The 72,089-nt window shown below is 42.4% G+C and overlaps 1 protein-coding gene across 2 annotated transcripts; it reads left to right on the top strand.

The window, feature by feature from the left end:
- The first annotated feature begins 24,890 nt into the window (after window positions 1–24,890).
- LOC139411227 (UTP15 small subunit processome component) lies at window positions 24,891–42,239 on the top strand. Of its 2 annotated transcripts, none has more exons than XM_071157239.1 (13): window positions 24,891–25,067; window positions 25,446–25,585; window positions 25,751–25,843; window positions 26,140–26,324; window positions 26,596–26,774; window positions 27,311–27,436; window positions 30,711–30,846; window positions 31,074–31,158; window positions 31,294–31,449; window positions 33,788–33,889; window positions 33,981–34,114; window positions 34,364–34,422; window positions 35,434–42,238. In XM_071157239.1, the coding sequence occupies exons 2-13, from the start codon at window positions 25,496–25,498 to the stop codon at window positions 35,673–35,675; spliced, it is 1,587 nt and encodes a 528-aa protein (XP_071013340.1). In that variant the 5' UTR covers window positions 24,891–25,067; window positions 25,446–25,495; the 3' UTR covers window positions 35,676–42,238. The 2 variants fall into 2 exon arrangements, with proteins under 2 accessions (XP_071013340.1, XP_071013341.1); XM_071157240.1 differs by having other exon boundaries at window positions 24,894–24,954; window positions 35,434–42,239.
- Window positions 42,240–72,089: the final 29,850 nt, after the last annotated feature.

Genomic DNA, 72,089 nt, shown 5'->3' with positions numbered 1-72,089 from the left:
GGGCACCTTAGTCATCCAAACTTCCGAATACTGCCCTCTATCCCCAAAAAGTTAACTTAACATTTGTTAAAAAGCTGATGCACAGTAACTCACTGCCTTATGACAAACAATGTACACAAAATGCTCCAGTCTGGTTTTAGACCCCATTATAGTACTAAAGCTGCACTTGTGAAGGTGGTCAATTATCTTGTAATGGCGACAGACCAAGGCTCTGCATCTGTCCTCATGTTCCTAGTGTCGCTTTTGAAACCATCAATCACCACATTCTTTTGGAGAGAATGAAAACCCAAATTGTTCTACACGGATAGGTTCTTGCCTGGTTTAGATCTTATCTGTCAGAAAGATATCAGTTGTCTCTGTGGATGGTTTGTCCTCTGACAAATCAATTGTAAGTTTCAGTGTTGCTCAACGTTCCGTTTTAGGAGGACTACTATTGTTTCCACTATATACAGTGGCAAGAAAAAGTATGTGAATCCTTTGGAATTACCTGGATTTCTGCATAAATTGGTCATAACATTTCATCTGATCTTCATCTAAGTCACAACAAAAGACAAACACAGTCTGCTTAAACTAATAACATACAAACAATTACATGTTTTTTTAACACACCATGTAAACATTCACAGTGCAGGGTGGGAAAAGTATGTGAACCCTTGCATTTAATAACTTTGACCCTCCGTTGGCAGCAGTAAACTCAACCAAACGTTTTCTGTAGTTGTGGATCAGACCTGCACAATAGTCAGGAGTAATTTTGGACCATTCCTCTTTACAAAACTGTTTCAGTTCAGCACTCTTCTTGGGATGTCTGGTGTGAACTGCTCTCTTGAGATCATGCCACAGCTTCTCAATCGGGTTGAGGTCAGGACTCTGACTGGGCTACTCCAGAAGGCGTATTCTCTTCTGTTGAAGCCATTCTGTTGTTGATTTGCTGTCCAGGCCTGGGGCAGCAAAGCAGCCCCAAACCATGATGCTCCCTAAGGCCCTAAAAATGGTCAAAGACACCAGCCACCTAAGTCACAGACTGTTCTCTCTTTTACTGCATGGCAAGCAGTACTGATTCACCAATTCTGGAACTAACAGGACCCTGAACAGCTTCTACTCCCAATCCATAAGACTGCTAAATAAATAGTTAAATAGTTAACCAAATAGCTACCTGGACAATCTGCATTTGCCCTTTTTGCACTAACTTCTTTTACTCATCACATATGCTGCTGCTACTGTTTATTATCTGTCACTTTATTCCTAGTTATATGTACAGTACATATTTACCTCAATTACTTCATCCCCCTGCACGTCGACTCAGTACTGATAACCCTTGTTATAGCCAAGTTATCGTTATTCATTGTGTATCGACGGTTACATTTATTATTATGTGATTTACTTTTCTGTTATTTCTCTATTTTCTTTCTCTCTGCATTGTTGGGAAGGGCCCATAATTAAGCATTTCACTGTTAGTCCAAATCTGATGTTTACGAAGCACGTGACAAATGAAATGTGATTTGATTTGAATGTCACAGTTGTTTCTTGTTGAAGAGGCATCAGCTAATGTTTGCTAACGCTAGCTATCCTCTTCGTCCGTTTCTGAATTAATTTGTGACTGTTTCTTTCAAACTGGAAAAATAAGTGAGCTAGATTTTGTTTGTGTATTGCCATATGTCAATATCATAGCCAAGTTTGTCATTGGTATGACAAACTTGAAAATATCCTAAAGCTACCCAGCTAGACAGTGATAGCCACAAGCTAAAACCGGGGAGAGAGGGAGGAGAGAATTGTCTTTCTGTTTCATCTGCTGATGGCTTGATAATGTTCACTCAAATATGTTTTTCCACATGTACATGATGAAATTATATTTTTATTCTATGAAGATTGTAATTGTGTCAATATGTTGTGGATATTGTAGAATAATCCTCACGCCGTTTTCCGTACTAAAACGTTAAGTAAAACTTGTTGCGCACCAGTTTACCTACAGTAGGCTACAGATGTCTCACCATGTGAGTCATAAAAAACGATCTTGCGTTCGGGCCTTTCTGGTAGTCTTTCTGGTTTTTATATGCGGGGAACATAAATTGTACAATTGTAAACTAAGAAATAACGCATGTACTGTATATTAGTATATTTATACCTGCAACTACATCAATAGAGTCCATAACCTGCTACCTGTACATTAACCTTCTATATTTGATGTTTGGAGAAACTAAACGATACTGAGCAGGAATAGTCAACCTAGGGTGTAGAAAAACACTTTGGAATTTGATGTTTGGCGAAACGTGGATAAACGTCTAATTATGCGTTGAGACTGTAAGAGCTTGTTGTGTTATGGGCGTGCACACAGTTTGTGTAGGGGTGCGAGTGACACATTATCTCTGTCAGATTTGTCTTTCTAGTAAATTCTCTAGTAAATTTCAGTTCCCCAAACTAAAAATAAACATAGAAGTTGAATCAGAATCATACTGAGCTCTCTCTACCCCCTCCTTTTTTCTTCCTCCCCTCCTTCTTTCTTCTTCTCTTCTCCCTCATTCTCTCTTCCTCTCCCCTTTGTCTCACTTTAACCGTTCTCCCTCCCTTGTCTCTCTCTTCTCCTCTCTATAATCACTTTCCCTCTCCCTCTCTCTCTCTGTCTGGTTTGCAAATGGCATAATACAATGCCAGCTGTATGACTAGATTGATATTTGAGGGCACCCATACTCGAGAAACTCACCTTCCGCTTTTTTGTAGTAGTACACAGGCCTTGCTCTACCAACAATGAGGGGCTTGTAGTACCTACCATGCCCAAGTGAGGGCACCACATCTATACATAATTGAGGACTGCATCAACTGTATGTGTGCGGGCGGGTGCATGCGTACGTCGTGTGTGTATACCTTCCTTTGATTGCTGTTGCATAGCAGAGTTTACACAGGTGTAATTGTGGAGTCGTGACCTCTGTAAAGCTTCTCTTTGGGCCGCTTAGTGCCAGGAAGCCCCAACACTCACATGCTCTCAGGAATGCTAGAGCACGCACACACAGGCACAATTTTTTTAATTGATGCACTCCTCTTCATCCCTCTGTTTCCCTTTTCCTGATCTCTATTATTCACACTTTCTTCTAATTTTACCTCTCCCTCTCTTTTCTCTCTCTCTCTCTCTCTCACTTAACTTATCTGTTATGTTGTCTCATTATCATCGCCTGTTCATTCATTCAACCTTTTTCTCCCTCTCTCTGATTATTCCTTTCTATTCTAATCCATGTTTATTGACTTCAGTTCTTTTTGGGTGACTGCTGACAGCCAAACTGTCTGCAGGAGGGAAGTGAAGCTGAGCTGAATGGACTTCTACAATGCAGGTTTCACCATCGAGCTCTGCTGAGGTGTTACAGTAATTGTCGCGCGGAGGGGAACAGGTGAACCCAAGAGCAGACTCAGACTCAGAGACTGGGATGAGGTAACCGAGGTATTTATTGAAACACTGGGGTGAAATGGGGTGCAGGCCAGGGGAAGCTCGGGCGGGTTGCAGGAAGCCAGGTACAGAGGCTGCGGCTGATCACTGTGTTCACCATTCTATTTCACCTCAAATTGCATGACACCTGAAGTTTAATAGAAAGGTGAATGCTGCGATCAGGTTGGTTCCACCAGGGTAATCATAGCCACCATTAATAATGTAATCAGTGGTGTGTGTGTGTGTGTGTGTGTGTGTGTGTGTGTGTGTGTGTGTGTGTGTGTGTGTGTGTGTGTGTGTGTGTGTGTGTGTGTGTGTGTGTGTGTGTGTGTGTGTGTGTGAGACCGACCAGTGTCTGTGATGTGTTGCCCAGCAACAGCCCCAAAACATCACTGCTCTAGAGGAGATCTGCATGGAGGAATGGGCCATGGGTCGAGAATGTCCTGAGCGGGAACCCAGGACCGCTATTCAGGTCCGTACCCCTCCCAATCCACCAGGTAGTGGATGCGACCACAAAGGTGCTTTGAGTCAAGGAGGGCTTGGATGGAATAAGCCGGCGCCGAGGTGAGCCAAAGGATGAAGGAGAGGGCCAACCTCACAGGCTTGAGGGGGGACATATGGAAATCCGGTAATGGCGGGGCAACTGGAGACGATAGGTGTGTTATTTTGAAAAGACCAATGAACCGGGAACTGACATTTTTTCAGGGGTCACGGAGCCGGATGTCCCAGGAAGAAAGCCACACACGTTGCCCAAGGTGGAAGAGTGGAGTAGGTCTGCGACGCCGGTCAGCGAACCATTTCTGGGAGAGGGATGCTTGATGGAGGTGCCGATGTGTGGTCTCCCAAACCTGATCATACCGTCGAAACGCCTCATCGACGGCAGGCACAATTTCAGGCTCGGTCTCCCATGGGAACACGGAGGATTGGTACCCGAGGACATACTGAAAAGGAGTGAGATGGAGTCCAGAATGCACCAGGGAGTTCTGTGCGCATTTGGCCCAGGCTAGATTGTGACTCCACTCGTGTGGTTGGTGGGTGCAGTGTTGGCGAAGGTACTTCCCTATTTCCTGATTCAGATGTTCCGTCTGCCTGTTGGTATGGGAATGGTATCCAGAGGATAGGCTGATGGAGACCCCCAGTCGGTCGCAGAATGCTCGCCACACCCTGGAGACAAACTGGGGTCCTCGATCCGAAACAATGTTTTCTGGGATCCCATACAGTTGAAACACCTGTTGGAACATGCACTCTGCTATTTCCATGGCATTGGGTAGATGCGGAAGGGGGATGAGTCGGCAAATCTTGATTGGATGGATTAATCCCATGTCGAGGACCTCTTCTATATAGGTGTCCATGGCCTCAATCTCTGGGATGGACAAGGGGTAGATCCGACACTTAGGGGGCGTTGCCCCAGGAAGGAGGTCGATCGCGCAGTCCTCGGTGTGATGAGGGGGTAGAATGGATGCCTTTTTCTTGCTGAAGACACTCTGGAACTGGGCATATACAGGTGGGATGTGGGTTAGAATGGAAGACTCCGATCCTTCTACAGAGGCTCGACAGGGTAGACTGAAGCAGTTCTTAAAACAGGTGGGAGACCATGACAGCAGTTCCCCTTGTCGCCAGGAGATGGCAGGGTTGTCAAGGCTTAGCCAGGGGTGACCGAGGATGAGGGGTTCTTTAGGTGAAGACAACACCAATAACTGAATGACCTCAGAGTGAAGGACGCCAATCTGAAGGGTAATACTTTCGGTCATGCGAGTCACAAGACCAGTTCCGAGAGGTTGTCCGTCCAGTACATTAATCCCAAAGGGAGAATTAACAGGGATTACTTTGACTCTTAACCTCTTTCAGCTAGGGGGCACTATTTTTATGTTTGGAAAAATAAAGTTCCCAATGTAAACGGCCGATTTCTCAGGCCCATATGCTAGAATATGCATATAATTAACAGTGGGTTAACTGCCTTGTTCAGGAGCAGAATGACAGATTTTATCTAGCAACCTTTCGGTTCTTTTGCCTCATCCCTCTCAAGCGTACAGTTTTTCAATTCCTAATCAATCCATGGGGATGAGTGGATGAGGAATGTTTGACATAACATAGGAAATGTGTATATATTCAACAGTTTTACAAATTTTCGTAATGGGTGCATGCTTATTATTAACTGGGATAAGCAATTTCATAAAAGTGCAGCGTCTGATTGCTCCTCATTACACACCACAGACCAGCATATTATTTACATCAACAACACAAGAATTGTTACAGAACTTCTTGTAATGACCTTTAATACACTATATTAGGCCCAGCCTTTGGAACTTTGGTTTTCCTAGATATGGCTACTACTGTATATTGTGGTCACTACATCTACAAACACATTTATGGAGCATTAGTAAAGATGTGATCAATACATGTTGATGATTTCATTCCTGTGCTGTTTGTAACTACCCTGGTAGGTTGAATGATAACCTATGCCAGGTTGCAGGCACTGGTTACAGTTTGAAGCTTTCTTGATCTTTCTTGAGTGTGCAGCCTGATGAAAGCCAGAATTACAACCATCTCTGCAGCGCTCCACCAATCCGGCCTGTAGTGGTCAGACGGAAGACACATTTCTGTAGATCTTATAACCATGTATTGCTACTACCGTATCATCAAAAGTATTATTTAAGTGAGTTTCAGAGATTGTCAGAATATGAATGTCACCTGTTACTAGCAATTATTGATTTCATGAACCTTGTTTCTTAAGATACATATGTTAACGTGGGCAATTTTAACACTTTTCTAGGATTCTTGCTTACTGGGAAGCTTAGCAGAGGCAGACATGCAAAGGTTATTTATGTTAGTGCAGGGTGAGCTGCACACAGCTAGGACACAGCTAGGGCACACAACCTCAGTGCTAACAGTATAACTCTGGTTCGTCTTTCCAGCTCTCTCCCTTTCGATAATCACTCAGCGTGAAAGGGAAAAATGTAATGCTCTGATCCAGTGGATCTTATCAGTGCTTGACTTGGAGTGAAATAGGTTCTGGTACTCATTTTGGGTGCTGGTACTGTTTATATTTAGGTGCAGCTCACTGGCTCAGTAAACTCTGAGGGCCCCGAATATTTTATGCAATGTTGCTAGTTTCGGGCCAGACCCAAGTTAATAGTTTATACAATGTTTCAAGTTAGTTGCCAATGTGATTTATAGGATAATTATTTTTATCAGGATATTTTCTACCTCCAGGCTGGAAGGGTTTTATTTGTTTGCTTTATGTAGGCTGGTTTTGTATTGTTGGCAATGGCAATAGAAGTTGCTTTTTAGGTTTGTAAAATGTTCATTTAGATTTGGGTAAAATGTTGATTAACCAGATGACAATGATTTTGAGAAATGAAACCGTTATTAGAAATTGATAGGGGGATCATCTGAAAGGGACTGACACACAGGGATGTAACATAAGGATTTTGGGCACTGACCACGATTTCTAGATTCAGGTCCTAAATCTGTGGCATGCTCTGTTTGTAAAGGCAACATTTCACTGCTGTGTCAGGCTAGTTTGGCACATTATCTACGAGCCCAGTTTAAAAAGTTCTAGCCTTGGTGTAACAATGTGCTGGGTTCGTTGTCTGAGTCAGGCGCAGGACACAGGTTTGAGGAAAAACACAAAAGTCTTTACTCAAAATATTAATACAAAAACGGAATATCTCCAACAAGGAAACATCACGTCATGAGAAAACCCTCCAACACACACGGTAACACAACAATCACGGACAAAACAGAAAGGTAGACGAGAGGTTAAATAAGGAACATAATAAGGGAATAGAAATCAGGTGTGCGTAATCAAGACAAAACAAAAGGAAAAAGGAAACATGGATCGGTGATGACTAGCCGACCTCAGCCGAAGTCGTGACACGTGGGCTATCTTAATTAATAAGGATCTGCCCCTTTTTTCAATTTTTGTCTAAAATGACATACCCAAATCTAACTGCCTGTAACACAGGCCCTGAAGCAAGGATATGCATATTCTTGGTTCCATTTGAAAGGAAACACTTTTAAGTTTGTGGAAATGTGAAAGGAATGTAGGATAATATAACACAATAGTAAAAGATAATACAAAGAAAAAATGTATTATTCCAGCCCAGCTGCAATTTAGAATTTGGCCACTAGATGGCAACAGAGTATGTGCAACGTTTTAGACTGATCCAATGAACCATTGCATTTCTGTTCAAAATGTTGTATCAAGACTACCCAAATTAGGCTAATTTGTTTATTAATAACTTTTCATGTTCAAAACTGTGCACTCTCCTCAAACAATAGCATGGTATTCTTTCACTCTAGTAGCTACTGTAAATTGGACAGTGCAGTTAGATTAACACGAATATAAGCTTTCTGCCAATATCAGATATGTCTACGTCCTTGTTAATGTTATTGTTACTTACAACCTCATGCTAATCGCATTAGCCTACGTTAGCTCAACCTTCCCGTGGAAGGGACACCAATCCTGAAGAAGTTTTAATTTACATCCCTGCTGACATGTATAACTGACTTCAAAGGTCACTTGATTAGTCATGTACAAAATATGCATTTGTGGAATTAAACTGTTTATGTGTTTTGTACGGGGAAAACACAGGTCCTTTGTGAGCTAGCTAGCTAGCCAACATATAAAACAAAAGATAAAACAGTATATCATATAACATTATTACACTTCTGCATATCTACAATACAAAATGTTTGATACCACCGTACAACAATATCACAATGCATCCGTATGCATGTGTCTGTACCTTTGTGTGTGTCTCTTCACAGTCCTCGTTGTTCCAATAGGTGTATTTTTACTGCTTGAATCAGTTACCTGATGTGGAATAGAGTTCCATGTAGTCATGGCTCTATGTAGTACTGTGCACCTCCCATAGTCTGTTCTGGACTTGGGGACTGTGAAGAACCCTCTGATGGCATGTCTTGTGGGGTATACATGGGTGTCTGAGCTGTGTGCAATATTTGAAACAGACAGCTCGGTACATTCAGTTTGTCAACACCTCTTCCACTTTGAGTCATGAGAGATTGACATGCATGTCATTAATGTTAGCTCTCTGTGTACTTTTAAGGGCCAGCCATGCAGCCGTGTTCAGAGCCAACTGCAATTTTCCTAAGTCCCTCTTTGTGTACAGTAGTGTAGGTGTGACAAAACGAGGGCCTGTAAGGACTTGCCTTGTTGATAGTGTTGTTAGGGCAGAGCAACGCTTTATTATGAATAGACATTTTATCTAATCTCAAAACTAAAATGTTTTGAGATTATGCTGTGGGATTTAGAGTTAATTTGTGGTTTAGTACGGTGCCCTGCCTCACTGCTTCATTGCTCCAGACGAGTGGAAGGGGGAGTTAGAGCACTGATTATGCTTTTGGGTCCCAAGGTGCTAATGTGTCTCTGACTGACAATGAGTGAGTGATGTAAGCCAAATAGAAAATTATAATTGTGCACGACTTCAACATTGAATTTCAATTAACTGAATGATGAGGATGAAGAAGGTGATTGAATTTAGAACAATAGTGTAATAATTGCTATTCCTCTGTCCTGCACACGCACCCTGAAAAATACACTTATTTTTTTTTGTTTCTACTCGTCAGTATTACTTACTAAAACTGTTGTTAAACTAAGGTTTTTATTCTAAGAGATACGAAAATGTTAAATTATATTCCATGATATTCTTAAAATATATGTGCTGACAACATAAGAAAGTGATGTCTGCTAAATAATGAAGTTGATGGAGCAGTCATATAGCCTCGGCACCTAGATAAAGCTGAGTGACTCAGTCATGTAGCCTCTGCACCTACTGAGTGACTCGGTCATATAGCCTCGGCACCTACATAAAGCTGAGTGACTCAGTCATATAGCCTCGGCAGCTACATAAAGCTGAGTGACTCAGTCATATAGCCTCGGCAGCTACATAAAGCTGAGTGACTCAGTCATTTAGCCTCGGCACCTACATAAAGCTGAGTGACTCAGTCATAGCCTCAACACCTACATAAAGCTGAGTGACTCAGTCATATTGCCTCGGCAGCTACATAAAGCTGAGTGACTCACTCATATAGCCTCGGCAGCTACATAAAGCTGAGTGACTCAGTCATATAGCCTCGGCAGCTACATAAAGCTGAGTGACTCAGTCATATAGCCTCGGCAGCTACATAAAGCTGAGTGACTCAGTAATTTAGCCTCGGCACCTACATAAAGCTGAGTGACTCAATCATAGCCTCAACACCTACATAAAGCTGAGTGACTCAGTCATATTGCCTCGGCAGCTACATAAAGCTGAGTGACTCACTCATATAGCCTCGGCACCTACATAAAGCTGAGTGACTCACTCATATAGCCTCGGCACCTACATAAACCTGAGTGACTCACTCATTCATGGCTTTGGATCAAAATAAATAAGTACCAACATTCTTTCTGATAGTCTTTAACAAAGAAATGTTTTGGTTATCCTGACCTGGATACAATGTATTATATATATATATTATAGTCTCTAAAAGGAGACTGACTATAAGTAGAGTATTTTCCAGTAAGCAACAATTAGTTTACCTTCATTAGCCTACTTTGTTCCAATATTTCTGTCATTCAGTGATATTTATTCTTTCAAAATTAATGGAAGAGGCAAGTGGAAGGGGGAGAAGACAACATTGGGGACTGGGGACAGGCACCTTGGTTGCATGGGGACTGTTATTGTGCTGTATTCCTCTGAACATGCCACGCACAACGCACACAAGGACTCGGCAATCCTGAGCGCATCCCTGATTTGGCTCATGTCTGGAATTCAATCAGCTCAGTTTGAATTGCAGTCTCATCCAGCGAGAATATCGTTTTCTTAGCAAGGGAGAAGAATTCTCCACCTGGGAGGACTGTGAGAGGATCGCTTATAAACGCAATGATATCCTTGGGCATGTTGGAGTCTTCAAATCTGGGGGAGAAGTTGTCCTCAGCTGCTTGATGAAATCTTCCATCACCTCTGTGACAATGCTGCGGCCTGGTCCCTCTGCCTGTCATTTCTTCAGTGTGCTGAAGTGCAGTAGTCTTCCAGATGACAAGTCCAAATCGAACAACTCAAGCCTCCTAGTAAAGGCCTCAAATTTCTCCACCTTGTCCACTACTGTTTCCCTCTTCCATGTAACTGCAGATTTAAACCATTTAAGTTACAGAATATGTCCACAGAGAAAGCTGTGTGCAGCTTGCAGTTAACGATTCAATGTTTCTGTGTCGGGCCTCTACAAGGGGTGGCAAGGCCACTGAAAGTTCTATGCTTAGATTCAAATTACATATGAGATTTAATTATTTGCAAACAGTGATATTTTCATTGCAAATAAGACACACTGGTTTGGCATAGGGAAAATATGGAGAGATGAATGCATATCTCTCTGTACATTCTTCCCTGAAACTTTGATTTTCATTATCCACCTTTCTTCTTGATACTTTTTGAGAGCGACATTTTGTTTTGCAATCAAGCAAATTGATCTGAACAAATGTTGACATTGAAGAATGTAGTGTAGCATACAGTAGACCTGTTTTTCCCACCAATCAACACACAGAGAAATAGTAATTGAAAAGAAGCATAGTGATTTTATGAGCGTAATCATATTATTATCTTATTGTCACTGAATTTATTATGTATTAATCGTGTGTTAAACATGTTAAAAACCTCTTTAAAAAAAACTCCCCCTACTTTGTGCAATTTCCGCCTGAAGACATACCCAAATCTAACAGCCTGTAGCTCAGGCACAGAACCAAGGATATGCATATTCTTGGTACCATTTGAAAGAAAACACTCTGAATGTTGTGTAAATGTGAATTGAATGTAGGAGAATATAACACAATAGATCTGGTTTAGATAAAACAATGAAAAAAACATACGTTTTTTATTTTTATATCATCATCTTTAAAATGAACAAGATAAAACAAACATTCAAATAGGATGATGGGGACAATTTCAGTGAAAAATATAAGAGGGCAACAGTACTTGTGCAAAGTTTCAGAATGATAACTTCTAAAATGAGTGTGCTACATGACATTTATCATGAAGTCACCCGGGTGTCCCACACAAGTAACCCAAATGTACCCAAGTGGCCAAATTGGTGAAGGTATACCAATGTTTTGAAACAAATAACTATATACAAAATACCAAAATGGTATTCTAACACACCCCCGCCAAAAAATTTAGATAAAATATGGGAAAAAAGGGGGAAAAATACATGAAAAAATATGAAAAAAATATATATATACATTTACAAAATAACATGGATAACTATTTACACACTTTCAATATTTGGAATACCCTCAGTCCTCTATCAAATCAAATCTATTTATATAGCCCCAGCCTAAAAACTCCCTAGCAAGGAAAAAACCTAGGAAGAAACCTAGAGAGGAACCAGGCTTTAAGGGGTGGCCAGTCCTCTTCTGGCGGGAGATCACAGTGGTTGTAGAGGGTGCAACAGGACAGCACCCCAAGAGTAAAAATGAACAGTTTAGGGTTCCATAGCCGCAGGCAGAACAGTTGAAACTGGAACAGCAGCACGCGGACACGGATAAGACAGAAGAAGTACTCCAGATATAACAAACTGACCCTAGCCCCCCGACACATAAACTACTGCAGCATAAATACTGGAGGCTGAGACAGGAGGGGTCAGGAGACACTGCGGCCCCATCCAATGAGACCCCCGGACAGGGCCAAACAGAAAGGATATAACCCCAACCACTTTGCCAAAGGTCTACACAATAGTGTGGTGCTGATGCCAGGTGCCATAGCAGTCTCTTTCTGCTGTAAAGCAGAGGGTCACCAAGCATGTGGCGCAGGTGATGGGGGACTTAATTTTGCAAAGAACACAGCGACGCCTCCATACTGTGCCCTTTTGGCCCTGAGGCACATCCATGCCTGCAGAAATACATTTGGGCAGATGAACATCACTTGTGGCAGGAGCTGGAAGAACCAGCTTCAGTGGGGGATGGAAACCTTCGGAGTCAGTGTCACTGTGAAATAAAATGTTCAGTTAGAATAGTTTCACATATGAGCCCTGTATCAACAGGTTTAATAAACAGATATATATATATATATATATATATATATATATATATATATAGAGAGAGAGAGAGAGAGAGAGAGAGAGAGAGAGAGAGAGAGAGTACAGGGAACATAAGGTTGAATATATTATTATGACCTGCTAGATCTACTGTCTCTTTTATATTATTAATTTCAAACAAGGGCATTAACATGAGCTTACATGCCAGCTTACCAGCATTAACATGAGCTTTAAGAACTTACCAGTCCAAAACGATGTCCTCTCCCGTTCAATAAATATTCCAGAAGTTTACTAAGGATTGGTAACAGGCTGATTGGTTGGCTATTTGAAACAGTAAAGAGGGCTTTACTTAGGTAGGGGAATGACTTTTGCTTCCCTCCAAGCCTCGGGGCACACACTTTCTAGTAGGCTTAAATTAAAGATGTGGCAAATAGGATTGGCAATATCCTCCACTATTATCCTCAGTAATTTTCCATCCAGATTGTCAGACCTCGGGGGCTTGTCATTGTTGACAGACCACAATAATTTTTTCACCTCTTTTTTCTTGCCTTTCATGATTTGGTCAGATATACTGTGATGTATCGTGTCAACATTTGTTACTGGCATGTCATACCTAAGTTTGCTAATCTTGCCAATGAAAAACATCCTTAAAGTAGTTGACAATATCAGTGGGTTTTGTGATGAATGAGGCATCTGATTCAATGAATGATGGAGCCGAGTTAGCCTTTTTTCCCAAAATGTCAATAAACGTAGGTGCCTAACTAGCTCCCCCACCAGACAATTTTTATCTAGCTAGTTAACATTAGCTCACCATTCATGTAGTGAGACTTTTCTGTGGTGGTGACATGTGGTGGCATACTATCTAACCAACTATCCTTGCCTTGGTGCCGATTTAACGTTAGCTAGCAAGTCTGATTACACAAAAGGTGAGTTAACATTAACTATCTAGATAAATATCCCTTCGCGGTGGGCTAACGATAGCTAGCCTGCCAGCACGTGAAAAAGTATGTCTACACAAACCGTGAGCTAACGTTAACTAGCTGGCTTGTCAATAAAACCTTGTAAATAAAAGGTCATTAAACAGTCATTAAGCTAGCCTATGCTGGTTTTCTTTTTACTTGTAAGGAAGATAACATGCGTTGTACACGTAACTACAGCCAGTGGGTATCTAGTTAATTTGCATAAGCACCTAGCTAACCACATATCTTTGACTTACTAAAATTGCTTGTTAGTAGCTAGCAAACAGGGCTTACCTTATCACACGTCTCCAGCGATGCCTCTCGCATACAGAGGTCGTAAATCTATAAAATGCACATGTGCTTATTGGAGTAGTGGTTAAAATCCGGTACATAGCACAGAACAATCCTTGCTTTTAGCCTAAAGTTAACTAGTTCGCTACAAAAGGCCAATTTAAAAAATTGAAGTAACAAAAAATTTCGAAGGTTGCTAGGTAGGTAATTTGAAAAATGCAAAACAAACACACAGAAATACACGATATCAATGATTTACACAATAAACTGAAAAGGCTATAATATCTACTTGCTAGGTTACTTGCTACTTGTCGATGAGCTTGCAATGAGAAATGTGCCTTGAGGGATTATGTCAAAACTTGCGACAAGATGTGTAATTCTGTATGATAGTCACATTAGCGGCAAATCTACGGGAGAATATATTGATAAAAGTGACCTTGTCCGAGAGAGATTTACGCGGTTATCAAAACATCACTCCAGGGTAAGCCTGTACAAAACACTCCCTGGCGCAAAAAAGAATTGTGAAAAAACTATTGGAAACATTTCAGGGTTTTACTGCTAGGTTTTATGGGCATTATGACTCATACCGTGCAACTCAATGAAGAAGAAGAAAAATGTACTATTTTAAAATGGAGATAGCCTCAATGCCCATGATGTCACAGATGCTATAGTTGCACATACAAAGATGAGTCCTCGATCTATCTCTATGGCCTGTTGATAACACGCGTATCTGCCCTCTCATTGTCTAGAATGGTCCCACCTGATCTCGCATCCTCCCACCTGCCTTCCGTCTTTGAGGATATGTTTTGCCATTAGAGCGGTCACTTAGCTATCTTATTAATGTAATATACAATCTTTGCTTTCCCTACCATAAAACATGTGTTACCGCAAGGTGTTGTGTAATTACGTATCCTAATTCAGGAGGGAAATAATGTTTTTTGTTATTTTTTTATTTAAATGTTCTTGTTTTATTAATTATTATTTTATTTTTTATTTTTTATTAACAACAAATCAATACAAAAAGTCCATGGGGGAACACAAGTATATATAAAGAACATACAAAGGATGTTACACATGTTTAGCTGATGTTTAGCTGATGTTATTGCAGATGTAGTGAAATGCTTGTGTTTCTAGCTCCTATAGTGCAATAATATCTAACAATTCACAACAATACACACAGCTTAAAAGAATGGAATTAAGGAATATATAAATATTAGGATGAGCAATGTTGGAGAGGCATTGACTAAAATAGAGTAGAATAGAATACAGTATATACTACATGAGATGAGTAAAGCAAAAATATGTTAACATTACTAAAGTGACTAGTATTCCATTATTAAGGTGGCCAGTGATTTCAAGTGCCTATAAGGTGCAGGGTTACGTGACCGGGTGGAAGCCGCCTAGTGATGGCTATTTAACAGTCTGATGGCCTTGAGATAGAAGCTGTTTTTCAGTCTCTCGGTCCCAGCTTTGATGCACCCGTACTGACCTTGCCTTCTGGATGATAGTGGGGTGAACAGGCAGTGTCTTGGGTGGTTGTTGATACGTTGGGCAGACCACACCACCCTCTGGAGAGCCCTGCGGTTGAGGGCGGTGCAGATGCCTACCAGGCGATGATACAGCCAACAGAATGCTCTCAATTGTGCATCTGTAACAGTTTGTGAGGGTTTTAGGTGCCAAGACAAATTTCTTCAGCCTCCAGAGGTTGAAGAGTCAGTGTTGCGCCTTCTTCACCACACTGTCTGTGTGGGTGAACCATTTTAGATTGTCAGTGATGTGTTCGCCGAGGAACTTTAAGCTTTTCACCTGCTCCACTGCGGTCCCGTCAATGTGTCAACATTGAGTGAGAGGTTATTTTTCGGTCACCACACTCCCAGGGCCCTTACCTCCATTCTGTAGGCTGTCTCGTCAATGTTGGTAATCAGGCCTACTACTGTTGTGTCGTCTGCAAACTTGATGATTGAGTTGGAGGTCGTGCATGGCCACGCAGTCATGTGTGAACAGAGAATACAGGAGGGGGCTGAGAACTTACCCTTGTAGGGCCCCTTTGTTGAGGATCAGCGAAGTGGAGGTGTTGTTTCCTACCTTCACCCCCTGGGGACAGCCCGTCAGGAAGTCCAGGACACAGTAGCCCACGGCCGGAGCTTAATGATGTGCTTGGAGGGTACTATGGTGTTGAATGCCGAGCTGTAGTCAATGAACAGCATTCTCACATAGGTATTCCTCTTGTCCAGATGGGTTAGGGCAGTGTGCAGTGTGGTTGAGATTGCATCGTCTGTGGACCTATTTGGGCGGTAAGCAAATTGGAGTGGGTCTAGGGTGTCAGGTAGGGTGGAGGTGATATGGTCCTTGACTAGTCTCTCAAAGCACTTCATGATGACGGAAGTGAGTGCTACGGGGCGGTAGTCGTTTAGCTCAGTTACCTTAGCTTTCTTGGGAACAGGAACAATGGTGGCCCTCTTGAAGCATGTGGGAACAGCAGACTGGTATAGGGATTGATTGAATATGTCCGTAAACACACCGGCCAGCTGGTCTGCGCATGCTCTGAGGGCGCGGCTGGGGATGCCGTCTGGGCCTGCAGCCTTGCGAGGGTTAACACGTTTAAATGTCTTACTCACCTCGGCTGCAGTGAAGGAGAGACCGCATGTTTTCGTTGCAGGCCGTGTCAGTGGCACTGTATTGTCCTCAAAGCGGGCAAAAAAGTTATTTAGTCTGCCTGGGAGCAAGACATCCTGGTCCGTGACTGGGCTGGATTTCTTCCTGTAGTCCGTGATTGACTGTAGACCCTGCCACATGCCTCTTGTGTCTGAGCCGTTGAATTGAGATTCTACTTTGTCTCTGTACTGACGCTTAGCTTGTTTGATAGCCTTGCGGAGGGAATAGCTGCACTGTTTGTATTCGGTCATGTTACCAGACACCTTGCCCTGATTAAAAGCAGTGGTTCGCGCTTTCAGTTTCACGCGAATGCTGCCATCAATCCACGGTTTCTGGTTAGGGAATGTTTTAATCGTTGCTATGGGAACGACATCTTCAACGCACGTTCTAATGAACTCGCACACCGAATCAGCGTATTCGTCAATATTGTTATCTGACGCAATACGAAACATATCCCAGTCCACGTGATGGAAGCAGTCTTGGAGTGTGGAGTCAGCTTGGTCGGACCAGCGTTGGACAGACCTCAGCGTGGGAGCCTCTTGTTTTAGTTTCTGTCTGTAGGCAGGGATCAACAAAATGGAGTCGTGGTCAGCTTTTCCGAAAGGGGGGCGGGGCAGGGCCTTATATGCGTTGCGGAAGTTAGAGTAACAATGATCCAAGGTAGGTCTTTCCACCCCTGGTTGTGCAATCGATATGCTGATAAAATTTAGGGAGTCTTGTTTTCAGATTAGCCTTGTTAAAATCCCCAGCTCCAATGAATGCAGCCTCCGGATAAATGGTTTCCAGTTTGCAAAGAGTTAAATAAAGTTTGTTCAGAGCCATCGATGTGTCTGCTTGAGGGGGGGATATATACGGCTGTGATTATAATCGAAGAGAATTCTCTTGGTAGATAATGCGGTCAACATTTGATTGTGAGGAATTCTAAATCTTTCATCACACCATGTCACGTTAGTCATAAGGCATACGCCCCCGCCCCTCTTCTTACCAGAAAGATGTTTGTTTCTGTCGGCGCGATGCGTGAAGAAACCCGTTGGCTGCACCGCCTCGGATAGCGTCTCTCCAGTGAGCCATGTTTCCGTGAAGCAAAGAACGTTACAGTCTCTGATGTCCCTCTGGAATGCTACCCTTGCCCGGATTTCATCAACCTTGTTGTCAAGAGACTGGACATTGGCAAGAAGAATGCTAGGGAGTGGTGCACGGTGTGCCCGTCTCCGGAGTCTGACCAGAAGACCGCCTCGTTTCCCTCTTTTTCAGAGTCGTTTTTTTGGGTCGCTGCATGGGATCCACTCCGTTGTCCTGTTTGTAAGGCAGAACACAGGATCCGCGTCGCGAAAAACATATTCTTGGTCGTACTGATGGTGAGTTGACGCTGATCTTATATTCAGTAGTTCTTCTCGACTGTATGTAATGAAACCTAAGATGACCTGGGGTACTAATGTAAGAAATAACACGTAAAAAAACAAAAAACTGCATAGTTTCCTAGGAACGCGAAGCGAGGCGGCCATCTCTGTCGGCGCCGGAAGTGTATCCACCCAATGTGGCGTTGATTCGTGCAAAGTGTATGGCAAATACCATATGGAAATTGCCAGTTGTAACACTTCAAAAATCCAACAGTGTGCGCTCCACCGTGGAATTTCATATTGGAAATGCAACCCAAGTCAACATCCAAAAGCAAAATTTTTAAATTAGGATTTTTTTTGTCAAAAACTTATCACCCCTTAAAAAAGTGCTTTCTGGACCGTTTTTCGAAATTTTTCGATTTTTTTGTCAATTACACATGTGTAAGAACTGTATGAATATACTTTTGTCCAATTTTGTTATCATAATAATCATAATCATATGTTTTGTCCATTTGCAATATGATTTCATAGGAAGTCAAAAGTCAAAAGTAAAAAATGTCAAAATTTTATAAAAAACTTCACACACCCTTAAAAAAGTGCTTTCTGGACCGTTTTTCAAAATTCTTTCGAATTTTGTGTCAATTACACACGTAAGTGTGAGAACTGTATCAACTGTATCAACATACTTCATTCGTATTTTTTATCATAATTATTATTATTTTTTTTTACTTCTGCATAAGGCATATGTTTTGTCCATTTGCAATATGATTTAATAGGAAGTCAAAAGTCGAAAATGTGAATTTTTTTTTAAAACTTTAAAAACTAAAAAAAGTGCTTTCTGGAACGTTTTTTGAAATTGTTTCGATTTTAAGACAATTAATCATGTGTAAGAACTGTATGAATTTCCTTTTGTAAAATGTTATTATCATCATTTTTTTTTTACTTGTGCATAAGGAATATGATTTGTCCATTTGCAATATGATTTCATAGGAAGTCAAAAGTCAAAGTCAAAAGTCAATTTTTTTGGGGCCAAAATTGACTGAACTGATGAACTCGGGATGGCCGGGCAGTGATAGTTGTTCATTTCCATCACTCGTTGTGTTGATTTCATCATGTCCATTTGGTAATGTTTTTTTCACCATTGAATCATATTGCAAATGCACGTGCATTTGCAATATGTTTCAATGGGCATTTACCATCACGAATTTGTCATGCTATAAAAATCCTGCAGGAATGTGAAATTGACTGGCCAGATGAACTCGGGATGGCTGGGCAGTGATTCTGGCTCATTAGTGTTGATTTCAGAATGTCCATTTGGTGATGTTTTTTCACTATAGAATCACATTGCAAATGCGCGTGCATTGTTGTGCAACTGGTAACCCAAAAATAAAAATATGGTGATTTCATTATGTCCATTTGTTAATGTTTTCTTACTTTTGCAAAGTCACTGTGCATTTGCAATATGGTTCAATGGGCATGTACCATCACAAATTTGGCATGCTCAAAATTCAAACTATACTTTGCTCAAACTATACTTTTGTCAACTTGTATTATCATAATTTTTTTGTTTGTTTTACTTGTGCATAAGGCATATGTTTTGTCCATTTGCAATATAATTTCATAGGAAGTCAAAAGTCACATTTTTTGGAGGCCAAAATTGACTGAACTGATGAACTCGGGATGGCCGGGCAGTGATAGTTGTTCATTTCCATCACTCGTGTTGATTTCATCATGTCCATTTGGTGATGTTTTTTAACTATAGAATCATATTGCAAATGCACGTGCATTGTTGTGCAACTGGTAACCCAAAAATAAAAAAAATTGTGATTTCATTATGTCCATTTGTTTATGTTTCCTTACTTTTTCAAAGTCACTGTGCATTTGCAATATGTTTTAATGGGCAGGTACCATCACAAATTTGTCATGCTATAAAAATCCTGCAGGAATGTGAAATTGCCTGGCCCGATGAACTCGAGATGGCTTTGCAGTGATTCTGGTTCATCTCAATCGCTCGTTAGGGTTGATTTCAGAATGTCACTTTGGTGATGTTTTTTCACTATAGAATCATATTGCAAATGCACGTGCATTGTTGTGCAACTGGTAACCCAAAAATAAAAAAATATGGTTGTAAATGCATTTACCGGGACTCCTATTGTCCATGCCCGCTATGGGAGTACCCTAATACGTCTCTCTATCCATGGGGGCCGTCCTGAGTGCTTTATGGACAGTTTAAAATATGACGATGGATGCAGATTGTGATTTTCCTCCGTGCAACTGGTGATCTGAAATGTGCATCTGGTAACCCAAAAATTAAAATACTGTTTTAAATACATTTACCGGTACTCCTGTCATCCATGCCCGCTATGGGAGTACCCTACTACGTCCCTCTATCCATGAGGGCCATCCTTGAGTGCTTTATGGACAGTTTAAAATATGACGATGGATGCAGATTGTGATTTTCCTCCGTGCAACTGGTGACCTGAAATGTGCATCTGGTAACCCAAAAATTAAAATACTGTTTTAAATGCATTTACCGGGACTACTATTGTCCATGCCCGCTATGGGAGTACCCTACTACGGCCCTCTATCAGTGGGGGCCATCCTTGAGTGCTTTATGGACAGTTTAAAATATGACGATGGATACGCATTGTTTTCATGATTTCATTATGTCCATTTGTTTATGTTTTCTTACTTTTTCAAAGTCACTGTGCATTTGCAATATGGTTCCATCACAAATTTGTCATGCTATAAAAATCCTGCAGGAATGTGAAATTGACTGGCCCGATGAACTCGGGATGGCTTTGCAGTGATTCTGGTTCATCTCAAATGCTCGTTTGGGTTGATTTCAGAATGTCCATTTGGTGATGTTTTTTCACTATAGAATCATATTGCAAATGCACGTGCATTGTTGTGCAACTGGTAACCCAAAAATAAAAAAATTGTGATTTCATTATGTCCATTTGTTTATGTTTCCTTACTTTTTCAAAGTCACTGTGCATTTGCAATATGGTTCAATGGGCAGGTACCATCACGAATTTGTCATGCTATAAAAATCCGGCAGGAATGTGAAATTGACTGGCCCGATGAACTCGGGATGGCTTTGCAGTGATTCTGGTTCATCTCAATCGCTCGTTAGGGTAGATTTCAGAATGTCACTTTTGGTGATGGTACCTCACTGTTTAAACATATTGCAAATGGACAAGAGTCAAGTGGACAAGAGTCCATCAGTCAATTAGATATCATTCTGACACCAAACTGATACAAACTGACACCAAACCCACTTTTTCCAACTCGTTTAGTAGCCAACTATTACATACTTCAGAGCTGGCCCAAAATTCACAACGCCTTCGGTTCAAACGATAAAAAACCATAAAACACGTAGTTACGTTCTAGCTGCGGGTCCATTTCTTATGTTATGTGTTGGCCTAGCTGAGGCGACCCCGAATCCCAAGTTTCGGCTCGATAGGTCATTTGGTGTCCGAGAAAAACCCTAATTGGTGCTGAAAATCCACTATTTTCCATGACTTGCTACGGGGTCCTTGAATGAGCTATCGGACAGAAACGTTGGGGTCTGTCTATATGGGCCGAGACCTTCGCAATGCACCTAGTCTTGCGACTCTGGGACATTTCTAAATGTCGTCATTTTCGTGATGCAAAAATGAATTGAAGGTATTGCAAATGTACGAGGCTGTTTCTCGGTCCGAGAACCTTCTAGAGCCACCTAACTCACCACGCACCATCGACCGGAGGTCTAGAACAGGTTTCTAAAGTTTCGGAACTCTAGGTCTGACGGTTCTTTTTTTAGCTCAAACAAAGCTAACTATTGCAGCCACTGTCTGTCTCTACGCAGCCCAATACGTCCCTCCTTCCAAGTTGTGTTTTAGTGTGATTTATTTTTCCTTTGATTTTTTGGGGGAAAAATGACTGATTTACAGTTCATGGGGGTTGCCTAATCACACATATGAAGTTTTGGAAAGATCAGACTTTTTTAACCCCTCGAAACAGCCCCTGAGACCCCAATTATGGCACTTCCGGTTGGCACAGGAAACTATAAATCAACACATATCCTCATTGGGGTATGCTTTTACAGAATCCTGAATTCCTTACGTTAAGAACTGACTGATTTACACAGGGTTGAATGCACTATGTCTATCAAACTGCAGGCAGGGTATGGGTAAACACTTTTAGGGTGATTTTAACCACTTCCGGTTGGTCCAGGAAGCTTAGAATCAACACAGGTAGACCTCATAGTGGCCTGATGGACTGGTACCGAAGACAGGTTCATACGGCATTCATAACCCATATAGGCTTCAGGTTGAATTTAGGAGTGCAGGCAATGTATTCCTATGGGGAGAGAAGTCAATGCAAACTGTTTGATGTAAACACCTTATTTGAACTATTAAGGGTTAATGCCACACGGTAAAGGTTTCTTCTCAATTTTTCTTCTCACCCTAACGGTTCTCTCACTGTCACCCAAAAGCAAATGACATTGTGGGGCAGGCTTCATTTTGGGCCTACTATCCTAATGGTCGCTGCGCCTAGACCGAGCGAGCTACGGTCAAGCGGGATATCTCGTTGAACTCGGCACGGCCTAGGGATTATGGTAATGCCATTTCCTGCTCTCTGTGTCTTTAAGCACCGCACTTTATCACTCCATCCTTCCTGTGTGTGTGTGAGGGAGCTTTTCTTTGACATCTGTTGGGAGAAATGACTGATTTACAGTTCAGAAGGGTTACCTAGTCACACATATGAAGTTTTGGAGAGATGTGACTTTCTTAACCCTTCGAAACAGACAGTGTGACCCAATTAAAGGCACTTCCGGTTGGCACAGTAAGCTATAGGTAAACACATGTCTTGACTGAGGTAGCCTCTTACAGAATCCTGAGTTTTAAGTCTTTACGTTAAGAATTGACTGATCTACACAGGGTTGAATGCACTATGTCTATCAAACTGCAGGCAGGGTATGGGTATACACCTTAAGGGGGATTTTAACCACTTCCGGTTGCTTCAGGAAGCTTAGATTCGACACAGGTAGACCTCATAGTGGCCTGATGGACTGTCACCGAAGACAGGTTCATACGGCATTCATAACCCACATAGGCCTCAGCTTGAAATTAGGGGTGCAGGCAATGTATTCCTATGGGGAGAGAAGTCATTGTAATCTGTGAGATCAAAAAACACGGTTTTACTGTTAAGGGTTAATGCCACACGGTAAAGGTTAGGCTTGCACAGATCGGGAGGACCTTAGGAACATTCCTGTGGTGGAATTTTTCTTCTCACCCTAACGGTTCTCTCACTGTCACCCAAAAGCAAATGACATTGTGGGGCAGGCTTCATTTTGGGCCTACTATTCTAATGGTCGCTGCGCCTAGACCGAGCGAGCTACGGTCAAGCGGGATATCTCGTTGAACTCGGCACGGCCTAGGGATTATCGTAATGCCATTGCCTGCTCTTTGTGTCTTTAAGCACCGCACTTTGTCACTCCATCCTTGCTGTTTGTGTGTGTGAGAGCTTTTCTTTGACATCTGTTGGGAGAAATGACTGACTTACAGTTTATGGGGGTTGCCTAATCACACATATGAAGTTTTGAAAAGATCTGACCTTTTTAACCCTTGGAAACAGCCACTATGACACCATTTAAGGCACTTCAGGTTGGCACAGGAAGCTATAAATAAACTCATATCCTCATTGGGGTATGCCTTTACATAATCCTGAGTTTTAAGTCTTTACGTTAAGAACTGAGTTATTTACGGAGGGTTTAGTATGTGTGTTATTTCAGAAAATCATAGAAAATCACAGAAATCTCGCAGAGCTCCGCAGCACATTTTAAAAAGATTCGTATGAACACCCTGCAACTGGATCTGTAACCGTTGAAAAAAAAAATGCCTATTTGTGAACATCACCAATTTGTCATTGTTCCGTTTCTCTTAAATGACAATAGATAAATGTCTGGTTCTTTTTTTATTGACACCGGAGGCTCCTTGACTTTGACCTGAAGTGGAAAAATTATTTCTCTATTTCCATTTTGGACCTTTAATCCCAGAAAAATGGCCATAACTCAAAAACCGTTGAGGCCTAGACGCCATCTTGTTCGGGGCCAACTGCCCATTATGCCAAACCTACGCTCACCAAGTTTCGGCTTCAAAATATTTTCAGTTTTCGAGATAAGGCCCCGTCGTGATTCGTGATGTTTAGTCAAATTGCCATATGATTCCTTATGCCCTCTTGTGGGAATTTCCGGGATAGCGGAAAAATGGTCCAAAACGTGTTTATTTTATAAAACGGAAACCGAATGTCCGACAAAGTTCATTCGATGACTTCCCGGTAGGTCCGGCCCTGCCGCACGGCCTGACGCCGACCGCGAATTTTACAAACGATTTCGGACGTCTAGTAAGGGACCGTACATTTGCAATATGGACTTCTCTCACTAACCATACACGAAATGTCAAAATGTTCCCTTAAGGTATGTAAATAAGAATTTGTTGTTAACTGACTTGCCTAGCCAAATAAAGGTTAACAGTTTTACTTTTTTGTTGGTAGAGTATTTAATTGTCTTAAAATATAGTTAAATTTAAATATGGTTTGACTGCTTTTTGTGAGGAACTGACGCACTTTGACATGAAGTTTGACAGGGAGATGAGAGAACAAATTTAAGCCAATGAATGAATCAACTGAATCACATTTGAATTAGTTATTCAATGAGTCATCGAGTTAAATAAGCGTATGAACTAATTGGAATTGACCAGAATGTATCAATTGGACATACACGGTGGACAGCTACCCAGGCAGGAGATGGTTGTTTGGCCAATGAAACAGTAAACAATAGCGTTTTTTTTTTTTTACGGAAGTGGAGATCTTAAACACGGCTGCATCACAGAGTTTCTAAACCCAGAGGCGCAACATTGCAAGACTTCCGGGAACGCTTGTGAAACAGACAAAGCAGACCAGGCCGGGTTTGAGAAGTCAGAGAGAAATGAAAAGTAGTAGTTTTAACACGTTACTACTCCAACCGCGTGAACGTGACAAACTGACAAGTTATCATTTTCGTCAAAAACAACTTGATATCGAAATAGTCCCTTTATGTTGACGGCTTGCACATGCGCAGTTTGACCGATAGACCCAACGACGTGTTTCTGTGCGTCAGCCTAGCTAGCCAACGTCGCAATGACATCGCCTACATGTGTGATCAGGGATTTTTATTGGAGAAGCAGTTTCTGCCTCTCTTTACTGTACTGTCTTTGACTGGAGCCTGTGGGCACAGAACAAGGTGATAACTTTTTAAACATGAATGCATTTTGGTTTATCTAACGCAAACCTATTTCTGAATTGAATCAATTGGATTACGATCTACTGAGTTTAGTCAAGGAATACCACCCAAAGGTGAGAAACCTTGTTTGAAAAAGTATTTGTTAAATCTTGTTGGCGTGCGGACCGCTATTGGACCACGTTGTGTATGCTAGTTAGCTAGCCATTTTCAATGCTATACTCCTGTTTTTCCATTTCAATAAAGTGATCGAAGAAAAATGTTACTTCCATACGTTAAGTATGTGTAGACGCTAGTGGGTAGCTAACTTAAACATAATCAACTCCAAGCTGTCTGATGTTGCAGACTTAAAATGTTAATACTTGGTAGCTAGCTAGCTAGTTAGCACATGCTGCGCTGCATACAACAACGCTGTAGGTAGTGATTCTGCCTGCTCAGTTTTAGATTTGGTTTATTTGAGTGTTCATATTTGATGTGTTCCTCACATAAATTAGGTGAGCGGAAACTATACGAAGATTAAGAGGAGCCTTGTCAACATACAGAAATGGCTTCATTCAAATCCACAAAAATCCCAATATATCCCAAACTTGGAGAGAAAGTTACTCCGGACACATTGTATTGGAAAAACTACAAGGTAAGCCTGTCACACTGTCGATGTGTTTGTTGTTGGTGGCAGCATGAGCATACTAGCTATTATGTTTCCATATTGCAGTAACAAGACAATAATAGCCTACTGATGAAGTTGATTTGTCTTTGATTGTGTTCTCTCAACTCTTCTCTGTTGTTGAATGTTTTTCAGGCCCCAGTCCAGATAAAGGAATTTGGAGCAGTCACATGCATTGACTTCTCCTCTCTGGCACCACACAACTATGCAGTGACTGCTTCTACACGGGTAGGCTGGTCTCACTGCCATTCACATACACGTTAGTAGACTAGGAAAACAATGGAGGTTAATTTAGGTTCTGAACAATATCCTCTCATTAAATCCATGATGACAATGGCATATAAAGTGATTCCTTCTGTGATCCATCGACTGAACTACAAATTATGATCTAAACATTTATGACCATAGCCTCTACGAGCCATCTTAAACAATCATAGTCTTGATAGTGTTGGTTGCCATCTACACAAGCTGAAAGTGTGTGTGTGTGTGTCCCTCACTCATTCTAAACCCGCTGCCTGTTTCAGATCCACATCTACGGACCGTTTTCTACGGAGCCAGTCAAGACATTTACTCGCTTCAAGGACACGGCGTACAGCGGAAAGTTCCGGTCAGATGGTCAGCTCTTGGTGGCAGGATGCGAGGACTCCGTGGTGCGGCTCTTTGATGTCAGCGGCAAGGTGGCGCTCAGGGTGTTCAAAGGGCACACAAAGTAGGTCCTCAATTCAACGTCACCGGGTTCCCAATGTCTGGTTGGAAAATGTCCCCTAATCCTTCCCTATCAGTGGGCAAAAATAAAATTGCTAAGCTCAGCAGCAGGCCCGTTGAGTGACGATTCCTTGAGTGATCCATCAACTGAACTAAAACTGATGGTTTCAACTGCCTCTGACAAGTGTCTTGTGTGGATGTTTTGGACCCCATTTTTTATTCCTTATTCTGGTGTTCTTTACTACAATTAACTGAACTGTTTCTCTCTGCTCAAGGGGGGTGCATGTAACAGATTTCACCTCAGACTGTTATCACATCCTGACGGGCTCAGACGACTACACTTGTCGCCTGTGGGACATCCCCAATTCCACTGAACTGACCTCATACAAGGAACACACAGACTATATCCGCTGTGGCACCACCAGCAAACACAACAGAGATATCTTCATAACCGGTGAAATGAAACACAGTTACTGATACAAAGACATGTTTTCAGAAATCATCATTTCACACAACTGCCTCTACCAGCCATTGTAAAGGGATAGTTTGGGATTTTGGCAATGAAGCCCATTATCTACATCCCCACAGCCGGATGAACTCGTGGATACCATTTTTATGTCTCTGCGTTCAGTTTTAAGGAAGTTGCCAAATAGCATTAGCGCAATTGCTAACTAGCGTTGGTGTAATGACTGGAAGTCTATGGGAAGAGCTAGCATGCTAGCTGTTTCTTTAGTCTTCCGGGTCATTGCGCTAATGCTAGTTAGCATTGACTTGTGAAGCCACCTCTTAGTTCCTTTTATACTGGATGCAGAGACATTAAAAGGATATCCACAAGTTCTTTTGACTCTGAAGTAGTAGGTAAAGGGCTTCATTGCCAAAATCCTGAATTATCCCTTTAAACACCCATACATTCTTGATAGTGTTGGTTTGCTATCTACACACATGCTGAAAGTGTGTTGTCTGTGTATTGTCTCTGTCCCCCACCTTCAGGCTCCTATGACCACACACTAAGGGTGTTTGATGCCAGAGTGGAAAAGAGTGTGATGACCATGGACCACAGCCAGCCCGTGGAGAGCGTTCTGCTCTACCCCTCTGAAGGACTACTGGTTTCAGCAGGTAAGCTGTAACCGCATAGCTGCATAACCATAATATTGTACTGTGATTTTGAGTTCCATAACCATTTGTGGTCCTCAAGATGAAGACCAGACACCACACTGGTATTGTTGTCCCAGTAGTAGCCGCCTTACCTGATCTTCTTTACCAACCTGGTCTCGGAGCATTTCGTATTATTTTGTATGTAAATCCGAGACACTCCATTTAGTATGGTATGTTAGGTTTCGTAGGATATGTATTAATTTGTGCATGTCCATCACGTATGATACGTTATGAATTACAATTCATATTATATATTACAAATTTGCAACGCGTACAATTTGTTACAATTTTTGCCACTATTGCAAAATAGTTGCAAAAAAGCAGTAAATGATTAGCTAAAATGCTAAAGTTGTTTGTGATGAGATTCTATCTTGCAACCTTTTAGTTGCTAGTCGTTCGCGTTATACGCCCGACCAACCACCCTACTTTTGTTTTTGCCTTAAGTAACCATCTGTCATACCAAATTTAATATATCATACAAAGTTTTGTCCCAGATTTAAATGTTATGTTATGTCTAGTCTGAGACCAGGCTACCTATATGTACAGTGCCTTCAGAAAATATTCATACCCCTTGACTTATTCCATATTTTGTTGTTACAGCCTGAATTCAAAATGTACAATAAAAATCAAATTCACCCATCTACACACTACCCATAATGACAAAGTGAAAACTATTAAACAAATAAATAATGTTTTATTCAGAATTATCTCATTTACAAAAGTCAATACTTTGTAGTATTTGAATTTATTAAGGAGATCCCCATTCTCTTCCTTGGGTCCAGCACCATTAACACTTTTCCCAATACATTGCATCAGTTACCTGATGTGGGTTCCATGTAACCATGGCTCTATGTAGTATTGTGCGCCTCCCATAGTCTGTTCTTGAGATTGTGAAGAGACCTCTGGTGGCATGTCTTGTGGAGTGGCGTGTCTTGCATGGATGTCCGAACGGTGTGCTAGTAGTTTAACAGACACCTCGGTACATTCAGCATGTTAACACTTCTTAGAAAAACAAGTAGTGATGAAGTCAATCTCTCGTCCACTTTGAGCCATGAGAGATGTATTAATGTTAGCTCTCTGTGTACATGTAAGGACCAGCCCTGCTGTCCTGTTCTGAGCCAATTGTCATTTTCTGAGGTCCCTCTGTGGCACCTAAACACACGACTGAACAGTAGTCCAGGTTTGACAAAACTAGGGCCCGCAGGACTCTAGTTGTTGATAATGCTGTTTAGAATTCAGAACAGCACTTTATTATGGACTGACTTCTCCCCATCCTAGCTCCTGTTGTATCAATATGTTTTGACCATGACAGTTAATCCAAGCACTTTAGTCACCTCAAATTCCACAATTTTTTTACACGATGTAGTTGAGGTTTAGTGAATGATTTGTCCCAAATACAATGCTTTTAGTTTTGGAAACATTTACTGGTTGAATATGTTTGAAATTCACTGCTCAACTAAGGGACCTTGCAGATAATTGTATGTGTGGGGTACAGAGATGAGGTAGTCATAAAAAAATGTTTTAAACACTATTATTGCACACAGTGAGTCCATGTGACTTAAGACAATTTTTACTCCTGAACTTATTTAGCCTTGCCATAACAAAGGGGTTGAATGTTTATTGACTTGAGACATTTCAGCTTTTCATTTTAAATGAATTTGTAAAATATATTTTTTAAACATAATTCCACTTTGACATTATGGGGTTCTGTGTGTAGGCCAGTGAGAGAACATCTCAATTTCAACAAAGGATAAATTGTTCAATAAGGATGCGCTTGTCAATATTAAGCCATATGCCCCTTACAGGATAATATAATTAACCTCATACTTGTGCCGCTTATCATGACTTTACTTTTTTAAACCCCAGCCTTACTTATGATTCAGTACTACACAAATAGGTTTAATTTATTTTCTAGTTAAGTAAATGATAACACAGGATAAACATGCACACTTAATACATTAAAAGCAGGTCCCTAGCGGACTGACGCAATATGGTGGCTTCTTACAAAAAAGACATGGAGAGGGACAGAGACCATAGTACATTGGTAGATTTAGAAACTACTTTGCACACGAACCGCTGCCCGTTTGGAGTAAGAAATCATGAATGTGCCTTGGTTCGCCGCGTATCTCGTGTCGGAACCAAGCCTTCTTGGAAAGGGGTTTGGTTGGGCCTTTCCCAACGCTTGTAATGCTCTTATTGTCCAAAAGGGGTCCCCACCTATCTTCTACTGTTGTCCTCCTCTGCCGTTGTTGACTTTTGTGTAGTCCAGAACAGAACTACGGAGTTTATTCTACTTTCCATTCGCTCCTGAAGCTGCCTCTTTGAAGATAGGCTAGCCAGCCATGTCGATGGTTCCCATTGGGGGATGAGAGTAGCATTCTAGGGTGATTTGAGAAGAGTAGTAGAATGGTCCCACTAGGTCCCACAAGTTTACTTTTTTAGATACTTTACATAGGACAGCTAATCAGCTGTACCAGTGATTGTCCGGGGGGTGACTATCGTCTCTACCTCGTGTTGAGATTTTAGAGTTCGAACCACTTTGGACGTGAGCTGTACACGCCTCTCTGGTCTGATATGTTAATTCTTAACCCACCGTTTTATACAGTTCATTCAAAAGGGGCTGTTCGTGAGGCTGACACGCTCTTTGACTACTCGTACAAAGTCATAGAAACAATTTCCTCTTATTGTAGCTAAGATCACATCCCTCTCTTTAACAAAAAAAAACACTTTTCATATTTCATACACAATGTAGAAGATGGACACGGCACACAGTGTGTATACTTTTCAAGTTACAGTATTTCCTTTATAACATGTTTAATGACATCAGAAAATAACAACCCATGTGACATTAGTGTTTTTTTTTAGGTCACCTCTGCCCATTCCCCACTTTCTTTGTTAGAAATATTGTTCCAGTATTCACTTTAGAACATGTTAGAGTTTTGGTGTGGAAATATCTGTTGAGACAAAGGCACATTCCTGTGTGAACATTGGAGAGGAATGTTCTCTCCTTGATTTACAACAGGGTGTGATCTGTCAACCCCTCCACCAGCTCCCTTCTCCCCCTTAGGGGGTGAGAGAGGGTCTCGCTGAAGTTATTTATTGCCAAGCTTTTCTGACCAATTCAGATCCTCACTGGACAGTCATGACACCCTCCATTATTTGTTGTGCTCGTCACATCTGTGCTGATGGAGGAAAGACCATTTAGACCAAGTTGTTGTCTCCCCTTCCCCCACAGGAGGGCGCTATGTGAAGGTGTGGGACCTGCTGAAGGGAGGTCAGCCTCTGGTGTCACTGAAGAACCACCACAAGACCGTCACCTGCCTCAGTCTCAGCAGCAACGGACAAAGACTGCTCTCTGCCTCCCTCGACAGGTGTGTGTGTGAGCAGCTCTAGACAGGTTTGTGTGTGTATTGCAGCAGGCATGTCGAGTGAAGGTTCCTTGAGTGATCCATCGACTGAACTACAAATGAGCTCTTCAACTCTGAAACAGCCTCTGACAAACATATTTATTAACGAGATTATTGTAAAGATTATTGGATGTTTTGATGGATCTCTTGATTAGATGAATATGCGTTTTTGTTTGTTTTTTACCCTGCAGGCACGTGAAAATCTACAACACAACCAACTACAAGGTGGTTCATAACTTTGACTACGCCGCCTCCATTCTCAGTCTGGCCCTGGCTGTAAGTTTACAAGTAATCCCGAACTGAGACTGAGCAATACACTATTATGATTACGTTTGATTTATGGATTGTGTATGAAGGCTTTTCAGATATTAATAAAGTCACAAGGCTAATGGTTTCTGTCTGTATGTTTAGCCTGATGACGAGTCCATTGTCGTTGGGATGACCAATGGCGTCCTGAGCATCAAACATAGGAAGAGCCCTGAGGAGAAACGGGAAATGGCTGGAAAACGGAGAATGCAGCCAGTGTACCGCATCTTTGTCAAAGGAAGAAACTACGTCCCAAAAAAGGCAAGTGCCTATTCCCCCAACTGTTTTATTCTACTACAAAGAACAATTCTCACTACAGGGGTTTTTAACCCGGTTTCTGGAAAGCTGCAGTGTATAGAGCTGTGTTCGAATACTCATACTAACCACACTTACTGTACTATTTGTGACGTGAATTGAGTATATAGTATGCTTATTGGTCATAGTATGATATAGTTAGTATGCCAAAAGTTCCCGGATGTTGTATTAAATTTGTCAAAATATGAAGTACACATGCAGAGGACACTATTTCCGTACTCTAGAGCCCATAATGCAAATCTTTGGGAAATGGGCGGAGAATATGCTGCCGAAGTCCATGAGAGCGCATACAAATGAATTGCTTTAACTTAAAAAATAGCTACAAATATTCATACTTTTGAAAAACAACCCCGTGGCTTTTTCCAAATACTCCAGTATATGGTGTTTCGCCCAAGCCTAATGGTCAGTATACATACTGTAACCCTACTAATGATAGAGATGGTAGCCTTGAAGTCGTTCAGTGCTGGGATCCTAAATGCTATGAACAACAGGCCTGTTGAGGGATACCTTGACTGATCTGTCTACTGATGATCCCAACCACAACCCCTGACAAATATGTTAGTCAACAAGATCATGTTTAATGGCATGTATTTTCAATTAAGGATATAGTTTCATTTTCCAAGGACTTATTTTCAGTTTACCGTTTGAATTCAGATAACTCTCCGTAGAACGGCCTGATGAATTCAGTAGTGGTTTTTATATTTAATTAAAAAAAATGCGAAACCACATTTCCATTCACAGTTTATATGCGAGGAAAGTAAACAAAAAATCACGCCAGCTGTGTTGGAAACCGGAAGTTTTGGTACAGATAATGTTTGTTCAACATAGGGGGATCTTTCTGTGTCTTTAAAAATTAATTCACTCAACAAGCACAGCACTTTACACACAAATGACAGATGATTGGCGGAGAGAAATTGATGATAAATGATTGTGGGGGGGGGGGGGGGCTGTCTTGTTAGACTTCAGTGCAGCTTTTGACATTATCAATCATAGTCTGCTGCTGGAAAAACGGATGTGTTATGGCTTTACACCCCCTGCTATAATGTGGATCAAGAGTTACTTGTCTACCAGAACACAGAAGGTGTTCTTTTAATGGAAGCATCTCAAACATAATCCAGGTAGAACCAGGAATTCCCCAGGGTAGCTGTTTAGGCCCCTTGCTTTTTTCAATCGTTGGCTTTGAGTAAGGCCAGTGTGTCTATGTATGCGGATGACTCAACACTATACACGTCAGCTACTACAGCGACTGAAATGACTGCGACACTTAACAAAGAGCTGCAGTTAGTTTCAGAATGGGTAGCAAAGGAATAAGTTAATCCTAAATATTTCCAAAACTAAAAGCATTGTATTTGGGGCAAATCATTCACTAAACCTCAACTACTCTCGTAATGAATAATGTGGAAATTGAGCAAGTTGAGGTAACTAAACCGCTGACTGGCTCGAAGTCGGCGTTCCAAATACTACTTTTTGCCAACACGGGCTCATTTCTGGAGAGGTATATTTGCAGGTGTGTAGTGCGCGCAGATCTCAAAATTGGTGTTCATTTGCATTCCAAGTGGCATTAAAAGGTCTTAGGTCTTAAATCCAACTTCATGGAACCTGCAGATAGCCTGTATGTGTATTGATATAGTATCCATCCTATTGACGTAAACTTGGAGTCATAAGTAGGAGGACCACATATGGTGTGTGGTCCTCCCACTACGACTCGGGAAAGCATACAGTTTATTAGCCTACATACAGATAAAATAACTTATGAACTTCACAGGGTGATCTTGTTGCTGCTTTCCAATAACTATCGTCTAATTCTGGTGACATGATCTACGCTTGACTGCTGTTTGACAAATGTTCTTTCTCTTTTTCATAATGTTCTCATCATATAGACTAGCTTACCCGCACAGCCTACCCACACTATCTGCGAGCTGTTGGCTAGTGCGCACATGCCATGATCAGAGTAGGCACACTTGCTAAATAACGCAACAGTTTTTGTGACAAATCTATCAGTGGAATTGAAAACGCAATGGATTAATGTGCACTGTCCCTGTAAAAATAAACTCAACATTTATATTTTTATTCGGTACATAAGAACTTAAGCGCAAAAGTACATTGTCTGCACTACATCATCACTCACTGATTTTTACTTGCAACAATTCCCCTTGGTGGAAACACCACTGGCGGGAAAATGCACATTTTCTTTATGCAGTTTTTAGAATATTCACCTGAAAATCTGTCATCAATTGAATGGATACCTAGCTAGTGACCTGAAATCGAACCTCTTCCTCCTTAGGATGACTTTCTTGTCAGCAAACCAGTGAAGAGCCATCTGGCCAAATACGACAAACAGCTGAAGAAATTCAACATCTCCAAGGCCTTGGATACCGCCCTGGAGGTACAATTACTTTCCTGATGATCTCAGCAACTCAGACAAATATCTTGTACGATCTTGATAGTTTTTTAAGTGTGTGTGTGTGTGCTCGCAGTCGTGGCGGAGGAACAGAAAGCCTGAGATCACGGTGGCGGTGATGAAGGAGTTGGATCGCCGAGGAACTTTGAAGAACGCTCTGGCCGGACGAGACGAGCAGAACCTCTCTCAACTCCTCAATTTCCTGATTGGGTAACACTCACTCAAATACCCAATTCCAAATCAGCGCCTACCTACTCCCTAGTGTTTGTTTTTTACAATGTGTAATTGTTTTATTGGTATTTTCTCTTTGAGATAAAGTGACGGGTAAGAGGGATACAGATTTGCAGGCACAGGCCAGAGGGGGCAATGTGTGGTCAGGAGTCTGCAGCACAACCACTACACCAGACTGCGGCACACCTGCTCATGTGTCTTGACATTGCTTTATCTTCTCCTTCACAGGAATGTAGTTGATCCCAGGTTTACACCTGTCCTCGTCACCGCCACTGAGATGATTCTTGGTGAGTTTGTGAAACAAATCTTAATTGATTTATTCTGAATATGTATACAGACCTGCCAACCTGCACAGAATTTGGTACCATGCACACAGTTTGAGGTCAAGGCGTCATAACAACAAAGGTATTTAGCTGCAGCGTTTAGTCAACTAAGCAAAGACACTTTTTTTGCCTGCACATGCTTGGAACTGTGAAAAGTTAGTAGGTGCGAGCGCATTGACGAGCAAGGAAATGTGCGGTGTTGCAGTAGTTTAGTGCGCGTCCCTACGTGAATGGAAACAGACATCTCAGATGTTCCTCTAATACTGTCCTTCACAGAAAGACCGTTGTTTCATATTCCAAATTGCCTACAGTAAGCTAAACTACTACATTGCATCAAGTAATTGAATTATTCTGAATTTTCTCCCCAAACAAAATTAAGGCAGTTTACATTTTCACTTGACTATGCACAAAAAAAAACCAGCGATTGAATAAAATAATCATTACCCCTAAATTGAACCTAAAAAAATGTCCTTGAGACCCTCAATTTAATTTAGGATCAAACCAGACGTCTGTGTTAGCTACATTATTTGATATAATTTAAGACTAGGTTTGAAGAAATGACAGTTACAGGGTTTTCAAAAAGACAAAAAGCTCCAACTTCCTGGGAGGGGGGAGTCGACTGACTTTCCCCCACCCAACCTTAGTCCTACATCAGCACCACCTTGTCAGAAAGTCCTAGTGAGATGATTTGTACATTTAAATGTATTTCTAGTTAGCTACTGATGAGCAGCCAATTACCAAGTATCCATAACAGTCTGTAACCTACCATTCCTAATGAGGCAGTCATCTGCCAAATCATTATTAGGCAAAAATGTTTGCATTTGCCTATGATTTGAGCAGTGTGGGTGTCGCATGCATGCCGTTGTGGGCTCTGCGGGGCCAGGGGTACTGCTGCCGCACTGAAGTTGTACTATAAAAAATTCTTCAAGTTTGTTAGGTGTGTGTGTGTCATTCTCCTGCCCTCGGTTTCCTCAGACATCTACCAGGCAGTGGTGGGTCAGTCTTCAGTAGTGGACAGGCAGCTTGTACGTCTCCAGGAGCTAGTGGAGAGAGAGGTTGACTACCAGCAGGACCTCCTGGAAGTTCTGGGGATGTTGGATACTCTATTCGCCGCATCCCTCCCCAGGAAAGAGGTGCCGTGCCCAGGCAGCAGCCGGCCTAACGGCTTGGCAGAGGGGAGTTTGGGGGCTCCGGGACCACAGCTCCAGGCCGCCTGAGGCCCCTACAAAAAGACTATTCCACCGGGGTACCAGAGTGCCTGGGCTGCCCCCGTCACGTCACGACTGGTTCCAGAAGTGCTTCTCGGTCTTTGACGGAACGTCGTCAGACTTCGAGAACCCATGACTACATCCTGCTATCTGAATTTAAACCACCAACTAAAAAATGGATTTGCGCAACCAAGCTGAGCCTTGTTCATGCTGTGCTCCCTGGTTTTAACAGAAAGGGTATTTTAACTGGCTCCAGAGAGAGGACAAAATGGGATTGACTCTTCAGAGACAGTGTTTTTTGTAATGTACACATCTGTATGTATACTTAAATCTCTGTATCAGACTGGACACAAAGCGACAATTCATTTTTTTGGAACGCCATCAAATTGTCTTTCACAGCTGATGTTTCTCTAAACAGTGTGCGTGTATTCCGTTTCTCTCGCCCTATCTGTTCATGTTTGGTTTGAATTTTTATAGAATTTGCTTACATTTCCAATGTGCCGTAAAAAAAAAGAAAGCTGAAGTAAACTATCAATGTTGAAAACAAGGCGCCCTGGATCCTCTTTGATCACACTCTCACATGCGCACCACACACACATATACTGTCCCAATTGTCATTCTCTCCATCCTCCCAAAGTGTGCACTTGTTCACCAAAGATGGTGAATCAACGAAGATGTCTTACTCAGGCGGTTTAACATTGAAGAAAATGCTCACAGTTACGTACTGCTTTAAAGGGTAACTGTCAAACACAATTTCGGCCTTTGCCCAACCCCTTTAAATTTAAATAAACAAAAGCATTCAGGTGGGTAGTAGGGTGTGGGGAATTGCTCATAAATATTCATTTTGGGTTTGGGTAAACATTGTCCCAGATCCCAACACTTTCACACTAAAGTATACTTAACAGTAGTCCACTGGCACGCTCTGATGGTAAAATTATGTGAATCTTGGCCTGTCATGCCAAGTAGTGTCCCTTTGCCAATACGTGCCCCACCCCCTCCACGACACATTAGGTTTCAATCCTATTGAAGCCCTATTAAGGTGCTGTTCAGGGTGAATTTATATTTGTGTTTCTGACATCTGTTTTTTTGGGGGGAAATCGTGATTTTAGTTTTTGGGAAATTTATTGCCAGGGCCCAATTATGACAATATTGCTCCAGATTATTAATGTTCTGTTGAAGACCTTCTTTGGTTGGTGATAGAAGTACCAAGTCATCAGCATATAGCAGGTATTTCACCTCTGTGTCAAATAGTGTGAGTCCTGGGGCTGGAGATTGGTCCAACATGTCTGCTAATTCATTGATATAAATGTTGAAAAGATTTGGACTCAAACTGCAGCCTTGTCTCACACCTCGACATTGTGAAGAGAATTCTGTTCTTTGGTTTTTGATTTTTATTGCACACTTGTTTTCTGTGTACATACATTTTATTAAGTCATACACCTTAGCACCAAGCCCACTTTGTAGAATTTTGTAGAATAGCCCTTCGTGCCAAATCGAATCAAATGCTTTTTTAAAGTCAAAAAAGCAAGCAAAGATTTTGCCCTCTTTTTTTTGGTGGACGTGTTTATTAATTAGTGTGTGTAAGGTGTATATATGGTCAGTAGTGCGATGGTTAGGGAGAAAGCCAATTTGACATTTACTTATGACTTTTTTTCTTGAAGAAAGGTTTGAATTCTTGAATTCAAAATGCTACAGAAAATCTTTCCCAAGTTACTGTTTACGCAAATTCCCCTGTAATTATTGGGGTCTGATTTGTCTCCACTTTTGTGGATAGGGGAGATGAGCCCCTGGTTCCAGACATCAGGAAAGCAGCCAGAAGTTAAAACCATGTTGAACAATTTAAGCACCGCATTTTGCAACTCAGGTGTGCTGTTTTTCAGCATTTCATTTCTGATGTTGTCTAGACCACAAGCCTTCTTTGATTTAATAGATTTGAGCTTTTCATTTAGTTCTTGTTGGGTTATTGGGTAATCTAATGGATTTTGGTTGTTTTTAATGACTGGATGTTCAATTTTTCTTTAATTTCTAATTGGTTCTGTTGTAAGTCTTTTTGTGGGATGTTTTTGTATAGATTATCAATAAGTTTTCCAAATTCCTACATCTTGTATGGCTAATTCTTGTGGCTTTGTTGAGGTTAAATTGTTCCCCATGTCCCAGAACTGATTTTGGTCAATTGCGTTTTCAATTTCATCAAGTGTCTTGTAGGTATAATTCCATTTCTTGCATTTCAGTGTTTGTTTATACTGTTTCAGAGTTTCAAAGTATTCATATCGTAGCTCTGGGTTGTTTTGCTGCTTATGTTTTTCGTTTGACATTTGTCTTAGGTGTTTTCTAATTGTTTTACATTCATTATCAAACCATTTGTCAGAAACATTTTGTGTGTCTCTCTCACTGTGTATCTCTCTCTCACTCCCTCTCTCTCTGTCTGTCTCTCTCTGTGTGTGTCACTCTCTCTCTGTTTGTGTGTCTCTCTCTGTGTGGAATCACTTATAAAACAGATACATAAGGAATGTGGAAATAATGTGAAACAGCAGAATAAACAGGGGTTATACACAGCCGGAGTTTGGCTTTCGGAAGCAAAAAAGAGAATTGGACGCGCAGGAAAAAAGGTTAAATCTGACAAGACTCGGAAGGCGCTGCCCTCCACTCCCGCAGATGAAAAAGTTAACCAATTGGGCGGAGGTGAGGGTAACAAACTATATCTTCCTCGATTATACAAACAATACAGAGATAATCCAGTCGACGAAATAGTGGTTGTAAGAATACGGCTGCAGGAGCTACCTGTGAAATTACCACCCATGTATGTGGATCCCGCTGAAGCCGAGGAAGGTATAATGGAGTTAGAGAAGGGAATAAAGTCGAGAAAAGTGGATAAGGTGGGTCAAAAGAAAAATATAAAATGTTTTAATTGTAACGAAATTGGACATTTCGCCCGGGAGTGTAACACTCCCTGCAAACGTCGTCAACAAGGTTGTAATTTAACTGAGGGGAAGGTCAGAGGCGACAATCGGGTAAAAAAAAAAGGAAGGGTCAGATACAAAGACAACGAAATTAAGGAGAATCCTAACTGAGGGAAAACTTTGGGTCGTTAAATTAGGGCTATTTTCTGTTGTCCAGAGGCCGGAGTTACAAATTTAAACAGAGAAGATGGGTCTATTTGCGGAGAATCTTAGTCAGTTCCAGGGTTGGTAGTATAGTGGTGAGCGCAGCAGTCTCACCAACGGCAATCCACGGTTCGGTTCCCAGCCGAGGCGGTTAACTAAAATTGATTTTAGATTGTAATTCACCTATTTGCATGTTTTGCCTGAAAAATACGGTCGCCAGTGTTTGTAAAAGATATGAACTGAACGTTTATTATGTGTTTTAGATAGAATTGAAAAAAGAAGTCATTTAAAAATAATGGCAATTTCGATGTAATACGCTATTTTGCCCAAAATGATCTGGTGGAATAATGTATTGAGATGGGAGTCGTATTTAAATAAATGTATCATAGAAGAGAAAGTCACCTAAAGTTAAATGTAGGGAATAACGGAGAGATACGATACAATTTTGGGCTATCCGGATGTTATAGCTATTTATGAATTGACTGACATACGATAAATTTAGCACAAAACATGGTACGTTTAAATGTTAGGGTATAGTAAGTTGAGAAGTTTTGTTGGGTTTACTCTGATGATTAGAATTTTAAAACTGATCTCAATCTGAATAGGGAATATATATTTTACAGAGGCAGGCAGATTTGTGGCGTCGTTTTCTGAAAAGATGCTACAGCCAGCAACGGAATTGCTAGACACTCAATGGGGCTATATAGTGCAACGCTTTGGACTATAAAATAGGTAAGAATAGTTTAATCGTAAAAAATGTTGATTGTTTTTCCGAGTATTGATTTTTGGTTAGGTTAACGCCAGTGAATTCGAACAAAAAGTAACGTATTCTAAACATTATCTGTTTTCCGTTCTCATTGCGGGGAACAAATAAAATGTCTTATCTTAAAGGGACAGTGCACGGTTATCACAGTGGTTTGAGTGTATGGCAGTGTATAAAATATTTTGGGACGACAATTTGAAGATAGACTGAATGAGTTACATGAAACATCGAGAGATTTAAAACAAATGATGTGAAGGGATTATCAGAATTATTAGGTTTCGTTGTTAAAAAAAAACAACAAAGATAATTACGATTTATGTCCATCGAAATGTTTTATAAAATTAGCGAATTTAGAGATATTGGTTGGTGTTGTAAATTATAATTCAAGATTTGAACAGATGTGATAAATTATGTTTGGTTTATCGAACAACAATTATTTAAATTAATTGCCGAGGTTGAGCGCTTGTTGATGACGTCACTCGCAAAGCACTTTTGGTCGCCACGGAAATTATGTTGTGACTGGGGGTAACGGAGAAAAATGTTGTCTTTTAGAAGGAAAATGTGTGCATTAGTGTTTTGAGTCACTTTTCAGAAGTTGATAAATTACAAAATACATTTTTTTTAAGTAAATCGAGAGTCGCCAGGATAGTCAGGAAAGATGCTAAAAACTAGCAGCTGATACGCTAGGTGGGCATCATAAGATTTGTGGCGTTTATTTGGATTGGATTAGGCTATGGGAGAGGGAGACTGGATGTCTGAATCGTAAAACATCGTGATAATGGATTCCGAATGCTTGTCGATTCCAGGTTTGATTGTTTATGTAACACCAGTGAATTTGAGCACTATTTCCATTGTGTGGACCATGTTAGGGTATTTAAAGTTGAAAAGCAACCTCTATAGAAAAACATAACGGCATATGTTTCGGGAAATTAGCTAGGTTGAATTTGGTTATTCGAGCTTTTCCCCTGATACGTAGACATCCGTAACAGGGGCAAGTGGTTTTTTTCTTGAGGAACTAACAGATGTAAACGTGAGTCTCTGAGTAAGTTTGCCATCTGAAGCATTATAGTAGTGAGTTTTTCTTTTTGCTGGTAAAAGTGTTTTGTTTATTTGTTTACTGGTTATGGTCAATTTTAGGGTTTGATTTAACTTAGTTAAACATTGTGTTCTGGCGTGTTTAAGTAGGATTCTTTACTCTGGGACGGATGGAAGTTATCTAAAATAAGTAAATTAAAGGAGCTATGGGAGACATCTGGGATTAAATTACGGATTTCTTACACTGAGAAATGTACGACATTTGCGGCAGAGGGAAAAAGTGATACATTGGATAATAATGTTATCAGGTTTAATTGTATCTAAGGGTAGCATGTTCATTTAAGTAAACATATACGTAGACGATGTTTAAAATTTATGATTAATGATTTGAGTCAATGGGGAATTATCAGTAGGTTTAGTTATAGTTCACTTATTGAGTTTCTGAATCGAAGTAGCATAGTGAATGCTAGTTAGGCGTGTTGTGTCTCACTTTTAGAAGCCTCCTGGGATTATAATCTTGGGGAGAGTGGGGGAGAGAGCGGCCATAAACGACCAAATTGAAAAAGGTCGAAGTCTTGATTATCCATTAAGGTTTGCAAATATATACACATAAAACAATTGTTAGAACTATTTGTTTTAGTGCAAAGGTATTTTAAAGAGGCACGCTCACATATGGAACCTTATGAGTTTTTATTTTATGGGTTTTAACTACACAGGTGATTATTTTTATTTTAAGGATAAAGGGTTCTTTAATATGTCTAATATGGTATGGAAACATGACTAAAAAAGGGTGGTATGACCTTTTGACCTTATCGTGGCTATCTTTTGGGGTCTGATCAGCCCCGGGGGAGAGCCATTTCTATAATGAATTGTGGTCAGTTGGGTTACTAATTTTAAGGTAAATTAGTTATAATGGAGTGTTAGTTTGGGGTTTAGAATTATTGTTTGAATCACTGAAGCTGATTTACAATATTAGCTGTGAAGTTTTTGAATTGGCTATAATGGATTTGATATTACAACAGAAAATAGTTATTTATCATTGAGAATAAATAGGGGTGATAAATTACTGTAGATATAGGTATTCCACACTATGCAACATATTAAATTCATGTTATTGTCAGACAGGATACTGAGGATCCCTGAAGGAAAGGGCTTGTAAAGTGTAGGAAGAATTTCAATATGGTTAGAATTTGTTTTTTGTTTTTTCTAAAATCAATGATTTTAGATAGTCAAACAGTGAGTGAGACATGTAGTTCAAATTTGGAAACATGAGAAAAAGAGCTACAGACAGATAGGGGGAAAAGGCAGACAGAAGAGCCCTCCCCCGCACTGCAGAGACCTTGAAGGTTGGAGAGCAGAGAGGAGAAGTTTTAGAAGTGGAGCCAGGACGAGCAAAGATACAGAATGTGTAGATAACAGTTACTGAATGGAGACAAAAGGGAGAATTGGACATACATGATAATGTCAGAAAATAAGGATAATTTACTAATCGTACCTAAGTCATTATTTAGGGTATATAAGGATGTTACCTGGGCAGAGCCAGGTATCAAAAGGGGGGTGGGTAAGTTAGTGGCCTATTGGATAAGAAACTAATAATAAAAAATAAAAAAAAACATTTAGCAAACAAATAGGCATATACAGTGCCTTGCGAAAGTATTCGGCCCCCTTGAACTTTGCGACCTTTTGCCACATTTCAGGCTTCAAACATAAAGATATAAAACTGTATTTTTTTTGTGAAGAATCAACAACAAGTGGGACACAATCATGAAGTGGAACGACATTTATTGGATATTTCAAACTTTTTTAACAAATCAAAAACTGAAAAATTGGGCGTGCAAAATTATTCAGCCCCTTTACTTTCAGTGCAGCAAACTCTCTCCAGAAGTTCAGTGAGGATCTCTGAATGATCCAATGTTGACCTAAATGACTAATGATGATAAATACAATCCACCTGTGTGTAATCAAGTCTCCGTATAAATGCACCTGCACTGTGATAGTCTCAGAGGTCCGTTAAAAGCGCAGAGAGCATCATGAAGAACAAGGAACACACCAGGCAGGTCCGAGATACTGTTGTGGAGAAGTTTAAAGCCGGATTTGGATACAAAAATATTTCCCAAGCTTTAAACATCCCAAGGAGCACTGTGCAAGCGATAATATTGAAATGGAAGGAGTATCAGACCACTGCAAATCTACCAAGACCTGGCCGTCCCTCTAAACTTTCAGCTCATACAAGGAGAAGACTGATCAGACATGCAGCCAAGAGGCCCATGATCACTCTGGATGAACTGCAGAGATCTACAGCTGAGGTGGGAGACTCTGTCCATAGGACAACAATCAGTCGTATATTGCACAAATCTGGCCTTTATGGAAGAGTGGCAAGAAGAAAGCCATTTCTTAAAGATATCCATAAAAAGTGTCGTTTAAAGTTTGCCACAAGCCACCTGGGAGACACACCAAACATGTGGAAGAAGGTGCTCTGGTCAGATGAAACCAAAATTGAACTTTTTGGCAACAATGCAAAACGTTATGTTTGGCGTAAAAGCAACACAGCTGAACACACCATCCCCACTGTCAAACATGGTGGTGGCAGCATCATGGTTTGGGCCTGCTTTTCTTCAGCAGGGACAGGGAAGATGGTTAAAATTGATGGGAAGATGGATGGAGCCAAATACAGGACCATTCTGGAAGAAAACCTGATGGAGTCTGCAAAAGACCTGAGACTGGGACGGAGATTTTTCTTCCAACAAGACAATGATCCAAAACATAAAGCAAAATCTACAATGGAATGGTTCAAAAATAAACATATCCAGGTGTTAGAATGGCCAAGTCAAAGTCCAGACCTGAATCCAATCGAGAATCTGTGGAAGAACTGAAAACTGCTGTTCACAAATGCTCTCCATCCAACCTCACTGAGCTCGAGCTGTTTTGCAAGGAGGAATGGGAAAAAATGTCAGTCTCTCGATGTGTGAAACTGATAGAGACATACCCCAAGCGACTTACAGCTGTAATCGCAGCAAAAGGTGTCGCTACAAAGTATTAACTTAAGGGGGCTGAATAATTTTGCACGCCCAATTTTTCAGTTTTTGATTTGTTAAAAAAGTTTGAAATATCCAATAAATGTCGTTCCACTTCATGATTGTGTCCCACTTGTTGTTGATTCTTTACAAAAAAAGACAGTTTTATATCTTTATGTTTGAAGCCTGAAATGTGGCAAAAGGTCGCAAAGTTCAAGGGGGCCGAATACTTTCGCAAGGCACTGTAAGTTAAAGATATAATCAGATAAAACATAGGAGAAAATGTTTGTTAACCAAGCCTGTATGTCCAGGATTTTATGCATTACAGGTGAACTACAGGTGAAGTCACTCAATCTAGTCCCAGAGGCTTGTTGGGGGGACCATACCAAGGACTCCTGGTGACAGCTAGCTGAAAGAGCTACCTGGATTCATATCGCACGGCGGGAGGGTAAGACACTCTGACACTGTCGAACAATAAACAGTGTTCGAGAGGAGAACTGGAATTAACAGAATTCCGGGGGCCATCTCTCGAATGAAGAAAATCCTTCCTGTCTTTTCATCCCTGTTTTTGTTCATAGAAGTGAAGGTGTGTCTGGCTCTTGCTAAGTGATGTGTTCTCGGGGAGAGGGTGGGGCTTCACATGGAAGCTGTTCGTCTGAGCGTTCTTATCGTGGGTGACATATTCCTGATACAGCACGTCCTACTTGAGTATGCGGAGAGTGGTAATTTGACCCATGGTTTAGACGATGAGGATTTTGTTCCAAAATAAGCATAAGAGATCCCTAGATCTGGGTAGACAGGAAGTTGGGAAGGATCTCTCAATGGAGTTTTATGTAGACCAAAATGGAGTCTCTAACTACATGGCAGTCTAGGACTCTGAGCCATTATGGCATATATCGGTGCAGGTTCCCATATTGATCGTGGACACAGGTCATAGCTCATTTGGAGAGAGAGGGCTATATGAATCCACTCACCCAGTATGGAAGAAGGTAGAGTATAGGGAAGGTGAGAGTTTTTGATTGTAATCAGGAGAGAGGGATGTATTCCATAAAGATACGCCTAACCCTTTAAACAGAAATGAAGGAGGATCTAGGGTTGTGGTATGGATATGACCAGGTCTTGGTCGACACCCTAGTATGGTTCTGGGTAGAGGAGTTTAGGCCGGTATGGTAAAGCTGTTCACGAAAGCAGGAATGCCAGATAATGACAGTTGTATTGATTTGCACTATTTATATCCCCAGGTTCCCCTTAAATCAAGACTTCCTCCCTTTACAGTGACCGGAGGAGATTATTACCGTTTGGCCCGGTACAGTACTCTTGGGAAATGATGTCAGGGCGAGGTTTTACCGACAGATTGGACAGGATTATGCCCCATTGTACATTTGAGAATGCCTTTCACACTCATTCAACACCAAGACATGAAGTATAGCCAGATGGGAGAAAAGAGCTACTCCATCCGGGTCTCTTATTGACAAAGTATACATTGATAACATTGGGGTTACACGGACGAGGACTGGATTAATTATATTTATTATAATCAACAGCGCTTTAACAATTATACCAGAGATGCTATTAAAGGTTTTGCAGAACAGACTGAAGCAACCAGCCGGATGGCTTGGCAGAATAGATTTGCATTAGATATGTTAATGGCTGAAAAGGGAGAAGTATGCGTGATTATCGGGACCATGTTTGTGCTTACATCCCAAATAACAAAGCTCCGGACGAATCAGTGCCCGAAGCCTCAGCTGGTTTGACCACCCTGGCTCACGGTTTGGCAGAAAATTCTGGGGTGGATACTTCTCTGACTAATTGGGTTTGATAGTATGTTCAGAAAATGGGAAAAAATATTATGATCACTGTATTATGGGCTACATTCACCTGTGTGACTGTATAGTTTTATGGGGCTGTTGTCTAATTCCCTGTATATGAGACCCTATTTCCAGGACTCTGGAGAAATCGATGACAATAGATGGTGAGGTACCAGGGGATTCCAGGTTCAGACCCGCGGAGTGCTGATTGTATGTCTACAGGACAAGTGGACGAATCTGGATCCTTCAGTTGCGGGGAATTTATGTTTCAAGAGACCATTTTTGATGTTTAGGGAGGCTAGGTTGCATCCCATCTCAATATTAGACTGTTTTTTTATGAAGATTGTAACGAAAATCCTGATAAGAAGAGTTATGATTCTGATGTAGGCCTGAGAAACGGTTATGGCGAATGCAAGTATGGGGTTATGTTTAGGTGATGTTTTGATGACAAGAAATATCTCTAATAAAAATAGAAATAGGCTTTTTAATATTACAATATAACTACAATGTGTGATTGAATGTATAATATTTAATCAAAGGGTGGATATGTTAAGGGAATTTTTATCAATGATGACTAATTATGTATACATTTCAATCAGGACTGAATAATCCGAATACTGTTATGTTACTGTACATGTATGAATTTTCTCTCTTGCTCCCAGTATTGAATATAATGTAGTCAAGAGTTTAGAACAATGATGGCCTATTCCTTGGTACAAATAAATGAACTCCAGATGGCAGGGACGGACTATCTCCAGACTGTCTAGAATGCTTATCTACACTGACTGACCTTGGCTCTAGGCGAGGAGGGAAGGCTTGAGATCTATAGAGCCTTTCTACCAGTGTCAAGAAGAGACGGAACATTTAGAAAACGCTGACGTCATTTTCCGTTTATAACCTGTGGTAAAATGTGTATGAACTCAGTACTCTCTTGAATTAAAGGCTGTTACTTGACTTTTAAGACCGGGGCTCTGTCCATTCTTATAAAATAGGGGTCTTACAAACCCTTATGCATTGACAGTGTTTAATTTTGATTGGGAATTAAAACAGAGGAATTAAATTCCTTCAACAGAATGCTGTCACCTCCAGGCAGGTGTTTGTCACCCTGTGTGCTGAGGGTGTCCGGATCTGGCATTTAGGTCGCCACATGTCCCTGGGCCTGGAAATGATTGATTTCCCCCTCCAGGATGGAGAAGCTGTCTTCATTAAAGTATGGGGATTCTAGTGGGGGGATAAACAGTGGGGAGAACAAGTATTTGATACACTGCCGATTTTTCAGGTTTTCCTACTTACAAAGCATGTAGAGGTCTGTAATTTTTATCATAGGTACACTTCAACTGTGGGAGACGGAATCTAAAACAAAAATCCAGAAAATCACGTATGATTTTTAAGTAGTTAATTTGCATTTTATTGCATGACATAAGTATTTGATCACCTACCAACCAGTAAGAATTCCGACTCTCACAGACCTGTTAGTTTTTCTTTAAGAAGCCCTCCTGTTCTCCACTCATTACCTGTATTAACTGCACCTGTTTGAGCTTGTTACCTGTATAAAAGAAACCTGCCCACACACTCAATCAAACAGACTCCAACCTCTCCACAATGGCCAAGACCAGAGAGCTGTGTAAGGACATCAGGGTTAAATTATAGACCTGCACAAGGCTGGGATGGGCTACAGGACAATAAGCAAGCAGCTTGGTGAGAAGGAAATAACTGTTGGCGCAATTATTAGAAAATGGAAGAAGGTCAAGATGACGGTCAATCACCCTCGGTCTGGGGCTCCATGCAAGATCTCACCTCGTGGGGCATCAATGATCATGAGGAAGGTGAGGAATCAGCCCTGAACTACACGGCAGGACCTGGTCAATGACGTGAAGAAAGCTGGGACCATAGTCTCAAAGAAAACCATTAGTAACACACTACGCCGTCATGGATTAAACTCCTGCAGCGGCACGCAAGGTCCCCCTGCTCAAGCCAGCGCATGTCCAGGCCCGTCTGAAGTTTGCCAATGACCATCTGGATGATCCAGAGGAGGAATGGGAGAAGGTCATGTGGTCTGATGAGATAAAAATAGAGCTTTTTGGTCTAAACTCCACTCGTCGTGTTTGGAGGAAAAAGAAGGATGAGTACAACCCCAAGAACACCATCCCAACCGTGAAGCATGGAGGTGGAAACATCATTCTTTGGGGATGCTTTTCTGCAAAGGGGACAGGACGACTGCACCGTATTGAGGGGAGGATGGGTGGGGCCATGTATCGCGAGATCTTGGCCAACAACCTCCTTCCCTCAGTAAGAGCATTGAAGATGGGTTGTGGCTGGGTCATCCAGCATGACAACGACCCAAAACACACAGCCAGGGCAACTAAGGAGTGGCTCCGTAAGAAGCATCTCAAGGTCCTGGAGTGGCCTAGCCAGTCTCCAGACCTGAACCCAATAGAAAATCTTTGGAGAGCTGAAAGTCCGTATTGCCCAGCGACAGCCCCGAAACCTGAAGGATCTGGAGAAGGTCTGTATGGATAAGTGGGCCAAAATCCCTGCTGCAGTGTGTGCAAACCTGGTCAAGAACTACAGGAAACGTATGATCTCTGTAATTGCAAACAAAGGTTTCTGTACCAAATATTAAGTTAACCTTTTCTGATGTATCAAATACTTATGTCATGCAATAAAATGCTAATTAATTACTTAAAAATCATACAATGTGATGTTCTGTATTTTTGTTTTAGATTCCATCTCTCACAGTTGAAGTGTATCTATGATAAAAATTACAGACCTCTACATGCTTTGTAAGAAGGAAAACCTGCAAAATCGGCGGTGTATCAAGTACTTGTTCTCCCCACTGTAGGTAGCACACAGGAGGACATTTTTCTCTGTTAGGATAATTTCCTTTTGAATTCTAGCCAAATGTAGAATGTTCCTGTTTTGATTAATTTAATGGAGTGAGTTAGGTCTGCTCTATACCAAATTAGCATACCCCCTGAGTCCCTTCCCTGTTTCACACCTGGTAGTTTGGTGGATGGGACTACCAGCTCTCTGTAACCTAGAGGGCAACCAGTGGGTCCGTCTCCTCTATACCAGGTTTCTTGCAGGATGACAATGTCTGTATTACCGATTTCTTTGGTGAAGTCCGGGTCTCTGCTCTTTAGGCCAAAGGCAGATGACCTCAGGCCTTGGATATTCCAGGATGATATAGTGAAGGCTTTTTGTTCCATAGAGTGTCCAATGTTGTTGGTCGTGGTTTGGCCTCAGGCCAGTAAGTGTGAGCAGAGCCTGCTGAGCATCTGGCACATGCCATTTGCTTGGGCGAGTGTGAGAGTGGGGATTGGGACTGTTTGCCCGCTCACTACCTGGGCATATGTGTGGCTTCCATGTTGAGGCCCTCTTTGCGGGGGTGGGGTGCATGGGGTGGGCAGGAGTGGCATAGGTCTGATCTGAGGGGGCCTAAATGGGGTGTGGGCATGATTGACGTGGGGGGGTGTTGATTGGTTGGGTTGAGGGTGTGGATGTGTCTGGGTGTACTGTGGTCTGGATGTAATTCCTCTTGGCGTGGGTCCTCTATGTGTAGGTCCAGGGGGGGTCCTGCAGGTCTGGGAGGGTGTCTGGGTGGGGTGTCTATTGATCTGTTTCTCCTGAGTGAAGTGTTGGGGATACGTTTGAGAGCGATGTCCTTTAGAGTCCGGGCAAAGGTGGGCACTGCTGCCTTGTAGAGGTGGACCTGGTCATAGAGGCTGTTCAAGTCCAGGGTGGAGTGGTGGGCCAGGAAAACATTTGGTTTTGAGGCACAGTCACGGGAAATACTTGCGTTTACCCGCTGTATTGTGGCAGGGTGGAAGTCTTTTCGTGGTAGCAGGGTGGAGATAACCACTTGTGCGTTGGGGAAAGTAGAAGAAGCCTTTTCAATCACTCCCTTCAGTGCTGTGGCCACCCTTTCCTGCTGTGCTCTCAGGTCGTTTGTGCCTGTGTGTATTATTATGTGGCTGGGTGAACCTAGTTGGTCCTCAGACAGAAGGTCGAGGGCGCGCTGGGTGTTTGGACACCAGAGTTTAGACACACTGTTTGGGAAAAAATAATTATTCTATATATTTCCCATTTGAGTCCATAAGTAGTACAATCTGTGTCTTGTGTTTGTCCTCAGTGGGTGTGAGGGGGTTGTCAGAAGGGCTATCAGGGTGGCTGACAGGGGGGGTGCTCAGAGGGGGTGAGAGCCGCTGGGCTTGTGGTTCTTCATTTGTCTGTTCTGCTGTGATGTGGACTCTATGGTCAGGGTCTGGTGTGGACTGTTTTGCTGTGGTGTCGAGACTTTTGTCGGGTGCTGAGGTGGGCAGTTCTGCTGGCTTCTCTGTGGGGGTGGCCACCTCTCTAGTGGGTTGTTCTCTGTCACACGCCGTCCCCCTCAACCTCTCCTCCGTCCCCCTCACCCTCTCCTCCATCCCCCTCAACCTCTCCTCCACCAGCAGTCTGATCCTCTCCTCTAGTGCTCTGTTCTTCTCCTGATCCTGCTCTTTCTCCTGTTGAAGTTGTCTCACCACTGTCCAGAGTGCAGATATGTCTCTGTCCACCTCCAGCTCTCCGGGTCTGGTTAAGGGGGTGTTGTTGTGCTGGACTGTTGTCTGGGTCTGTGCTGACTGAAGTGTAATCACCTGCTGGACCAGCTCCACCTGCCTTTACCTCCAGCTGGGTGAATTTGTCCTTCATTTCAATGAGGGAGTGGTAATCTGTGCTGGGAGGTTGACTCTCCGCTGGGGGTTGCTCGTCTGTGGGGTTACATAATGAAGAGGTCTGGTCTGACCCGCTCGGGGTGGAGGTACAGTGCCTTGCGAAAGTATTCGGCCCCCTTGAACTTTGCGACCTTTTGCCACATTTCAGGCTTCAAACATAAAGATATAAAACTGTATTTTTTTTGTGAAGAATCAACAACAAGTGGGACACAATCATGAAATGGAACAACATTTATTGGATATTTCAAACTTTTTTAACAAATCAAAAACTGAAAAATTGGGCGTGCAAAATTATTCAGCCCCCTTAAATTAATACTTTGTAGCGCCACCTTTTGCTGCGATTACAGCTGTAAGTCGCTTGGGGTATGTCTCTATCAGTTTTGCACATCGAGAGACTGAAATTTTTTCCCATTCCTCCTTGCAAAACAGCTCGAGCTCAGTGAGGTTGGATGGAGAGCATTTGTGAACAGCAGTTTTCAGTTCTTTCCACAGATTCTCGATTGGATTCAGGTCTGGACTTTGACTTGGCCATTCTAACACCTGGATATGTTTATTTTTGAACCATTCCATTGTAGATTTTGCTTTATGTTTTGGATCATTGTCTTGTTGGAAGACAAATCTCCGTCCCAGTCTCAGGTCTTTTGCAGACTCCATCAGGTTTTCTTCCAGAATGGTCCTGTATTTGGCTCCATCCATCTTCCCATCAATTTTAACCATCTTCCCTGTCCCTGCTGAAGAAAAGCAGGCCCAAACCATGATGCTGCCACCACCATGTTTGACAGTGGGGATGGTGTGTTCAGCTGTGTTGCTTTTACGCCAAACATAACGTTTTGCATTGTTGCCAAAAAGTTCAATTTTGGTTTCATCTGACCAGAGCACCTTCTTCCACATGTTTGGTGTGTCTCCCAGGTGGCTTGTGGCAAACTTTAAACAACACTTTTTATGGATATCTTTAAGAAATGGCTTTCTTCTTGCCACTCTTCCATAAAGGCCAGATTTGTGCAATATACGACTGATTGTTGTCCTATGGACAGAGTCTCCCACCTCAGCTGTAGATCTCTGCAGTTCATCCAGAGTGATCATGGGCCTCTTGGCTGCATCTCTGATCAGTCTTCTCCTTGTATGAGCTGAAAGTTTAGAGGGACGGCCAGGTCTTGGTAGATTTGCAGTGGTCTGATACTCCTTCAATTTCAATATTATCGCTTGCACAATGCTCCTTGGGATGTTTAAAGCTTGGGAATCTTTTTGTATCCAAATCCAGCTTTAAACTTCTTCACAACAGTATCTCGGGGCTGAATAATTTTGCACGCCCAATTTTTCAGTTTTTGATTTGTTAAAAAAGTTTGAAATATCCAATAAATGTCGTTCCACTTCATGATTGTGTCCCACTTGTTGTTGATTCTTCACAAAAAAATGTATCTTTATGTTTGAATGTTTGAAGCCTGAAATGTGGCAAAAGGTCGCAAAGTTCAAGGGGGCCGAATACTTTCGCAAGGCACTGTATCTTTATCAAGGGAGAGCTTCTCCTGCTGGGCTAATTCTTTGATTAGGTGAAAGTCCAGCTGAAACTGTTTGGGGTTACCCTGTACCATTACTGTTCCGGACTTATAGATATTTATATTACCTGGCTCAGAGTCCTCGTTATCAAATATTCTGAGTTTCCACCCCTCGTTAACCCCCACCTCTCTTAACAAAGGGGTAGTGTGCTAATATAGCACTGTGCCATGCCAGGGGATGGTTTGTGTGGAAGATAAGGTTGCTGATGTTCCCATTTTTGTAATAGTCAGCAAAAAGTGTTTCTTGATTTTCCATAAGGAGCTTCATTTTGTAATCTTTTCTTGCCTTATCATTCTTTACATGCACAGGGTACTGTATTTGAATTACCTCAGAACAGCGGGAGGGAGCTTCTAAGGCCTCTCCATTTGGTTGGGGTAGACTGTGTGACTCTCCTGCCATTGTTTGGCTAATGGGCTTTGACACCTCTCACTTGACACGTCAGTGCTAGTTGAAGCTGTATCCAGCTTGGCAGAATTATGTTAGAATTCAGTCCTTATAAATTAATGTGTATTTTTCTTCTTGGCTTTTGGAGATAAAATATAGTTTCTGACTAAACATTACTCACTCAGTTCCAGGTTGGATGGTGTTTTCAGGTTTCTGTTGTTTTCCAGAGAATTTGCTGTATAGAGTAATAATCCTTGGTATAGTTGTGAACCTTCCAGGTGATTCTGTAATTCCGTCCAAAATCAGGTTGTAGGTTTTAAGTTTTGATTTGAAGTGGGGGTTATGTTGTAGAGGGTAGAATCCAGTATGTGTTCCTGACAAAAAATCCAAGTTTATCTAACTCCTAATCTATCTTTTTAAAAGAAAATGCTGAAAAATGCAGGAGCTCATCTTGGTCTCTCTCTCTCTCTCTCTCTCTCTCTCTCTCTCTCTCTGTCTCTCTCTCTCTGTGTGTGTCTCTCTCTCTTTCTGTTGGTGTGTCTCTCTCTCTCTGTGTGTGTCTCTCTCTCTCTGTTGGTCACTCTCTCTCTCTCTCTCTCTCTCTCTCTCTCTCTCTCTCTCTCTCTCTCTCTCTCTCTCTCTCTCTCTCTCTCTCTCTCTCTCTCTCTCTCTCTCTCTCTCTCTCTCTCTCTCAATTCAATTCAATTCAATTCAAGGGCTTTATTGGCATGGGAAACATGTGTTAACATTGCCAAAGCAAGTGAGGTAGACAACATACAAAGTGAATATATAAAGTGAAAAACAACAAAAATTAACAGTAAACATTACACATACAGAGGTTTCAAAACAGTAAAGACATTACAAATGTCATATTATATATATATATACAAATGGTTAAAGGACACAAGATAAAATAAATAAGCATAAATATGGGTTGTATTTACAATGGTGTGTGTTCTTCACTGGTTGCCCTTTTCTCGTGGCAACAGGTCACAAATCTTGCTGCTGTGATGGCACACTGTGGAATTTCACCCAGTAGATATGGGAGATTTTCAAATTTGGATTTGTTTTCGAATTCTTTGTGGATCTGTGTAATCTGAGGGAAATATGTCTCTCTAATATGGTCATACATTGGGCAGGAGGTTAGGAAGTGCAGCTCGGTTTCCACTTCATTTTGTGGGCAGTGGGCACATAGCCTGTCTTCTCTTGAGAGCCATGTCTGCCTACGGCGGCCTTTCTCAATAGCAAGGCTATGCTCACTGAGTCTGTACATAGTCAAAGCTTTCCTTAATTTTGGGTCAGTCACAGTGGTCAGGTATTCTGCCGCTGTGTACTCTCTGTTTAGGGCCAAATAGCATTCTAGTTTGCTCTGTTTTTTTGTTAATTCTTTCCAATGTGTCAAGTAATTATCTTTTTGTTTTCTCATGATTTGGTTGGGTCTAATTGTGCTGTTGTCCTGGGGCTCTGTAGGGTGTGTTTGTGTTTGTGAACAGAGCCCCAGGACCAGCTTGCTTAGGGGACTCTTCTCCAGGTTCATCTCTCTGTAGGTGATGGCTTTGTTATGGAAGGTTTGTGAATCACTTCCTTTTAGGTGGTTGTAGAATTTAACGGCTCTTTTCTGGATTTTGATAATTAGTGGGTATCGGCCTAATTCTGCTCTGCATGCATTATTTGGTGTTCTACGTCGTACACGGAGGATATTTTTGCAGAATTCTGCGTGCAGAGTCTCAATTTGGTGTTTGTCCCATTTTGTGAAGTCTTGGTTGGTGAGCGGACCCCAGACCTCACAACCATAAAGGGCAATGGGCTCTATGACTGATTCAAGTATTTTTAGCCAAATCCTAATTGGTATGTTGAAATTTATGTTTCTTTTGATGGTATAGAATGCCCTTCTTGCCTTGTCTCTCAGATCGTTCACAGCTTTGTGGAAGTTACCTGTGGCGCTGATGTTTAGGCCAAGGTATGTATAGTTTTTTGTGTGCTCTAGGGCAACAGTGTCTAGATGGAATTTGTATTTGTGGTCCTGGTGACTGGACCTTTTTTGGAACACCATTATTTTGGTCTTACTGAGATTTACTGTCAGGGCCCAGGTCTGACAGAATCTGTGCATAAGATCCAGCAGACATTTGACTTCGGATTCTAGCAGGGGGAGGCCGGGTGCTGCAGACTTATCTAGTGCCCGCGCCAATTCGTTGATATATATGTTGAAGAGGGTGGGGCTTAAGCTGCATCCCTGTCTAACCCCACGACCCTGTGTGAAGAAAGGTGTGTGTTTTTTGCCAATTTTAACCGCACACTTGTTGTTTGTGTACATGGATTTTATAATGTCGTATGTTTTACCCCCAACACCACTTTCCATCAGTTTGTATAGCAGACCCTCATGCCAGATTGAGTCGAAGGCTTTTTTGAAATCAACAAAGCATGAGAAGACTTTGCCTTTGTTTTGGTTTGTTTGGTTGTCAATTAGGGTGTGCAGGGTGAATACATGGTCTGTTGTACGGTAATTTGGTAAAAAGCCAATTTGACATTTGCTCAGTACATTGTTTTCATTGAGGAAATGTACGAGTCTGCTGTTAATAATAATGCAGAGGATTTTCCCAAGGTTACTGTTGACACATATTCCACGGTAGTTATTGGGGTCAAATTTGTCTCCACTTTTGTGGATTGGGGTGATCAGTCCTTGGTTCCAAATATTGGGGAAGATGCCAGAGCTAAGTATGATGTTAAAGAGTTTTAGTATAGCCAATTGGAATTTGTTGACTGTATATTTGATCATTTCATTGAGGATACCATCAACACCACAGGCCTTTTTGGGTTGGAGGGTTTTTATTTTGTCCTGTAACTCATTCAATGTAATTGGAGAATCCAGTGGGTTCTGGTAGTCTTTAATAGTTGATTCTAAGATCTGTATTTGATCATGTATATGTTTTTGCTCTTTATTCTTTGTTATAGAGCCAAAAAGATTGGAGAAGTGGTTTACCCATACATCTCCATTTTGGATAGATAATTCTTCGTGTTGTTGTTTGTTTAGTGTTTTCCAATTTTCCCAGAAGTGGTTAGAGTCTATGGATTCTTCAATTGCATTGAGCTGATTTCTGACATGCTGTTCCTTCTTTTTCCGTAGTGTATTTCTGTATTGTTTTAGTGATTCACCATAGTGAAGGCGTAGACTCAGGTTTTCCGGGTCTCTATGTTTTTGGTTGGACAGGTTTCTCAATTTCTTTCTTAGATTTTTGCATTCTTCATCAAACCATTTGTCATTATTGTTAATTTTCTTCGGTTTTCTATTTGAGATTTTTAGATTTGATAGGGAAGCTGAGAGGTCAAATATACTGTTAAGATTTTCTACTGCCAAGTTTACACCTTCACTATTACAGCGGAACGTTTTACCCAGGAAATTGTCTAAAAGGGATTGAATTTGTTGTTGCCTAATTGTTTTTTGGTAGGTTTCCAAACTGCATTCCTTCCATCTATAGCATTTCTTAATGTTACTCAGTTCCTTTGGCTTTGATGCCTCATGATTGAGTATTGCTCTGTTTAAGTAGACTGTGATTTTGCTGTGGTCTGATAGGGGTGTCAGTGGGCTGACTGTGAACGCTCTGAGAGACTCTGGGTTGAGGTCAGTGATAAAGTAGTCTACAGTACTACTGCCAAGAGATGAGCTATAGGTGTACCTACCATAGGAGTCCCCTCGAAGCCTACCGTTGACTATGTACATACCCAGCGTGCGACAGAGCTGCAGGAGTTGTGACCCGTTTTTGTTGGTTATGTTGTCATAGTTGTGCCTAGGGGGGCATATGTGGGAGGGAATGCTGTCACCTCCAGGCAGGTGTTTGTCCCCCTGTGTGCTGAGGGTGTCAGGTTCTTGTCCGGTTCTGGCATTTAGGTCGCCACAGACTAGTACATGTCCCTGGGCCTGGAAATGATTGATTTCCCCCTCCAGGATGGAGAAGCTGTCTTCATTAAAATATGGCGATTCTAGTGGGGGGATATAGGTAGCACACAGGAGGAAATTTTTCTCTGTTAGGATAATTTCCTTTTGAATTTCTAGCCAAATGTAGAATGTTCCTGTTTTGATTAATTTAATGGAGTGAGTTAGGTCTGCTCTATACCAAATTAGCATACCCCCTGAGTCCCTTCCCTGTTTCACACCTGGTAGTTTGGTGGATGGGACTACCAGCTCTCTGTAACCGTCTCCTCTATACCAGGTTTCTTGCAGGATGACAATGTCTGTATATTACCGATTTCTTTGGTGAAGTCTGGGTTTCTGCTCTTTAGGCCAAAGGCAGATGACCTCAGGCTTTGGATATTCCAGGATAATATAGTGAAGGCTTTTTGTTCCATAGAGTGTCCAATGATGTTGGTCGTGGTTTGGCCTCAGGCCAGTAAGTGTGAGCAGAGCCTGCTGAGCATCTGGCACATGCCATTTGCTTGGGCGAGTGTGAGAGTGGGGGTTGGGACTGTTTGCCCGCTCACTACCTGGGCGTATGTGTGGCTTCCATGTTGAGGCCCTCTTTGCGGGGGTGGGGTGCATGGGGTGGGCAGGAGTGGCATAGGTCTGATCTGAGGGGGCCTAAATGGGGTGTGGGCATGGTTGACGTGGGGGGGTGTTGATTGGTTGGGGTGGGGGGGTGGATGTGTCTGGGTGTACTGTGGTCTGGGTGTAATTCCTCTTGGCGTGAGTCCTCTATGTGTAGGTCCAGGGGGGGGGTCCTGCAGATCTGGGAGGGTGTCTCGCTGGTCTGGATGGGGTGTCTATTGATCTGTTGCTCCTGTGTGAAGTGTTGGGGATACGTTTGAGAGCGATGTCCTTTAGAGTCCGGGCAAAGGTGGGCACTGCTGCCTTGTAGAGGTGGAACTGGTCATAGAGGCTGTTCAAGTCCAGGGTGGAGTGGTGGGCCAGGAAAACGTTTGGTTTTGAGGCACAGTCACGGGAAATACTTGCATTTACCCGCTGTATTGTGGCAGGGTGGAAGTCTTTTCGTGGTAGCAGGGTGGAGATAACCACTTGTGCGTTGGGGAAAGTAGAAGAAGCCTTTTCAATCACTCCCTTCAGTGCTGTGGCCACTCTTTCCTGCTGTGCTCTCAGGTCGTTTGTGCCTGTGTGTATTATTATGTGGCTGGGTGAGCCTAGTTTGGCCTCAGACAGAAGGTCTAGGGCGCGCTGGGTGTTTGGACACCAGAGTTTAGACACACTGTGTCTGGGAAAAAGTTTTTTTTCTTCTATATATTTCCCATTTAAGTCCATAAGTAGTACAATCTGTGTCTTGTGTTTGTCCTCAGTGGGTGTGGGGGGGTTGTCAAAAGGGCTATCAGGGTGGCTGACAGGGGGGGTGCTCAGAGGGGGTGAGAGCCTCTGGGCTTGGGGTTCTTCATTTGTCTGTTCTGCTGTGATGTCGACTCTATGGTCATGGTCTGGTGTGGACTGTTCTGCTGTGGTGTCGACTCTATGGTCAGGGTCTGGTGTGGACTGTTCTGCTGTGGTGTCGAGACTTTTATTGGGTGCTGAGGTGGGCTGTTCTGCTGGCTTCTCTGTGGGGGTAGCCACCTCTCTAGTGGGTTGTTCTCTGTCACACGCCGTCCCCCTCAACTTCTCCTCCATCCCCCTCACCCTCTCCTCCATCCCCCTCAACCTCTCCTCCACCAGCAGTCTGATACTCTCCTCTAGTGCTCTGTTCTGCTCCTCTTTCTCCTGTTGTATTTGTCTCACCACTGTCCAAAGTGCAGATATGTCTCTGTCCACCTCCAGCTCTCCGTGTCTGGTTAAGGGGCTGTTGTTGTACTGGACTGTTGTCTGGGTCTGTGCTGACTGAAGTGTAATCACCTGCTGTTCCAGCTCCACCTGCCTTACCTCCAGCTGGGTGAATTTGTCCTTCATTTCAATGAGGGAGTGGTAATCTGTGCTGGGAGGTTGACTCTCCGCTGGGGGTTGCTCATCTGTCTCTGTCTGTCTCTCTCTCTCTCTCTCTCTCTCTCTCTCTCTCTCTCTCTCTGTGTCTCTCTCTGTGTGTGTGTGTGTCTCTCTCTGTGTGTGTCTCTCTCTGTGTGTGTGTGTGTATCTCTCTCTCTTTCTGTTGGTGTGTGTTAGGAAATTATGATTAATATGACTGAACAAATCATTTTAAATGGAACTGTAAGTAAACTTATACTCTGTTATAATATGTTTAATAGACAATATGAGTTCATAAGGAGAAATTGGGTGACAGGACAAGGAGTAATAAAATGTTAAAGAACACCATTCCAACTGGGCAGGAACAAATGGGTTGTGGACTGTAAACACATAAGGTCGTTAGCCTATGGTTGACCCAACCTGAAACTTAGCTCTGGGGTTTTTAGATAAGGCAGTGAGTGCATTCCTAGGGTTTCTGTTAGTTAAAACTGTCAGTTCAGTGGTGATCGATAATGTTGAGGGTCAAAAGTTATCTGGGAGTGTGTTAGTAAGTTAGAATGAACTTTTCACCTTACTTTGTCCTGTCGAGAGGAGGGGGTTCGGTTAAGGCAGTGAAATGACGTCATGATCTGTATTTAAACTGATGCATGTTTGAGTGAGAGCGCGCTCCGAGAATAAATTCTATTACCTATTATTTAAAGACTGGTCTGCGTCTATTTTATGCAAACAAGACATCTTACAAATAATCATAAAATAGATGAAGGGCTTTCAATTGATGAAAGCACATTGGCTTAATTAAATTATACTAACAGTGTGTCTCTCTCTCTGTGTGTGTCTCTCTCTCTCTGTCTCTCTCTCTCTCTGTGTGTGTCTCTCTCTCTCTGTGTCTCTCTCTCTCTCTCTCTTTCTGTTGGTGTGTCTTTCTCACTCTGTTGGTCTCTCTCTCTCTCTCTCTCTATGTGTGTCTCTCTCTGTGTGTCTCTCTCTCTGTGTGTGTGTGTGTCTCTCTTTATCTTTCTGTTGGTGTGTCTCTCTATCTCTCTCTCTCTGTGTCTCTCTCTCTGTGTGTGTGTCTGTGTCTCTCTCTGTTTGTGTCTCTCTCTCTTTCTGTTGGTGTGTCTCTCTCTCTGTCTGTTGGTGTCTATCTCTCTCTCTGTCTCTCTCTCTCTGTGTCTCTCTCTCTCTGTGTGTTTCTCTCTCTTTCTTTCTGTTGGCGTCTCTCTCTCTCTCTCTCTGTGTGTCTCTGTGTGTGTCTCTCTCTCACTGTGTATTCCTCTCTCTGTGTGTGTCTCTCTCCCTGTTGGTCTCTCTCTCTCCGTCTCTCTCTCTGTGTGTCTCTCTCTCACTGTGTATCTCTCTCTCTGTGTGTGTGTGTGTGTGTATCTCTCTCTCTCTGTTGGTGTTTCTCTATCTCTCTCTCTCTCTCTCTCTCTCTCTCTCTCTGTGTCTCTCTCTCTCTCTGTGTGTGTCTCTCTGTGTGTGTCTTTCTGTGTGTGTCTCTCTATCTGTGTGTGTCTCTCTGTGTGTGTCTCTCTCCCTCTGTGTGTCTCTCTCTTTCTTTATGTCTTTCTCTGTGTGTGTCACTCCGTGTGTGTCTCTGTGTGTCTCTCTCTCTTTCCCTCTATCTCTCTCTCTCTGTGTGTCACTCACACTCTCTGTGTGTGTCTCTCTCTATGTGTGTGTCTCTCTGTGTGTGTGTGTCTCTCTCTGTGTGTGTCTATATTTCTGTGTGTGTTTTTCTCTCTGTGTGTGTCTCTCTATCTGTGTGTGTGTCTCTCTGTGTGTGTGTGTCTCTCTCTCTCTGTCTCTCTCTCTCTCTGTGTCTCTCTGTGTGTCTCTTCTGTGTGTGTCTCTCTCTCACTGTGTATCTCTCTCTCTCTGTGTGTGTCTCTCTCTCTCTCTGTTGGTCTCTCTCTCTCTCTCTCTCTGTGTGTCTCTCTCTGTGTATCTCTCTCTGTGTCGCTCTCTCTCTCTTTCTGTTTGTCTCTCTCTCTCTCTCTGTGTGTGTCTCTCTCACTGTGTATCTCTCTCTCTGTGTGTGTCTCTTTCTCTCTCTGTTGGTGTCTCTCTCTCGCTCTCTCTTTCTCTCTTTCTCTCTCTCTCTCTCTCACTCCCTCTCTCTCTGTCTCTCTCTCTCTGTCTCTCTCTGTGTGTGTATCTCTCGCACTGTGTATCTCTCGCTCTCTGTGTGTGTGTGTGTCTCTCTCTCTGTTGGTGTCTCTCTCTTTCTCTCTTTGTGAGGAATATTTATCACAGTAAAGGAGAAAGTGCATCTCTGTCTCTACCTCCCCTGTCATGCAGTGATCACATACACGTTCCTCTTTGGGTAGCTATGTCTTTTTATGTCTGCCGGTTTCTATTGCCAATCGGTGGTCACTCAGCCTGTACTTGGTAAGGATCTGTCTCTGCTTCGTATCTCTGACAGAGTAGAGATAATCAGCCAATTCGTATTCTCTGTTTAGGGTCAGATAGCAATTTAGTCGGCTTTGGGATTTTGTTTAATTTTTCCAGTATTGTAAATATGATTCCTTTGATTGGTTCATGATTTTTCTTATCGGAATTCTTTCTTTTGAAGCAGTGCTGGTGTCAGCTTGGTTGGTGAGGTCCAACACCAGCTGACTGAGAGGGCTCGTTTCTGGGCTCAGCTCTTGGGTTTGAAGTGCTTTAAATTGCAGACTCGAATTTGGACTTGAATTTAGACATAGCCAAAATTTTAATGATCTTTTCTGTATTTTCATTATTACTGGAAAGCGGCCCAATTCTGCCCTACATGCATTAGTTGGTGTATTTCTCTGGACTTGTAGGATTTTCCTACAGAATTCTGCATGTAGGGCTTCAATTGGATGTTTGTCCCACATTTTAAAATCCAGTTTATTGAGTGGCCCCCAAACCTCACTTCCATAAAGTGCTATTGGTAGGATTACACTGTCAAATATTTTAGTCCAAATTTTAATTGGGATGTTGATTTTGAATAATTTCATTTTTATTGCATACATTGCTCTGCGGGCTTTTTCTTTGAGTGCATTCACTGCCATATTAAAGTTTCCCGATGCAGATATGGTCAGACCAAGGTAGGTGTAATTTTTTGTGTGTTCAATTAAGGTGTTGTTCAGGGTGAATTTACATTTGTGTTTCTGACATCTGTTTTTTTGGGGGAAAATCATGATTTCAGTTTTTGGGAAATTTACTTAAAAAACTTTTTTTTTTCTCCATAAACAAGCTCTAAATCATGTTTGATGCACTCTGGATGTCCAATTTTTATTGCAGTCTATTTGAGATGAACTGAACATTGTGGACAGTTTTCAGCAAGTTGCAACATTGAAATACAGAAATAAAACTTTTTTGCCATAAACAAGCTCTAAATCATGTTTGATGCACTCTGGATGTTCAATTTTTGCCGTGCAGTCTATTTGAGATGAACTGAACATTGTGGACAGTTTTCAGCAAGTTGCAACATTGAAATACATAAATAAAACTTTTTTTTTCCATAAACAAGCTCTAAATCATGTTTGATGCACTCTGGATGTCCAATTTTTATTGCAGTCTATTTGAGATGAAATGAACATTGTGGACAGTTTTCAGCAATTTGCAACATTGAAATACATAAAATATAACTTTTTTTTTCCATAAACAAGCTCTAAATCATGTTTGATGCACTCTGGATGTCCAATTTTTGCCGTGCTGTCTATTTGAGATGAAATGAACATTGTGGACAGTTTTCAGCAAGTTGCAACATTGAAATTGCATACCTTTTTTTCCCATAAACAAGCTCTAAATCATGTTTGATGCACTCTGGATGTTCAATTTTTGCCGTGCTGTCTATTTGAGATGAAATGAACATTGTGGACAGATTTCAGCAAGTTACAACATTGAAATACATAAAAAACTTTTTTCCCATAAACAAGCTCTAAATCATGTTTGATGCACTCTGGATGTTCAATTTTTGCCGTGCTGTCTATTTGAGATGAAATGAACATTGTGGACAGATTTCAGCAAGTTACAACATTGAAATACATAAAAAACTTTTTTTCCATAAACAAGCTCTAAATCATGTTTGATATACTCTGGATGTGTCACGACTTCTGCCGAAGTCGTTGCCTCTCCTTGTTCGGGCGGTGCTCGGCGTTCGACGTCACCGGTCTTCTAGCCATCATTGATCCTTTTTTCATTTTCCATTGGTTTTGTCTTGTCTTCCCACACACCTGTTTTCAATCCCATTCATTACCTGTTGTGTATTTAACCCTCTGTTTCCCCTCATGTCTTTGTCAGAGATTGTTTTATTGTCAGTGTAGTGTGATTGTTGTATAGGTGCGCGTCGGGTCCTCGTACCCATGTTTATGTACATTTAGTGTTATGGAGCATACTCCGTGGACTTTATTAAAAGACTCCATTTTACACTCCATTTGACTCTACTGCGCCTGACTTCCCTGCCACCTATTACACCTACGCATGTAAGGACAGCTTGTGGAAGAACAGTTGACATAGCACAACTTAAGAAAGTATGTCCTCCATAATTGTACCAGAATGGAAATACCTCCTAGAGTGCAGAGCAGGCCTCCAAGTCAGGAGGAGTCCAAACACCATTTGGGTAGGCAGACACATTAGACATGAGGAATTAGCCAGACAGGGCCTCAAAGGAGGGAGCACAGGAAGAGTAGTCTGGGAGCAAAGCGTTCTGACAGGTCTACCTGGCTCAAGCAGACTGAAGTGTGTCCCTTGTGACGTATGCAATGAGCCCACTGGCGATATGCAATACGAAGGGCCCGCTGAGCTAAGCATCAGGCAACTAGAGGTGTGCTCTAATGGAGCCTCAGGAGAATATAGGTGCAGGTATGGAAGAGTTCAGACGTGTGGCAGCTGCAACTGCAACACCATGACCAACTGCACACTAGACATAAGGACCGTAAATGGTTCCTGGGACCCCAGAGGGTGTCAGTGTGCCTGGGATAGACATGGAAACATCTCAGGCAGAGATTGCCTAAAAATGTCGCAGACAGAGGGTCACGGAGGTCAAACTAACCAGAGGGGCCCTCTTAACCCCAGTTAGAATAGAAGCACCACTCTGGCCCATTCCCACTGGAACTGCAGGCCCAGACCCAGCTCTAACAGGTCAAAGGTTCCAATTTAACTCTAGCTATGAGTTTCTGAGAGCCAGGGACCTTGGAGAGGGACCCTCAGATGGGTATGGAATAGACAGGGTCAACAGGCAGGCCTGGATGGAAACAAAGAAAGGTGAATGGATCCTAGTGGACCCTAGTATAGCCTGGGATGGAGTGCTTCTGGAATTGAATGGTTGGAACCAGATAGACGGATATCCCCTAGACAACAACCATGAGCCTAACAAACATCCTGGATGGATGAGAAGGTGTTGGTGGGAAGGTCAGTGCAGGCCAGTTAGAGAGCTACACTGAGGCAGGGCAATGAAAAAGGAACAAATGTTCACCTTTGTCACCCCCATGACTGGAGGAAATGATGCCCCTCCCCATGATGGAGACGGCAGGAGAAGGTACAGGTTAGGCCTAGGATGGCAGCTGTACTTAGCCCAGGACCCTGTGTATAAAACTGAAGGAGTCTACTCTTGTCACAAGTACATATGTAGAGATAGTGCTGCTGGAGAGAGAAAAGGTAAACAAAAGGCAGCACTCAAAAGAGAACAAAGCCCACCTAAGAAATCATTCCTGGCTAGGGTAAAACTGGTATTTGGATCAGACCCTGGAGAGGGCCTATCCAAATTCAGAAACCCAATGGTTAAAAAATAAACTAAAAGATGCTCTCCCTCTTATATTTCACAGGAAATATGAAGTTGGGGGAGTACAGAACAAAGCATAGGGAATGTAAGATAGGATGGTGCTGGTGGGTGAGTATGTTTTTAATTATAGTTGGCGTCCCCAGCGCCACCATATTAGGATTGTATTTGGGCCTAAAATACGAACAAGAAGAGTTAGAAACAGGACGAGCAATATACCTAGAGCAACAAGAATGTGAAAGGGACTTAATCACATTTAGAACATTCACAAAGAGATGGGGCATACCGGTACAATGTGACACAGCCAATAAAACTGGGTGTCCAGGTTTCCCCACTGTAAAACTAAAAAGCAGAACTAAGTACACTAAGTGGAACAACAGCCTAGGTGAACATTTCACCCAAGTAATATTATGGAAACACTGAGGGAACCATGCTGTCCGGTTGGATTGTTAACTCGACAGCAGGGCTAATATTAGTAAACCAAACTTGTTTAAACGGAGTTTACACCAAGTCCTATAAAGGAGGACAATGGGAAGGTAGCCTAAACAATGGAACAAATGTCACAGAGATAAAGTTAATCTACGAACAAAGCACAGATAGTGAGCCTTGGGAGGACGTGGTTTGTCACAACCCCAGTGTTGTTTTAAACACCACAACCTGGCCTACCACAGTGAGCAGCAACCGCACTCCTTTAACTACCGCCATAACAAGCAACCCAGTAAACGGAACTGCAGCTCCCCAACCCTCTAGAGAAATGGATACCACCAGTGCGTCAGCCACAGAAAGAGCTGGGGTCACAACACAAAAAAAATTAACCGACAGCGCAGTTGTAACCCAGCCAAGATCCACCCAAGGGGTGACTGCCATAAAACCCCAAACGACCCAGACAGAACCTAAGCTAAGTATGGACAATGCCTCAGAAAGGCTATGCATAAAACAGAAAAATGGCACCAAACTTAGAATACGACGCAAAGCTAAAAAGGAACCTAGTCAGGAAGAGATATACCTTAAATATTTAGTGTTATATCTTCACACAGGCAATAAATCATCATGGGATGATAGAGTGCTAGGAGGAAACAATGGTATAATCCTCCCCTATACAAAACGAAGAACATACAGGTATCCAGGTTACACGTCAGGGCCTTTGGATAGATTCTTTATGTTTGAGTATGGGCAAGTAAACAATAGGATACCAATGGCTCAAACCCAGGATAAAAAACCCATGTATTACACAAAGACAGGATGGACCTGTTTTACCACCCACAACAGAAGTAACCCAGGTCTGGTGGGACCCCGCCAGACACCATGGGTGACTCTAAATATAACTAGCCTAAAAGGAATATATGAACAAAGCCTAGCCATGGCACAAAGCTTATGTGGAAAAAAACCAGAATGGAACTGGGGACAAGAACAGAACAACCCATACCACCGCAAAGGGGTCTGGAGCAATGCACTTATCTATGACAAGTTTGTCAAACCACCTGCCAACCAAACTGAAGCATGGGCAAGGTACCACTGCATCTCGGCGCATGGACAGCTTCATGAGAGATATAGTACCCCCTTCTACCACAAATGGTCTGGAGGTCATTACCCCTCCCCAGGTATGGTAGGGGTAGGTCCTCGTTTTGCGGCAGCCAACCTAAATGCCCCTAGGCCAAGTGCATTTGGTAGCGTTAAATATTGCCCTCAAAGAAAATTAGCGGTAGGATCCGTACGCAGTCCAAGAAATATAGATCCTGAGTATTTTATGGAACCAGTGAACTTCCATGGCTATAGTTTCCCTGCCATAGGACAGGTAAATAACGCTACTTTTGTATGGATGCACGGTTTAACCTTGCAAAAATGGAACACCACGGGCACAGTAATGAAAAGGGCCAAGATAGATCTACAAGAAGCTCTAGTGTCTACTAACACAACCACACTTAAACCCAGCAGTACAGTTGTAACGGCTCTGTATGACCCGGACAGTCTAGGGTGGCATAAGAGGCCCTTAGACCCCACTCCCTCCACCGGAGGGTACGTACAGCTAGCCTGTTACGGAGGATTAAAATTCCATGTCAACCCAGGAGACATACCCGGTACTAGAGACCAAGCACTGAGAACCAATGCGGCCTTAGCAAGGCACTCCAGATTCATGATGGAGACGAGCAGTAGGAAATGGTTTATGAAGGCCTACCAAAACTGGGCCACAAAGTTAATGTGGTCCCCGGCAGAAACTCAGTGGGCTGATAAATGGAGTACTAGCTCCGATTGGAATAATAATTAACTATGGTGTAGAATAAATCTAGCTGCGGGGAACAAGAGCGTAAAAATAATATCTCTCAAAGATGTCAGACAATAAAAAATAGTGTTTCTCTTTTAAGGAATGGAGGTCAGGACAACTTTTGTAATATCCTAGGAGAAAACTTCTGGACAGAAGGTGTAAATGGGCTACAATGGTATTTGGATGAAGAAAAAACTCAAGGGGCCTATGGGAACTGGATAGCGAAAGCCTGGGGAGGTTTCACTACTGGATTGGCAAGAGCAGCTAAAGATATCATTGAAAAACTATTCAACCAAGTTAAACAAGCAATAGGTGAGACATGGTCTGGGGTAGTAACCTGGTGGGGTCAGGTGAAAGCCAAGTTCATGTTAGGGTTATACATCGGTATGGGCATAATCATGGTCATAGTGATAATGACAGCGTTAGGGTACGCAAAAAAAATGGGCATACCTATAGACAAAGTGTTCAAGAGAATATGGAGAGGGCTGTTTAAATTGATGGTCAAAATAAGTAAACTGGCCCTAAAAATCATCTGGTCAACCTTTAAGGGGATCAGATGGTTGATAAAGGGACTGATCATCTGGAGCATGGTATACGAGAGAGTGCACCCTCTTAGAAGACAGGAACCAGCAGTTCCTATTGAACAAGACGTACTGCTCATGACCACGAGAGGAACGGATGTGACTCAAGTTTAAGGGGCAAAAAAAGGCTGATAAATAAGAGAGCCCCCGACAACTCAGATCACAAACACTTTCCTGCTCGGAGACACAGAAGCATCCTGCTCTTCACACAACGCAACTCAACAACCAGATTAACTTTAGGCCGTGAAACTTAAAGATATCCTCTACCATGACTTCCAACGAAACTGACCATGACAACTCGACTGAGGCATACAGTCCCTTCTCGGACCAGGTATGGGAAAACATCTGTTGTCAAATACTAGTTCTCGTAATTTTTTGGAAAATAGCATGGGAAAATAGGCATAATAATGGCTTAGTAACTTGGGTTACTCTATTTATCAATTCATTAGTGGCCATTGCTAGACTAGGGTTAACGATGGGACAAAGAATAATGTTGTCCGTTGTGCCAATAATACTAATACAGAGAATGTACACAATATTAGGAAAATATTATTTGGTCTGTCTATGCTTAGAAGCTTTAGCTGCAGCTATGACTGTAGTAAGTGAAATAGGTGCAATAGAGAAAAACGGAACAGACGGTAAAATGGAACCTGTGTGTGCTACCATAATTGGAATACACTATGTGGCACGGGTCATTGAAGTAGGCCTAGTTGGCGTGCTATGTGTCCAAATAGTCAAATTAATGAGAAAACTGAAACCAAAAGATCAGCTGAACACAGCCTTAAAGGCCGTCCCACTGGTCCTCTGGGTGACTGTCCTATTGACCCTAAGTTGCGGAGAAGAAATGGGGTGGCCCACAAACATTTTGAGTTTGGGGATTGGGGATTGTGTTTACCCATCTTTTTTCCCCCTACTCCCAGCAGGGCCAGGAGGAATACGCCGAGCCCTGGGATGGGGTAAGGATGGCTAAAATCATAGCGCCCCCCCCCCCCCCCAGTGACAGAAACCATAGGGGAAGCAGGGGTATTAATAGAGGTAGAGGAGAGTAGGATATGGTTCATAGACCTGTGGGTAAGACAGTTAGATGCCCTTAAGGCATATACAAATTGTGGGGGTTGTGGCCAATTGGAACCATTGCCACTAGGGATAGACTCTACCAACGGGGTAGTGTTAGGAGGAACCACCTTCATATGTGCTCATTGTTACCAAGGGGGTGTAGCATACCGCATTAGGCGTAGCCATGACCCCATTGGTACTTATGCGGGCCCAGTGACTTCGTGGGGAGCCATGGGGCCAGTAACAGAGGAGGGGGACAGATGGATCAGGAAGTTGAGTCCCAACGGACCCAACCTGAATCTCTGGAAAAGTGACTCATGGCCCAGAAAGGCATGGAGAAAGCCGGGATACCGAACCTTGACCCTTAACCACCGGAGGGTGGCTGGGGACATAGGAAATGGTACGCTGACCGGGCAGTGTGACGAGGCTCTGGTAGTCAAAGACCTGGAAGCCCATTGATCTCAGGAAGACCTCACCATGCTAAAACAGAGCCCTTGGTTCATGTACGGGAGTGCTAGACCACTACTGAGTTGCCAAATCTTCCCACCAAAATGGGAAAGACTCAGCTGTGACCAGTGGAACCTAAGCAATTATGTGGCCGTAAAGGACCACTGGTTCCCTAGAGCAGACGATAAAATAGCCATTAGAAAGGCTAGGAGAGAGCCAATGTCCAAAGTAATTGGGTTTACTGAGACAGGGGGAAGTGAAACTCTGGCTGACTTCAGTAGGAAGCACAGAAGAGGAACCCAAATAGGCCTTAGGAGGCAAAATGGGTTCAGGCTTAGGGAGCCAGGGAATCATAGACATTCTTACGGGCACACTTGTATTACCTCTGTGCCCCCCAGACCGCAGCAAAGAGGGCCTGAAAGGAATGGTCCAGACACAAAGTTAGAGCTAAGATATAGGGAGAACCTCGCAGTCTTAGGCCATAGACTGGCCGACTTGACCCTGGCCGCAGAAAGAGCTGTAGGAGCTCTGACCCAGAATGACCCCCAGGGGAACGATGGACCTCAAAGTCGCAGGGACAAAAAGAGAACCAGGAAGGGGCAAGGTAGACAATAAGAGAATAACCTTTCTTTCTCCAGGGCCCCATGGAAGACACCCAAGATTGGGAAGAAGAAGAAGTTAATAGGCCAATAGGGCACAGATTAATGACCCGATGGCAAGAATTAGAAAGTAAGGGTATGACTGAGTTCCCAGACACTAGGGATTATCCTGTAGGGTGGATAGCACCGGTAATAATAATTCCTCACCCAGACGCTTTTAAAACCTGTGGCTCATGTGATAGAAGTACTGAAGGGGTACTCAGCGGGAGATTAATTATAAGAGGACGGCTGTTAGACAACGTATGTATGTTATGTCTAGCCCGCAGAGATAAGTGGCCAACCCTAAAACCCATAGTGAACAAGGGAGACAGATGGGGACATGTAGAAGAGCCAGAAGAGTTACATTTAACAATGGTTTACAAGGGACAAGAAGTAGACTGGGATAAGAGAACTGGCACTGTTGAATTACATGGGATGGCTTACGAGACCTATTCAACAGGTTGGAGAAGAAGGTCAACAGAGACGGGTTCAAAGATGCACAGGGTGTGAATCAGGAACCAGAGGAAAGTACACCTGCCAGTGGGGCAATAAGGATGGTGTTAGTGTTATGCCGCTTTGCAAGAGATGCTTATGTTGTCAGAGTTGCGCTGGAAAAAGGCAGGAGTGGTATAGCGAGGACGAACATGAGAATATGTTGATATATTTGAACATGGTAGAATAGCTACTAGATGTAGACATACAGATGGTGTATATTTGAGAATGAGGGTCAGAGCTGACCCTGAGGGAACCATGCCGGGACATCGTAGCTGGGCAACAGTATGGGGAATAACGGCTAGGTCAGACGGACTAGTGCTAGGAATAACCAGAGTTGGTAATCAGAGTCCGGTTAAGGGCACTAAGAGAAGAGGGACAGGGGTAGATCCTGGAGAGGGTGTAGTAAAACGCCAAATGGATCTACCTCCTGGTCCTCTTTCCCTGTCTTACCCACCAAGGGTAGAGACAGAGATGACCTCGCCTACTGAAATACCGGATTGGGCAAAGCCACCAGAAGACGACTCAAGCCAACCAACTACTGAACCTGACTGGTGTCAGGAAGAATCACCCTCTGCCTCAAGTGACACCTCTGAATGGGAACAGCTGATAGACTCATTGCTGATAGAGTAAGGGCACTGTCATAAACAGAGGCCCATATGCGCACTGTAAGAAAAGTATTTCCTCATTGTTACTAGTGTAATAGGCTCTGTCATAACCAGAGGCCCATATATGCACTGTAAGAAAAGTATTTCCTGTTGTAAGATATGTCATCACCCTCTCTGCTCTGAGGCAATGGGAGGAGCAGCGGATCGGGTGCAGAGAATCAAAAGGTATATAAAGAGACATTTGCCATTACTTTGGCGCTGACTTCTTGAATTCTGAATTCATTTAGACAACCATTTGACTTCGGGTAAATTGACACCTGACTCAAATTACTTAAAAGATTCTAACTTGTTGGATCTGAGAAGTAACTCTCCGATATACCGTTTAACTATCGAACAGCTGTTTTGTCGCTTTGCGCCAGGTACGTGGGTGCTGATGCAAATATATCCAGAGAGTTCTCTGTAGCCTCTCGATTGAGCTCAGCATCTCTACCTCGTTGCGAGCCACTGACACTGCGGTAGTTCAACGGGGTTGAGAGGCACTCTAGTCCTTAAGGTTATCCCTTGATTTCTCTTATGGATGTCTGAATTGACCCTGTGGTTTTGCGCCAGGTACGTGGGTGCTGATGCAAATATATCCAGAGAGTTCTCTGTAGCCTCTCGATTGAGCTCAGCATCTCGACCTCGTTGCGAGCCACTGACACTGCGGTAGTTCAACGGGTTTAACTATTGAACAGTTGTTTTGTCGCTTTGCGCCAGGTACGTGGGTGCTGATGCAAATATATCCAGAGAGTTCTCTGTAGCCTCTCGATTGAGCTCAGCATCTCTACCTCGTTGCGAGCCACTGACACTGCGGTAGTTCAACGGGGTTGAGAGGCACTCTAGTCCTTAAGGTTATCCCTTGCTTTCTCTTATGGATGTCTGAATTGACCCTGTGGTTTTGCGCCAGGTGCTGATGCAAATATATCCAGAGAGTTCTCTGTATCCTCTCGATTGAGCTCAGTATCGCGACCTCGTTGCGGACACAGACTTTTTGGTATTCCATTTGGGGCAGGGAATCACCAGCGGGTTCTCCCATCCGAGCCAAACTTGAATCTCTCAATTTAGTAAAGCACCGACTTCAAGTCAACCTCTCAGCCAGTAGAGGGGAGTCGCTACTAACTAAATTAAAAAATAACTCTGACCGATTGAAACTCTGCTCCTGATCTCGTGGGTCTCCTCGTCATCTCTCAAAGGTAATTAAATAACTATTATAAGTATTTAAATATAGAGATAAGTGTTATCATTGTACCAGGCATTTTATAAGAGCATTAAGTCATTTGCATGTTTTTGATTAACGCTGTGTGTGACCGAGTAACAAATTGTGTATTTTGAAGTGTGTTTGATTGTAAAAGACAAAAAACAGAGTGTTTTCAAAAATAAACGGTAGTCTTATTTTGTCTCGAGAAAAAAGTTATCTCAAAGACAGTTAACAGCACGGGAGATAACAACTCTGACACTCCCCGCTACCGGGACACTGGAAACGGGGATCAATGCTCTATGACAGAATGAGTTACCATTAAAAGACAAGGAGGAAGGTGTGTCCAGTAGTGATTCATTTAATTGTCTTATCGATCTATCTAAGTTTTATTTTCCAAGCGATACATAGCTGACGGGCAGAGTAGTGAGACTAAGTTGACTAAAGGTCTTCACACTTTAAACTAGATACATCACAGAGGGGAAACACTCAACCACAGGGAAATCATATAGAGACTGGTAGGACTAGTGCTTAATAACAACTCAAGGACCAATTAGTGGTGAAGCAAAGAGTCTAGAGGATAAAGGTGGGGTTCACACATCCCAGCTAGAGCTAGACCGTTGAGAGTGACAAGGCAAAAGACCTCTCTACGCGGACAACGCTTCGATATAGAAAGAGAGGCAGGGCTACGCGAGCGGTCCTGGTTATACCGAGATAACCTGAAGTATCTATAGTGCCCTGTCCAATCCAGGGAACGGGACGCTAACCACCTCTAGCACCCCGCTGCCGGCCAAGGGGCGGGGCTGAAGGTTTCGTATCGCGACAGTTGGCAATAAAAGTTACTTTTAGATTTGTATAATTTTCATTTAGATTTGATAGCTTAATCACAGACAATGATTTTGAGATACAATCATAAATTAATTGTGTAATTAAATGTATATATTTAATTCAATTAATTCAATTAAACTGTTCCATGAAAACGTGCATATTAAAACATGACTGGCACGCAAATTGGTAGAAATAGTAAAATAAATTTGCACTCTAAATTAGAGGTCGACCGATTATGATTTTTCAACGCCAATACCGAT

The sequence above is a fragment of the Oncorhynchus clarkii genome, chromosome 6 (assembly GCF_045791955.1).
Source record: "Oncorhynchus clarkii lewisi isolate Uvic-CL-2024 chromosome 6, UVic_Ocla_1.0, whole genome shotgun sequence".
Taxonomy (NCBI): domain Eukaryota; kingdom Metazoa; phylum Chordata; class Actinopteri; order Salmoniformes; family Salmonidae; genus Oncorhynchus; species Oncorhynchus clarkii.
The sequence above is the reverse complement of the archived record's forward strand: the minus strand, read 5'-3'. Positions and strand labels throughout refer to the sequence as shown.

Bases quoted from the DNA above. Each gene is read 5' to 3' on its own strand.
- LOC139411227 (XM_071157240.1), top strand. From the start codon at position 25,496: ATGGCTTCATTCAAATCCACAAAAATCCCAATATATCCCAAACTTGGA. The intron at 25,586-25,750 runs GTAAGCCTGTCA...AATGTTTTTCAG, and splicing joins TGTATTGGAAAAACTACAAG to GCCCCAGTCCAGATAAAGGA. The intron at 31,159-31,293 runs GTAAGTTTACAA...CTGTATGTTTAG, and splicing joins TTCTCAGTCTGGCCCTGGCT to CCTGATGACGAGTCCATTGT.